The sequence below is a fragment of the Bacillus rossius genome, chromosome 13 (genome assembly GCF_032445375.1).
Source record: "Bacillus rossius redtenbacheri isolate Brsri chromosome 13, Brsri_v3, whole genome shotgun sequence".
NCBI lineage: Eukaryota > Metazoa > Arthropoda > Insecta > Phasmatodea > Bacillidae > Bacillus > Bacillus rossius.
In genome coordinates, this window is record NC_086340.1 from 8,208,962 (window position 1) to 8,268,517 (window position 59,556).

General features: G+C 40.2%; 1 protein-coding gene across 2 annotated transcripts; it reads left to right on the forward strand.

Annotated features, from left to right (window-relative positions):
• The first annotated feature begins 1,527 nt into the window (after positions 1-1,527).
• LOC134538197 (putative fatty acyl-CoA reductase CG5065) lies at positions 1,528-57,230 on the forward strand. Of its 2 annotated transcripts, none has more exons than XM_063379287.1 (9): positions 1,528-1,596; positions 19,457-19,674; positions 22,968-23,216; positions 25,350-25,495; positions 33,909-34,018; positions 41,465-41,663; positions 45,502-45,741; positions 47,451-47,708; positions 52,842-57,230. In XM_063379287.1, the coding sequence occupies exons 2-9, from the start codon at positions 19,468-19,470 to the stop codon at positions 53,002-53,004; spliced, it is 1,572 nt and encodes a 523-aa protein (XP_063235357.1). In that variant the 5' UTR covers positions 1,528-1,596; positions 19,457-19,467; the 3' UTR covers positions 53,005-57,230. The 2 variants fall into 2 exon arrangements, with proteins under 2 accessions (XP_063235357.1, XP_063235356.1); XM_063379286.1 differs by having other exon boundaries at positions 1,531-4,014.
• The last annotated feature ends 2,326 nt before the right edge of the window (positions 57,231-59,556 follow it).

Genomic DNA, 59,556 nt, shown 5'->3' on the forward strand with positions numbered 1-59,556 from the left:
GAGATCGTAAAATGTGTCAACTACAACCCCTTCTCCAGAATGCACTCGTACGACTACACATAAATGTTTGGTAGAACTTGTGTCAGTTGATTCATCAACAATCACCGAGAATTTATTTTCCCTCAATATATTGCAAAGTAATTCCTTACTTTCCTGCCCTAAAACATGTTTAACAATGGCAGTTGCTTTAGTTCGGCCACACTTGATTTTTTTTTTTTTTTTTTTTTTTGCAATTTCAGAATCAGGGAAAACTGATCTCATAAGGAGTGTCAAGTGACATTATATTAAATGAAATGTTGTGTTCTGCTACAAATGCAGAAAGACGAATTTCAGCTTCTTTGACTTTATTACTTAAATTGGTTGCTTGAGATGCAAATGAAGTTAATGTTTTTTGACCAATAAGTTCCTTTCCACATTGCACATGTTTATCAGACTCTACATGTCTAATTAATGTACCTTTACCTCCAGAAGCAATGCTAATATCACAGTTACATGACTTACAATATGCAAAACCGCATCCTTTCTTGCTAGACTGTAACCAACCCTTAAACAACTCTTCGTTTTCCCACTCACGTTTGTACTTCTGAGAATACTTCACCTTTTTACTCATAACAAATAATTAATAATCAATTCAGCGATATCAAAATCCATTCGTAATAAACAACGGCACACTATGTCCGTGACACCACATCGTCCGAAATTATTACAGGCGACCGCGAGACAATAACAGTAACATAAACTGTTTCACTTCAAAGCACACAAATCTGATGACTGATAAACAGAGTACCGACAGGCGACAGTGACACGACACGATGACGACACAACAGACGGACGAGACGAGTCACGAGTGACGACAGCTTTATCTCAACTTAAAAGGGCGCCTGGGGTAGGGAACTCCCGGAAAACGATACGCTCATGCCACAGCCACACACCACTAACGAGGGGAAAGTCCCTTAGGTAACTATCAGAGATTCGATTTAAATGTATCTCGCAGTAAATCGATATATCGCAGTGTGACACTAAAATTTGAACTGTTGCAGGCTAGAAAACTCAAGAACATAAAAATATACACTTTTTAGTTAAAATTCAAGCCATTTTTGTTAATTTTAATAAAAAAATTGTTGAGGCAGGAAAAAGCAGTAGATTTGCTTGACTTTTCGCTTTTTAGCAGTAGAACAGTAGATTTTTTAAAATGCAGGAGATCTACTGCAAAAACAGTAGACCTGGCAACACTGCCCCTCGCACCGTAAGCCAGTGTGCATCAGACTACGCTACGAAGGTTGGCGAACAAAGAAGTGTCACGTGTCATGAGTTCCTCGGCGAATGTGGGAGCACCAGTGCTGCAATCTGCCGGTGAAATCTGGAACGTCTTCCCCGGGCGAAAGTAACCTAGCGCTTGAAGCGCGTGTGTTTTCTGGAGGGGGTGGGGGCAGGTTAGAAAGGTTATAACCAAAGACTGGAAGAGGGGGGGGGGGGGGGAGAGAGAACATGAAGGTTACTGGAGACGCCGCGGGCAGCGACAGTAGTCAACAAGCGGCAGCCCAGGCGAGAGGTTGCAGTGACGCTACCAAACCAACTCGGCGGGACCACCAGCAGGTACGTGTAAAACTGGATGACTGCCGAGGCCATGTTGGTTACTACTTCATTCGTCTTGTTACTACTGTTGTTTCCGGGCGTACATACAATGCGCAGTAATTCAGGAAGGAAGAAAAAACATTCGTTATGAAAACTGCTCAAGATATCGGAGTGGGGTCTGTTTACGAAAACGCTGCTTTGCTGTAAGATACTTAGCTTTACAATGAAATGCATCTTATGTTTAATCAGAATCACAGGCCAACAATAGTTTTGGTGCTGGGGTATTTGGAGCTGATTTCATATGAATTTGGTGCTCTGAATTAAAATATGGCATTAGTGTTTGTCTAGGAGGTCAAATTGCTAAAATATAACGTTTTAGTGAAATGTATGTTTTACGTTATTTTAGGTTAAATCAGTGAATCAAACCTAAAAATTAAATTTTAATATTCTTGTTTCACCACCCCATTTATAGCTAAAAATCAGTTCAAAATCGTAGGCACCAAAATGTTTTCCCCTTGTTGTAATGCTTGGTGATATCTAATCTTGCTATCCCCCGAGAATCTCTTTCAAGGGGGCGCGATAGGATCCGAAATACGCCATATTGGTTTCAAAAGTTTTATGCTATAACACTTAATTAAATTGTTTTAGTTTTATGTGCCATCCAACTGCTGAAGGCCGTAAACAGAATGACACAAAAATCAAACTTATAAAACGTATAAAATATAAAAAAACAATTAAATAAAACACTTTAAATAAACATACAATTTAAAATATACGTAGTGACAGTACATGTGATTACAGAACAGACGGATAAGCACATAAATGTGAAACAGGTTCAAAGCAACGTTTTTTTTAAGCTCTCACATGTGATAAGAATTCAAATGTATTTTTAAAATTTTACGACAAAAACAAAATAAACTTATTTATTATAACAATTTTTAATGACAAATACAAACTAAAATCATTATTATTAATCATTAAATCGTCATTAAAATTTGGAAATTTGCTTTTTTTTTTTTTTTTTAAGGCAGGGATCTCCCACTAATATATTTACAAACCACAATAAATTGCGTCGTTGACAGTATTATTACAGTTTTAGTTATTTCCAAACCATAATTTAATACTAAACTCCAATAAAATTACAGGGTAAACTATTTATAGCAGCTATGCATCGTTCATTTTAGACATTCCATTAAATTAAATACTATGCTTAAGGATAGGAATTTTTTGTTTAAAAAAAAATCTGTACGCCCATTTAACTGCAACGAGATATTCTCGTTACCGTTACTTCCTTGTGACTGGCGGCCGTCTGCCTTATTTGACCGATCTTTTAGGGCACGTTTGCTTTCGCGCTGAATTACTGCGATTGCTGTTCCAACAGTAGACATACGTCTGAAAGAAACTCGCCCAATCGCGAAACACAGCCGATGCTACTGTGTTTTATCTTTCAGTTACTATCGAAATTTTTTTTCTCGAAAAACGCATGGATCCGTTCTAGCGTAGCCCAATTTTGAATGTAAAATGGTAGAAAATTGTTGCAGCGTAAAAACGGCTTGAAACAAATATAGGAGATAGGAGGGATATCCCCCCTCCCCCAAGGAATTAAAAAAAAAAAACTGCAATCAGTGACTGTAGTAATATATTTTGACCGATACAAGGTGAGCTGTTATTACACCACAATTTCAACTGTACAGCTTACAGCTACTACTGTAGGTCCATACGTCCATGGGTTAGTGTCAAAAGTAAGTAAGTTTTTGAAATGAAACTTCTTTGCTGAGGGGGGGGGGGGGGGGTAACAATTTTCGAGCGTTACGAAAATTCCGATCGCATGAGGGGAAATAACTAGGTATGTGGTGGGGGAACCGGGAGAGGAGTGGAATAGTTAGGTACTGGTAAGGGGGAACCGAATGAGGAGACGGCAGGCAAAGGTAGCCTATAAATGACGCAGCATTCTTGCGCGCTTTTAACACACACAGACCTATCCAACAAGACACGCACCCCCGCCGTCAATTCAAATGATTCTTCACCGGTGTGTAGGGTGCACCTGATTTACTGTGCACTTGGCGAGTTATAGAAACTTCGGTTTCTGGCCTCGCCCACGATTACTGCCCCGGATGGCAATATGATGAAGCGGCGGCGCGCTTTCATGTGCGCGGTTGTTTCTTGGGGGTGGACGCCGCTCTAGTTATCCCCACTCCAGGGCCGTTGGTGCGGGCGGTGATCGCTGGAGCAGCCTTGAGCGGGCTCCACGTGGCGGCGTAAGGCTCAGGTTGAACCGCGCCATGCTGCAGGGATAGGCGGGTCTGCGCCTGACGACACCCCGACTTGCTGGCATCTAGTGAGGGAGTGTTTGGGTAGAGGGCAACACAGCGGCGTTTGAGCTTATTGTTGTGCACCGCGCTACGGGCCATATTCGCAAGAAAATGTGCTTTCTTTCAAGTACGTATTATTTTAATTACTTGTGTAAATCAGTATTGTTAAACAGTGTTATGTGAGTATTGTTTTAGCTGTGTAACTAAATATTTCTGCTGGTTTAAAGCTTTTCACGCTTTAGTTTTACATTGGTAATTATTCGTCACGCATCACGGAGGTGGTTTCCGGGGCAACTGCTGCTCCTTCCTGACGCCCCTGTTCACGTGACATGCTAGCATTGCTCCCACATTCGATACGGGCCCTGGACCCAGGATCGGAGACGGACCCCCTCCCCCCTCCGCCCCTTCCCCAAACCCAGGATCGGAGACGTATAAACCCCCATTCCCCCGGTCTTAATTTTACAGTCACGTGCTTCATTATAATTGTAAGGTTATTTCTTACCTCGCTCTTTTTTAGAATGTTATTTAACCTGAAAATACAGGGTATAAATTATCGTTACGTACTAGTTTTATAAGTCCAAACTAATATTTAGGTATTTATAAAACTAGCTGCAGTACCCGGCGTTGCCCGGGCTAAACACATGGAGCTTAATTTTCTGCGAGTTAAAGCAAACTGGATAGCGCTATATGACAGTGTGTTGGACATAAAGAAACGTCACACAATTACTGTTTGTATGTTTATTGATCTATTTTTTTTTGTTTACCCATGCCGATCGGTTACTTATTATTAATTATTAATGATAAATTATTAAGACCATTAATCGAAATAAAAACTATCCTATCTATCAATTTGGAAAAAAAAAATACACATAAATGCCAATTTTCATCGAAATCGGTTGACTTGGTGAAGAGTTCACTGGAAACGAACATCAGGACACTGGATTTATATATATTAAGAAATTCAATATGTTATTTCTTTTTTCAATTTTGTAAAAAAAAAATTATAATAGTTGAACATTTAAAAAATAAGCAGGGCTGGGCCCGGGGGTCCCTTGTGGGGGGCACGTGTGCTCGCGACAAACACCGAGGGCAGCCCGGCTCGCTCGACCGGTCCGAGGGGTTTTGAAAAGCGCGCCAACGGCCGGACCTGGGCGGTAGTCAGTGGCGGATTCATAGGGGGGGGGGGGGCGCAAGGGGTGCGCCCCCTCCCCCCCCCCCTTGACCAGGGCAGCCCAGCACCAAGCATGGTTCTTGGCCAGGGGAGGGCGCGCACCCGGCCGCCGATGTTATACAATACACATTCATACACTTACCTTTAATATTCGGGCGAGACGTAAATGAAACGGATAGAGCTTGGAAAAAGATCTCTGGCTGCATCCAAGCAACCAAGGTGACGTAACAAGGGAGTGTGTGGAAGAGGTAGACCTGCCCCCCCCCCCCCCTTGAGATTTTTCTGTATCCGCCACTGGCGGTAGTCAGGTGGCTCTCGCTTCCTGCCCCGGGACGCATTCCTCCCTGTCGGCGGGCGCGCCGGCGAAAGTCACTCCTCGCGACCTCTGGGCGGCCGGGCGCGGAACCAGTGCAGATTTTCTCGCGGGGAAGCAGTTGAAACTGCTCCGGTTTTTGAAAAGTGCTTGGAGCAGTGTTTCAGCGACAAATCCACTGAGGGGCGTAGCCAGGGGTGGGGGGGGGGTGGTTAGGGGTCCAACCCCCCCCCCCCCCATAGCACCAAGTCTTTAATTAATTTCTTGTTCATCACTCAAACAAATTTCATATTAATATTAATAAAAAAATTTTACCATTACAGTATTTAAATTTAAGTACCGAAAACTGCTAGAATAGCACTATTTTACACCTTAAAATCCAAAATTTTCCCGGGGGACGACTCCCCCCACCCCCCGCTTTAATACGGTGGAGGGGGGGGGGGGGGTGGCCGCATGCTTCTAAACACCCCCCCATACACAAATCCTGGCTACGCCACTGACTCCACTGATCTCCCAGTAGCGTAGAGGCGGTTGACGAGATCTTGTCGCCGCCTCGTCGGGCGAGGCTCGCTGGTGCTTCTAGCGCAGTGTCTCCTCTGGACTGGAGAGTCGCTTCTGGCTTTGAATATATATACTGTATAGAAGTCGCCAGCCCAGGTTAACATTTCTAATACGGTTTTGAGGTAGTTGGTTAATTCACCGCCGCAATCGCCACCATCCCTAGGGGCATCGACTCGTGGTGGTCCCTAGCGGACAAGTGCCGAACTCTTCAAACACCCCTTCCCCCTCCCGTTGAACGACCTTGAGCTGCAGTGAATGATGGATGAGGGGTGCGGGGAATGACAGCGGGCGACAGGGCTGCGCTCTAACGTGTAAATAACAACTAGGACGATACAGGGCGTTACGGCAGCGCATTGCAGCGGTGAAGTTCCCAAGCTGCTCATCATACGCTTCTAAAAAACGTAGAGTAAATCCTATCCACTCGCGACTTCTATACAGTATGTATATTCAAAGCTTCTGGGAAGGCGGGCAGGCGAGGCGCCGCTGCTGATAGGATCACCGTGTAGCGGAAATGGAGGGGCGGGAGTGTGGAATAGGATCGAGGGAAAGATACTGGACGTGAGAAGAGGAAAGGACTCGAGGAAGAGGCTTCAGAAATTGGGGTGAGTAGGAGGGGGGAGGGGGAACTTCCTTGCCACCTTGACGGAAGCCCAATCGCAAGTGTAACAATCAATCTTGTTATGAGCAATGGATAGAGACCTGCAAAATTCGCGGATTCATTCGGTGATAGGCTAAAATTCAAACACACATACCTCTTAGATAATTTTGCTATTGGCTCACTGTTCATCTGGACGAATCTCAACCAGTTATAAACCCTCAACCAAAGAAGGATAGAATCACAGACAAACCAGCTGAGACGACTTACAAGTCGGCAGCCAATGAACTTGCGTTATTTGCCCGAGTGTACAGGGGTATGTGCAGTCTATCCTGAAGGCCATCGAAACCGCGAATTTTGCAGGTCTCTAGTAATGGACTTGGTCAGAGACAGGGCCCAAGACGTCCTCCGCATTCCTTCGACGAGGTTGTTTCGAAAGTTCAGCAGTCACCGGGGGGCTGGATGGCAACACTGCGGTGACCGGGAGAGGGGAGAACAACCGGTTGTTACTAGTCGCGTCTACTGGCAGCGCTTCCTACGAGGACACGCCTCCGTTCACACGAGAGCGCGCGTCTACGTACTTTCATTGTATGTGCTCCCGTTCACACGAGAGAGCGCGTCTACGTACTTTCATTCTATGTGCTCGCCCCGGTCCAGTCCGAAAAAAAAAAAATTGCAAAGATTTTATTATAAGTGTATTTGACAGTATTCCACCCCAAATATTCATAGGCAAGGTAGGTGCACTGATTTTTTTTTGACGTGACAACGTCTAATAAATCGATGAACGCCGGCTGCACGCACGAAAAAGTATCTCGTTACGCACATTGTCCCGTTACGCTGTGTCCCGTTACGCTCATTATACGCTTGCGCCGCATCTATCTCTCTTCCACTCGATTGGAACAACCATCGATTCGACTTTTTCGAGGCACATTAAACTTGAAACACTCCCATTCGTTTCCTACTTTTCCTATCATCGTCCTATCCTTAACAGAATAACACAGATTGGAAGAAGTTAAATAGCAAACATGTATAAAAAAGTTATGGTTAAAATAATCTCTTCGTTAAAGTAATAGACATATTTGAATTAATGAGCGCAAATAAAAGTAAATTTATCAATTTAATTATAGATTTCATTTCACTCCTTCTTTGTATCCATACAAAATAGTGATAATTCAATAAAAATGATTCAATTTTATTCATAAAAGTATGCAATCATTTCATGAATGATTTTTTATGACGTTGTCACATTAAACTATCGTCCGTAAACCGACTTTACAGACAACCAATTTTTTTTTTTTAATGGAACAGAAATACTCATGTAAAATTGTAAGTTAGTACATTTACTTACATGAAAGTAGCTGTATCGCTAAATAATAGTTTTCGTAATACTGGGTTCGAATAATTACCCGGGCAGTTATGCTTTGTGTTGCACCAGTACATACAGTAGTTAAAAGTTATTTGTAAACCGTTCCCTGAATAGTTTTTCAGTATTAACTGCACATATTAATAAGTATGGTAAAACAAAATTAAGTCAAATTGTTGAATATACGACTATCTTTTCCGTGGTTTAAAAAAATGCTCCAATGAAACATCAAATAAAATATAAAATTATGCACCAATTTTTATATTTAATACTCAGTATTGTCTCTAAAAAAACGTATTTCATAATATATATGCAAAAAACAGCCATAGCCATGGCTCATACAAAGATACAATATTTTTCTCGTAGCATTTACAAACTATTTCTTGGAAACAGGTTTCTGAAGGAATCTTTTGTAAAAGTACAAAAATTATGTTTCACTGTGTGAACGGATCTTTGTTGACTGTGTTGACTTGTGAAGTTGATAATTCAATACAAAAATACGAGTTTTTTTTTCAACCTTCAATGGGCTATATAAAAGAGACAAATTTACATAAAATCATTTTACAATCAAAAGTTCAGCAGGGTCTTACTTATATTTCTACGTAATCGCCAAAACGATCAAGGCATTTGTCATATAGTAACACAAGCTGCTTGATGCCTTCTTCTAGGGGAAGCCTTCTTTTCACAGACGAGAGAGCCAAACGCGCGATCGTGCATCTTCATGTTTTTTTTTTGTTCATTGTAAATGAATATGGCGGTGTTGATAAAATGATACTAATGGTCAATTAGGTTAGGTTAGCTACATTATAAATACTTTAAAACATTGTGGACGGTTGATTTGGTTAGGATAGCTACATTAAAAATACGGAAGAAAAAAACATGAACTTCGGGTTTTGGGCTCTCTCGTCTGTGAAAAGAAGGATTCCCTTCTTCGTAGAAGCTTTGAATATATATACTGTATAGAAGTCGCCAGCTCATTTTAAAATTTCTAATACGGTTTGAGGTAGTTGGTTAATTCACCGCCGCAATCGCCACCATCTCTAGGGCATCGACTTGTGGTGGTCCCTAGCGGACAAGTGTCGAACTCTTCAAACACCCCTTCCCCCTCCCGTTGAACGACCTTGAGCTGCAGTGAATGTTGGGTGGGGGGTGCGGGGGAATGACAGCGGGCGACAGTGCTGCGCTCTAACGTGTAAATAACAACCTAAGACGATACAGGGCGTTACGGCAGCGCACTGCAGCGGTGAAGTTCCCAAGCTGCTCATCATACGCTCCTGAAAAAACGTAGAGTAAATCCTATCCACTCGCGATTTCTATACAGTAAATATATTCAAAGGAAGAAGTCAGCGGCCAGTGAATAGAGGTACAGGGCCAGCGCCTGTGCCTTCCTCTCCCTCACGACGCCGCTGTGAGGCGGGTGCACGCAGAGCAGACAACTTTCCCCGCTCGCTTCCGGTCCGTCCCCGCGCTCCCCCTCTCCCTAGAGCGTAGCCGCCGCAGAGTCGTCCATCTCCCGACCGCGGCCATGTCCATTCGTAACTTAGAAACACACAACTTAGAATTCTCAAAAAAAAAATAAAAAATTGGTTGTCTGTAAAGTCAGTTTACGGACGATAGTTTAACGTGACAACGTCATAACAAAACATTGATGAAATGATTGCATACTATTATGAATAAAATTGAATCATTTTTATTTTAGTTATAAAAGAATAAATACTTTAAATTATACTAGTTATCAGATTTTTAAAATGCAAGAATAATTAACCTTTATTGCCGAAATTGTTGTTGTAATAAGCAATGAAAACCACATTAACTTTTCACTTCACTTCATAAACAGTCGACGAAACAGTTCACGTGTAGATGACTTGTAATTAATTTTAAAAGCTGGCGTTTAGTAATAAAGTTTAAATATAATAATGAACAAGTTTTCATATAAATAAATCTGTATCAAATATCTATCATAAATTATATGAATCACCATAATTTTTTAGTCAATTGCAACCTATTATTACTGCACTCGCCGACAGCGTAACGGAACACAGCGTAACGGAACAATGAGCGTAACGGGACACAGCGTAACGGAACAATGTGCGTAACGGGACACTTTTTCGTGCGTGCAGCCGCCGTTCATCGATTTATTAGACGTTGTCATGTCAAAAAAATTGTATGTATCGTGTAGTTTATTGCGTGATGCCGGACGCTCCTGTTAGTAGGCAGGTGAACCGGGAACTGAAGTGTCGCAATGCACGGCGGTGCTAGTCCAGAGTTCCTGTCCTACTTTCCACGTCCCGTTTCCGCTCGGTCACGAGACTCTGCGTCCGAAGGGCGACGGCTGGACGTCCGCCAGGAAGGAGTCCCAGAGGTCGATGCCCTGTCCCTCTCTTTGTCTCACTTTCCCAACACCTCCAGGTGCGCTGCTAGGAACCACGGCAAGTCCTCGGACGTCCCAACGGAGTATTTAGCTCAAATAAACGAAATTTCTTTGAAAGATTTGTGCAATGGGAGTGCGTGACTTGATATAAGCTTTTGGACATACGCCATTGCTAAGCACGTGTATGTCTGTATAAGAAAACTACAAAAAAACACAAAAGACAAAAACACAAATTAAGCAAAAAATTGCTGTTAACAGGATATAAACACCACATGATATTCCATAACAGGAATATGGTCAACAAACAAAGAAAAACAAAGAAAAATGGACTGACAGAACGAAAAAAAAAAAACCACAAATGATGACAGCACAAAAATAATGAACCCAAAAAAAAAATTCAGCACAACAGTTGAAACGAGACAAAAACACGACAAAACGAAAAGACGAAACAAACACAATAGATTACAGAAACAGAAGAGAACGAAAAAAAAAAACCACGAATGATGACAGCACAAAAATATTGAACCCAAAAAAATTCAGCACAACAGTTGAAACGAGACAAAAACACTACAAAACGAAAATACGAATAGTTCTTCGCAATTTTCAAATAACCGAATCTTCGTACAAACCACGCCGTATTTCCACTGCAGATTTGTATGTTTCGTTTCAAACAAAAGTGAAATACACACATTTACAAAGTAAGTGTGTTCTTACTGCCAGACAACAAGTTTTTTCTTTCACCTTTTTGTTGACGTGACAACGTCTAATAAATCGATGAACGCCGGCTGCACGCACGAAAAAGTGTTCCGTTACGCACATTGTCCCGTTACGCTGTGTCCCGTTACGCTCATTGTGCGCTTGCGCCGTATCTATCTCTCTTCCACTCGATTGGAACAACCATCGATTTGACTTTTTCGAGGCACATTAAACTTCAAACACTCCCATTCGTTTCCTACTTTTCCTATCATCGTCCTATCCTTAACAGAATAACACAGATTGGAAGAAGTTAAATAAAAAACATGTATAAAATTTATAGTCAAAATAATCTGTTCGTTAAATTAATAAACATATTTGAATTAATGAGTGCAAATAAAAGTAAATGTATCTATTAGATTGTAGATTTCATTTCACTCCTTCTTTGTATCCATTCAAAATAGTGATAATTCAATAAAAATGATTCAATTTTATTCATAATAGTATGCAATCATTTCATCAAAGTTTTGTTATGACCTCACGTTAAATTATCGTCCGTAAACCGACTTTACAGTATTACAGACAACCAATTTTTTTATATACAAAGAATATTCTCTTGGATTCACGTTAGAAGCAAGTGAACTAAGTGAACTCTGTGTCGGCAAATTTACGAAAATCTCTGGATATTTTGTAGCCAGCGTACTTCGTGAATAGTTGGTGAAAAGTTTCAACCGTGTGTGTTTTGTCATGATAAAGTCGGAGGATTGTGACGTCACCGGAAACATCGCTGGTGCAGCCATGTTTGTGTGACAAGTGGGATGACTTGAGTTGCCATCGAATGTCGTGCATTTAGGACTGGTTCTAAAATATGTTGGAATCAGCCAGTCGGAATTGTGTCCAGGGAAAAACTGAATTGTAGTTTGTTTTCGTCACAAGGAACCTTTAAAATGATGTAGAACTGATGGGAAAAATATCATGAAGGTGAACTAACTAAAATAATGTTAATATGAATGCATGTGTAAAATACTTTTATATAGGTATTAAAAGAGACTTATGTATCCAAAACGTTTAAAAACCACAGAAAATTGATTTCATTATGTAACGAATATGAATGTAATTTGAATTTACACAAGTTTTTAAATTTATGGAAGCAAAAATATCGTAAAAAGTAAAAAATGTCCATTCAACAATCTGATGAATTGTTTAATTTCAAAATTTGATTAAAATGGAAGAGTTTGAGCTAGCTTAATTCAGAACTAATATGTTATAGAGTTAGAATATTTAAAACTCGTAGAGGTTATCTTTTCCAATTTATTTGATGAAGAAAATCGGGAGTTATATTCCTTTAAAATATTTCCCTTCCAACTCCGTAGTAAAAAATTGTTGGAGACGAGAATTTGATAAAGTAACAGCAGGGTCTTTAGGGGATTGGAGCACCAGCACAATAGTCAATCAAAAGTATATATTTGTTAATGATCCAGCTTTTGGAGAAGATTTGAAATATTCCTGTGTATAATTTAATTTTTTTATGGTTTAAAAACGAAGTTATTCTTATTTTTCTGGAATTATTCGTATTCAATGTTAATTCAGAAACTATAAATAATTCAGTGGTAGAACTTTCGTAGTATAAATCTTCAGACACAATATAAATGATTAAAACCATAATTTTGTATATAATCATTATTTATTTAATGCATTCACAATCTTAATTTTAATAAATGAGCTGTTACGAAATAATAATAATTATATGGCATATTCATTTGCCAAGTTTCATTTGTAATTTAAACGTGTTCCTATCTATCGTTTGAAGGATTGACTTTAAAATATTCTTTAGTTTATTGCAATCGGACCTCAAGGTACAAAAGTAGCATCTGAAATTTCAGGGGCGTGTATTTTCGGATACAAAAAGTTACCAATCGCGCTGGACAGTAGGGACAACTTTCAAAAGTTCCCGACTTTTTGCAACCAGTGCTTTCTCTCGAATCCGCCTTTCGCTAGCCTTCTGTTGTGGATGAAGTGGAGACGGGAGATTAAAGATATTTCCCGGGAAACCTAGTTGAAGGTCAATGCACTCATTTTCAGTAGGCTAGAGAACGCGTTTTGTGTAGCACCGTGTAAAATTGACTGGTTCTCCTATTCTAGTACTTAGCACGGTGATTTGTTTAGTTCCTGTGTGACAGAGTGAGATTTATTACCAGGAATATAAATTGCCGAAGAAACCTCCACCCAACAGAGAACGCAAAATATTAAAACGATCGAAATCCGAGAGCTTTTAGAATAAAGAATACGGAACGATAAGAAGTAATTTAATTTTACTACGGCATTTATATCATTTATTTTGCTGAGTTACGTACATACGACGAGACAACAAAAATACGCACAAATGTGTAAACAAGCTGGTTACGTCAACGCGTGAACCATTAATAAACAATAATACTTAACGTGTATAATTATAATATAATTGCGTTTGCAACCATTTTCATGACAGGCAACAACGTTATCAAGATGAGTAATGAACAATAGATAAGCGGACATTGTAGCTTCATAGTCTCACACAAAATCATTTTACGTTAATGCAGTTCTAAGATGTTTTGAACATTATTTAATATATGTTGGTGACCTTTACAAAGTATCAGCCTCGCCTTCATTCACATACAATATTCATGAGTTCATTTAGATGATATTTCATGTTTTCTTTTTAGCACTAACATAACGTTCGTTTCTAATGTTGGTAGAGAGGATTGGAAAAACTACCCGGTACAGTGACCCTTAGGGTAGACCCCACAATCCTCTACGTTCTCGGAAAAATGTCATCTGCTCATTGGCTACTTGACTTGGCGAGAACTGCCTGTGATTCGTCGTCGATTTTGTTGAGGGGTTTTCAGTGATTCAGAGTCTATCCTTATAGACTGTGGCCGAATCGCAGAAGCAATACAAAGGTTAAAGGCTTGAATTCATCGCGAATATCATATGTTTACTTCAAGAATGTGTATACTACCTTGCTTTGAACCTCCTCGTAATTTGAAGCAAAGGGAAGGGTGGGAAAAGTAGTAATGCAAAATAAAAAATTAGCGTAAAGACCAGTTAGCTTTATTGGTGTTTTCCTCTAAGTCTTAACATCTCTCAAATCAACAAAATGGAAGCACTTCTTGAAATCATTGTGATTTACTTCCAAGCCAAAAAAAAACTAACTAACTAAAATTACCAAATGCAAATGTGCTATTAAATAACTCAGATAATTTGTCATTAAAACAGGGAACTCAAAAAAGCACTTGGCATATACAGGTCATTTTTCTGTGTCACTGTGCAACACACATAATACTCTGGACAGTTTAATCATACCCCTCAACAATCATTATTTGCAAGGAATTGATATATATGCTAACAAAATTTATTTTCAAGCACCAAGCCACTGTACCGCATATATAAATATAAATATACATTAAATTAAATATGGATTAAAATATAATATTAAAATGAATAAGAACACTCAAATGTGAGCCCTTGGAAACCAGAGAAGGTGAAGGAAAATAGTCGTAATTCCCTCAGTAAGCTCAGTATCAAATCATTAAAAGCTGTTTTAATTTTTCAAAAATTAAATAAAAATTTTGTGTGAACCAATTTTCGATGCAACCAACCATTACTGCAAAGCGTGAACAGTAGGGGTTGAAGGGGGAGGGAGGGAAAAAATATTGGAAGGAGAAAGAACAAGCCTGGCTGGAAAACGGAACAGCCTCTTTCACCATGAATTCAATGCCACAATAGCACTCGGCTTCTACATTTTAAATTTCAGAACTTGATAAATACTCAAAACAATTAAAGTTAACAAAAGACAAAAAACATTTCTCGCGCGTCTGGAAATGTGTCGCAGCTACTTAAATTTTTGAAAGCTTGCGACGTTTCATTTATAGTTCTTTTGGAACTGTATTGTTGGCAACTGGACGGTGAGGTAGGAGTCAAGGAAGTCTGCCGCTTTGGAGGAACTGCTGAGGTTCCGAGAAGGAAGGACATTGGAATGTGAGAGAGGGGAGGAGGAAAGCGGGGTTATCGCTGTTTGTTTTTCTTCAAACACGAAAAAACTGTAAGAGTGTGTGTGTGAGAGAGATAGAGAGAAAGGAGATATTTTTTTAAAGACCTTTCAAAAAGATCCCCGCTCCCCAGAGCTTCAACCTTCTACAACCTCCTTTCTCGGGAGCTCTCTCGCCACTAACTTATATCCCGCTAGCTTATGTACATGCACATGATTATGTACATGTACACGCCAGCTGATCTTACATTAGAAAAATAAACAAGCAATTATGAAACACTTAAGCTAACACTTGATAAAGTAGGCCAAATTGGTCGATTTTATTGTGTTTTTGACCTGCGCCAATCCCCTTAAAAATGGAGTGGATGGGGAAAACGTAGCCGGGTTACTACTATAAAAATATATTACACGAAGGCGAAAGTCGTGGGTTAGATCCAAGAACCACGGTGCTACTCAAACTGGCGAGAACTTGGTTGGTAGTCAGTGGTTCGTAGTCTCTCTCCCTGGTTTAATTCAGTTACGAAAGTTCCCGTCTGTGTTTTGCCGTACGAGGTAAAGCCACAGCAAACACACCAATCTTATATTCGTACGCGTGTAAGTGTGAGTGGACACATCTTTTTCTGCAGGCGTAAGGTGGATCTGGATATTTATTTTATTTATTAACCTTTTTACAGATTTTCAATTAAGACAATAGGTAATGCTTGAGTACGCTCTCCAACAGATGGCAATAATTATAATTTTATATAAAAACAATTGCACTGAGCTCTTTGTAGGTGAGTTTAACGCACACACAGAGATGAAACTTTTCACGCAGCCGTTTTGGTATCATACTCGGCACTTGGCTGCCTATCCATTTAATTGTTCTGCATCTCCTGGCCTGCGCCAAATTGGCTACGTATATAATCATAATCGATGTGGCATCACCTCTGGTTAGTGGACCTGCGAACTCGCAAGTGTTTTCTCCTGTTAACTTGGTTTGTTCAAGGGCGTGAATTTAATGAATGTTCTCACAAACGTTCGCATTTTTCTGGAATGGTAGTTCTTAAATAATTGTACAGAACTAGAGGTAATATTACGCAAAAAAAAATTACACCCTTCGTTAATGGACCATGCAAGTAATAAACACCAAGATCATAACTTTACAAGTGAAAAACTCTATTAACCCAAAACTGAAACGGGCGGGATTTGGTTAAAACGCACTTTGGCACCTTTTTGCACTAACGGAATGCAGGGTCGTAGCCAAGATTTTATGAAAGAGGGAGTCCTGTTTATCCACTATATAATAAATTTTTATGAGTAAATTTTCTTAATAAATGAATCCCGGGGAATAGTGGACTTTTAGAACTGGAACGTTTACACACAGAAATTCAGGCAACGATTTAACTTGGGTAAAGAAAAACTGATCATTTTATATTTTGGTTTTTTATTTCACTGTTTTAATACTTTACTCTCAAGTAAATTATTTGAATAATTCGTTCAAACAAGTCATAAGTACACACACACACACACACACACACACACATGTTATTAAATATCTGAAACACTCATGTCAAGTGTTTGTAAAATAAAAGCTTAAAAAAAAAACACGTGTGCAAACCGGAATTAAATACGGACTACTGGGGAACACAATTCATGCCGCATTTGTGTGGGTGAGGCATATCTAGCTATAATGGGGAGGATATATAGATTGTTTGCTATCCTCTAAAGATAAAAAAAAAAAATTCCTTCCAATATATCTCTGTAACCATATGTAACTAGGTTGCTGTATTTTTTTTCTTCTCTTTTTAAAATACTGTAGGGGAGGTGTCTGGACTCTTCCCTGGCTGCGTCTCTGAGGAAATAAAACACGAACTTCCAAATCCACCTGCGGCTGTGAGCCGAAAAGAAAGGGATGCACTTTTTTTTTTAAACTCGTAACTCGTTCTCGGCGGATACGCCCTTGACACACTTGGTGAGAGCTGTCGGGAAAGTCCCTGGGGGGGGGGGGGGAAGAGAGAGAGGAGACATCGCGTACCGTAACAGTCGCTTCTTCTTCGGCGTGGTTGCGCAATGCCCTGCGGCTGCGAGATTTCGGGTTTGCGGTCGCGCCGTCTGCAACAGCGGGAATGAATCCCGAGGCTCGCTGACCCACGACCAGTCAGTGTTACCAACCTCCTCCCCCCCCCCCCCTCCAGATGTTCTCCACTCGCGGATCTCGCGGGTCCACACTCGGACAAAACAGAAAGTGAGCAAGTCTTTCTTTGTTTGTTGACCATATTCCTGTTATGGAATATTATGTGGTGTTTATATCCTGTTGACAACAGCAATTTCTTGCTTAATTTTTTTTTTTTTGGGTATTTTTTAGTTTTCTTCTACAAAAAAAAGTGCTTAGCAATGGCTAGAGACCTGCGAAATTCGCGGATTCATTGACCTCTAGGATAGACTCCACAGTCCTTTAAATACTCGCGGAAATGACACCTGTTCATTGGGCTACTGACGCGTGAGACGTCTCAACTAGGCTGTCCGTAATTCGGCACTTTTCTTGGTTTAGTGTTTCCCATTGGCTCACAGTTCCCCCGGATAAAATGTGGGGCCAATCGCAGAAGCGGTACGAAGGTATAGTTGTTTTGATGCTAGCCTATCGCGAAATGAATCCGCGAATTTTGCATGTCTCTAGCAATGGCGTATGTCCAAAAGCTTACATCAAGCCATGCACTCCCGTTGCACAAATCTTTCAAAGATAATAAGTCTTTTAGTACTCGCCAGTGATCGGCAAAAACGAGCCCCCCTCCCCCTCCCCTTTACAACCTTTTTTTGAAATCTTAAGATGTTAGTTTATTATTTTTATTTCGGGTGACGTTTTGCAAATCTTGACGGAGTTCCCGAGCGATTACGCGTCATCTGGTGGCATAAAAACTTTCTACGTGTAAAAAAAAAAAAGACACTTCGATGTGCCAACTTTCACGATGATCGGTCAAACGGTGTCAGAGTTTATCAGTGTCATTTTGATTATTACACCATGATAAGGGATTTAAATTCTGAACAATTGGTAAATTCCCCCTTGAATGGTTGTTTTAACATACACAATTTAACATGGACTCAGTTAAAGTAATTTTCTATGAACTATTGATACAAAAAAATTAAGAGCATACAACTTTCAAGGAATAAAATATGTATTTTGCATTAACAACACTGTGCTTTGAGAATAAGATGTTACATATAGCCTAAATTTGAAACTGCCCGAGGCTTCAGGAGACAGCATGTTCAAATAATTATCTGAAGGGGGTGCCTCCCATTTCAGGTCATGATTTTATATTTATAGTAAATACAGATAAACTTGTAGACTTTTTAAATTTTTTAACTTTCACGAAATGAAAAATACATTCAGCGCATACTTTTCGTATAATTAGCTGCCAAAGTTACATTTTTAACGTTTTTGGGTTGTACAAATAAGGAGAATTTAATTTATTTCAGAACTGAAATTTTTTAAGGTTTAACTGCGATGCCACTGGCTACTTCAAGAAATGGTTTGAATTTCTTTCAGAACATATTAATTTAATTTTACCTGGCATTTCAAAATTCTCAAAATTTGTTACGATTTTGACAGCCAAGAAACATGAAACGAGTTTTTGTGATATAAATGCAAACCATATCATGAAGTAGCCAGTGGCATTTCAGTTAAACCTAAAAAAAAGTTTCAGTTCTGCAATAAATTAAATTCTCCTTATTTGTACAACCCAAAAACGTTAAAAGGTGTAACTTTGGCAGCTAATTATACGAAAAGTATGCGCTGAATGTATTTTTCATTTCGTTAAAATGTTAAACAATTATAACAATTCTAAAAAATAATCAATGATTAGTAGGGACCAGAAAAATTCGCGGGTTCAATGGCCTGCAGGATGAACTCCACAGTTCTACGTACACTCGGTCAAATGCCACCCACTCATTGGCTGCCGTATTGTGAGACGTCCCAACTTAGCAGCCTGTGAATCGATAAAGCTTTGGTCGGGTGTTTCTCGTTGGCCCAGAGTCATCCAGGTGAGTTGTGAGCCAATAGTAGAGGCAGGACTGAGGTATAAATACCTATTTGTATTTTAGCCTATCGCGAAATGAATTCGCGAATTTTTCCGGTCTCTACTGATCAGTGATTAGTAGGGACACCTGTATTTCGCGAATACATTTCGTGTCAAGGTATTTCACAAAACACTGTAGCTTTTCTCCTGTGGTTATTGGCTGAGGCCGGTGTGAGAGGTGCCGTCCCGCTCTTGACGGGGCCAATGAAAATGTGGTCACCGTACTGCTGCACGCTCACAATTTGCCATGACTCTTAGAAAAAGCTACAGTGTTTTGTGAAATACCTTGACATGAAATGAAATCGCGAAATACAGGTGTCCCTAGTGATTAGTGTAAATATATAATCCTGACCTGGAATGGGAGGCACCCCCTTGGTGCGGAGAGAAGGGAAGATGGAGGGGTGTTGCCTGCTCTCGCCGCAGGAGATCGCACCATGGAGGACGTGTCGGCCGGCAGCGAGGTGGCCGCCTTCTACGAGGGCCAGACCGTGCTCGTGACCGGGGGCTCGGGCTTCATGGGCAAGGTGCTGGTCGAGAAGCTGCTATACGCCTGCCCCGGCCTGGCGCGGCTCTACCTGCTGATGCGCCCCAAGCGCGGCAAGTCCGCCGAGCAGCGCCTGCAGGACATGTGGAAGCTGCCGGTGAGTCTGGCCCGGAACCGCCGCGTTCCCTCTACTTGCAGTCAAGCTTCCGTTACAGCTGCCGGTGAGACTGGCCCGGAACCACCGCGTTCCCTCTACTTGCAATCAAGCTTCCGTTACAGCTGCCGGTGAGACTGGCCCGGAACCGCCCTGTTCCCTCTACTTACAATCAAGCTTCCGTTACAGCTGACGTTGAGACTGGCCCGGAACCGCCCTGTTCCCTCTACTTGCAATCAAGCTTCCGTTACAGCTGCCGGTGAGACTGGCCCGGAACCACCCTGTTCCCTCTACTTGCAATCAAGCTTCCGTTACAGCTGCCGGTGAGACTGGCCCGGAACCACCGCGTTCCCTCTACTTGCAACGAAGCTTCCATTACCCTGATTTTTATTTTTGACGTGATAACGTCTCTATGAATCGATGAACGCCGGCTGCACGCACGGAAAAAAACATGACTCATCGTCACGTTCCGCCTGAGCACGAGCGTAGAAGAACCGGCCAACCACCGTGCGAGAAAATCTTCTATAATATCAAACAGGTTAAGGCGGGTTTTTTAAAGGCAGCAATTTAAAAAATTTGATTTATCTGTCCAATTTCATTTCAAATTAACAATTTATTCACATTGATTTTATTTAAGTTTATTTCTCTAATTGTTCGCGATTATATTTAAACAAATTATTTAAATTAAATTTGCAAAAACTGTAAATAATATTTGAAAATTAAAAAGTATGCAATTTTTCATCAATGTTTTCTTATGACGTTAGCACGTAAAATTATCGTCTGTAAACCGACTTTACAGACAAACCCCCCCCCCCTTTTTTTTAAAGTCAAAACTTCTATAGGAAGGTTTGGATAGGGATTAAATTTATGTAAGTCGTCATCGACATGGTCACGTGAAGTGTTTATTTTTTTTATATTTCAAGGATAAAACTTAATTAATTATATTTTTAAAGATACAAGTTTTTAATTTTATCTTTATTTTCCTAGGTTATTTTAACTTTATTGTGTAGTACATATAGCGAATATTGGGTTTTTTTTAGTAGGTTGAGGTTATGTTTTTTTTCTTTCGTTTATTTATTTACGATGTGAATTTCTTCAAATGTCAGGTTATTGATGTATTAGAGATAATGTTGATTATTTGTAGATTTAAGTTAATAATTTTTTATTCTTTCAATGAAAAAACTTAATTTCTTTTAGTTTTTAAGTTATTATTGGTAGGGGTAAAACTTATGGGTTCGCGTCACCTACATGCTAGTCATATAATACCAAAATCATTTTCTTGCGTGCATTTGACGTATAAATGTTTTTATATTAGCTACACATTAAAAAAAATTAAGTTTTCACTTCTGTCGACAGTCCCCATGACTGACCTTTTAGTCAGTTTTTTTTTTTTTAATGTCTTGGCGTGACACAGGTCTCAGCTTTTGGCTACTTGCTGAAGTCACCACTTGTGAACTGGTGTGATTATCACGATAAGTCGTAGTCGGCCGCGTGAAATAATAAGTAGAGACCGGAAAAATTCGCGAATTCATTTCGTGGTAGGTGAAAATTCAAATACCTGTACCTTTGGCTTGATTATGCTGTTGGCCCACCGTTTAACTAGAGAACTCTGGGCCAATGAGGGACCATCAGCCAAAGAATCATCAAATCACAAGGCTACCCAGTCGAGACGTATCACTAGTGACCGGAAAAATTCGCGAGTTCAAAGAGCTGTAGGATGAACTTTATAGTTATACGTACACTCGGTCAAATGCCACCCACTCGTTGGCTGCTGTCTTGTGAGACGTTCCAGCGTAGCAGCCTGTGATTCGATAAAGCATTGGTTGGGTGTTTCTGTTTGGCCCAGAGTCATCCAGGTGAGTTGTGAGCCAATAGCAGAGGCAGCACTGAGGTATAACGATTTGTATTTTAGCCTATCGCGAAAGGAATCTTCGAATTTTTCCGGTCTCTACGTATCACAAGTTAACAGCCAATGAACAGATAGTATTTTCCCGAGCAAGCAGAGGATTTTGGAAGCTAGCCCAGAGGTCATTGAACCCGCGAATTTTTCCAGTCCCTAATAATAAGTTATTTCCCCCCGGAGATAATAACAGACTAGAGCCTATTGGTAAACGTGTGGTTTCAAAAAGGTGTCGAAGATTTGGGAGATGTGATTTATGTCTTTACATGCCAAAAATTTTGGATAAATATTTAAAAATAATTGCAAAAATATGAAGAAAAAAAATTACAAGAAGGCAAGGCCTAGTGCCACTTCTGATGTATCGAAAAGTTAAAAATTATGCCTTTTTTTTCTTCTTGAAGCTCTGACTACGTATGTGTGTCCAAGTAGTCGAGGCCCCTTAAAAACACCTCTACACATAAAGAAAAAAATATATAGGCCTACATGTTTTTCTTTTTCAAACGATTCCTTTGGAAATCATTTGCCACAAAATAATTTGTAATACTATAATAAAGATATTGTAAATTTGTACAACACATGGCTACGCTATTTTTGCATACATGAAATTATTTTTTCGTGATAATACTGAGTATTGTTTTCGTAAATTGGTACATACGTTTCATTCAAGCATAATTTTTTCAAATATTCATTGATTGGACTTAATTAGTTTTATCATGTTTATTAATAAGATAAGTAAATACTGGAAAGGTATAGAGGGAACTGTATAAATAATATTAACTATCGCAGGTACTGAGACAACACAGGGCATAAATGTTCGGATGAGAATACGAACCCAGAATTACGTTGAACACTATGTTGTGCGGTGATACAATTGTTTACGTGAATATTCGTGGAAAGATTGCCAGAGCTCCTTGCCGACGTGCTGACGTGCCGACATGTCGACGTACTGAAGTGCTGACGTGCCGACATGCCGACGTGCACACGTGCCGACGTCCTGACATACTGAAGAGCTGACGTGCCGACGTACTGAAGTGCTGACATGTTGACAAGCCGATGTGCACACGTGCCGACGTCCTGACGTACCGACATGCTGAAGTGCTGACGTGCCGACGTACTGAAGTGCTGACGTGTTGACAAGCCGACGTTCACACGTGCCGACATGCCGAAGTGCTGACGTGCCGACGTGCTGACGTGCGGACGTGTCGACGTGTCGACGTGTTGACGTGCCGAGGTGCCGACGTGCGGACGTGTAGACGTGCGGATGTGTTGACAGACCGACGTTCACACGTGGCGACGTCCTGACGTGCCGACATACTGAAGTGCTGACGTGCCGACATGCTGAAGTGCCGACATGCTGACGTGCCGAGGTGCTGAGGTGCGGAGGTGTCGTGCGCAGATGTTCCACCGGGTGCTGGCGCAGCGGCGCGAGGCGCTCGCCAAGGTGCGCCTGGTGGAGGGGGACGTGCTGAGCGAGGACCTGGGGCTGGAGCCGGCGGCGGCCGACCAGCTGAGGGCTGAGGTGTCGGTGGTGTTCCACGGAGCCGCCACGCTGCGCCTCGAGGCCCGGCTCGAAGACGCCGTGCGCATGAACGTGGAGGGCACTCAGCGCGTGCTGCGCCTCTGCCGCGGCATGAAGAACCTCAAGGTGCGTCCACCTCCCCTCACTGCTACTGTCCACCCTTTACTGTTCTTGTGTCCACTGTCCACCCTCAGGTTTAGTCTGGCCCCTTCACTGTTCTTGTATCCACTATCCACCCTCGGGTTTAGTCTAGCCCCTTCAATGTTCTTGTATCCACCCTTATGGACTGCTTGAGGTGCCTCACCGTTCTTGTTTCGACACGTAGGTACTGTTCAAGTTGCGCCTAACCCCTTCACTGTTATTATTTCGACACGTAGGTACCGTTGAAGGTGCCCCTTGATCCATCACGTTTTTTTTTTAAGTGTTTATTTCGAATAATAATTTTCCACATACCTGAGAACCGTGCTTAAAAGTTACCTCCCTTCCAAACGGCTGTGAAGTTTTGTATGGATTCTGACATGAAACAAAAGCTGGGTATTATCTCTTGAACTAGCGAATAACTTTCTTTAAAACGTCCTGCCAGATGAATTTAAATTCGGAACCCCGAGACCACGTACGCGAGAGACAGAGATACTGCCAGCGAGAGAGAGAGAGAGAGAGAGAGAGAAAGGGGGGGGGGGTGTTCGGGGAAGAGTGGTTTGGAGCCTCGACTCAATTACAGAATAAATTGCAACAACCTTGAATCCCTTTGTGAAGTCTGTCAGGTAGATGGGGGTCAGACTTCGTGATGCGTTTGAATATCTTGTGGAAGGCTACCTTTTTACCTGCACAGAAATAATTTTCTGTACGTTGACTCGAATGATGCTTATGTGGGATTAAAAAAACCCTACAAAAACTTGTGATCGCATCACGTGCTACTCGAAGAGAAGGTGGAATGTGGCAGCATCCATTGGACACATTACGTCGCACCTGATTAGGCACGTGTTTGTGAATTATAGCTGGACACCGAGAAAGAACGCGAATTTGGAAAGTCTCTGAATACTACTTCTGGACATTGAAGTAACAATCGTAATCAGACGGCTTTGAGGAACCTGGAGCAAATAATGTAATTTGCCCGTCAACGTCCGGAGATGTTTCCTAGCCAGTCCGGCAACACACCGTCGCTGCTTCTCACTGTCTGGTCCCTGCAACTCACTGTCTGGTCCCTGAAACTCACTGTCTGGTAGCTGCAGTTCACTGTCTGGTCCCTGTAAGACACTGACTTGTTTTGCTGCAATTCGCTGCCTGGTCCAAGCAATTCATTGTCTGGTTCTTGCAGCGAACTGTCTTGTTGCTGCAGTTCACTGTCTGATCTCTGTAAGACACTGACTTGTTGCTGCAATCCACTGCCTGGTCCAAGCAATTCATTGTCTGGTTCTTGCAGCGAACTGTCTTGTTGCTGCAGTTCACTGTCTGATCCCTGTAAGACACTGACTTGTTGCTGCAATCCACTGCCTGGTCCAAGCAATTCATTGTCTGGTTCTTGCAGCGCACTGTCTTGTCACTGCAGTTCACTGTCTGGTCCCTGTAAGACACTGACTTGTCGCTGCAATCCACTGCCTGGTCCAAGCAATTCATTGTCTGGTTCTTGCAGCGCACTGTCTTGTCACTGCAGTTCACTGTCTGGTCCCTGTAAGACACTGACTTGTTGCTGCAATCCACTGCCTGGTCCAAGCAATTCACTGTCTGGTTCTTGCAGCGCACTGTCTTGTTGCTGCAGTTCACTGTCTGATCCCTGTAAGACACTGACTTGTTGCTGCAATCCACTGCCTGGTCCAAGCAATTCACTGTCTGGTTCTTGCAGCGCACTGTCTTGTTGCTGCAGTTCACTGTCTGGTCCCTGTAAGACACTGACTTGTTGCTGCAATCCACTGCCTGGTCCAAGCAACTCAATGTTTCATCCCTGCAACTCACTGTCTTGTCGCGGCAGTTCACTGTCTGGTCCCTGTAAGACACTGACTTGTCGCTGCAATCCACTGCCTGGTCCAAGCAATTCACTGTCTGGTTCTTGCAGCACACTGTCTTGTCGCTGCAGTTCACTGTCTGGTCCCTGTAAGACACTGACTTGTTGCTGCAATTCACTGCCTGGTCCCTGAAACTCACTGTCTTGTTGCTGCAGTTCACAGTCTTGGTGTTTGCTCCTCACTGTCTGGTCCCTGCTGCTAGTCGCGGTGAGGTCGCCGCAGCTCGCGCGATGAAGGAGGAGGGTGCTGTCCGCAGGCCTTCGTGCACTCGTCGACGGCGTTCTGCCACTGCGACCAGGAGGAGCTGGAGGAGCGGCTGTACCCGTGTCCCGTGGACCCGGAGGACATCGTGCGCCTGGTCAAGTGGCTGGACCCGGACACGCTGCACGCCATCACGCCCCGGTGAGGCTCGCCGGGGGTCGCTACCGCAACGCCGAGTACCAAATTGACCGCAACGCCGACAGCTAGAAAACTGCTGTGTACCACAACGCCGAAATACAGTAACGCCGAAAAACGTTGCTGCGGGGAATATGGGGGCCACAGGAGCAAAATGAAAAAAACAACTGAATGAATTTGTGTACCTAACATAGCCTAACATAACCTAACATAACCTAACCTAACCTAACCTTACCAAACCTTACCTAACCTAACCTAACTTAACCTAACCTAACCTAACCTAACCTAACCTAACCTAACCTAAGGGAGCGTTCAAGTATTACGTAACGCAATTTTTTGATATTTTTGACCCCCCCCCCCATGTAACGCGCCGTAACGTTTTTCTGTAACCCCCCTCCCCCTTAGTAAAACGTTACGTGACCCCAAGTGACCATTTTTTTTACCTAAAAGTCACAATTATGTGGCGTAACGTACCGGAATAAGTCACTAAAATACCTTTGTTATTGTTTTAATCGCGTTAATGTTATTTATTAACATTTGAAATGTCTTGTTTTTAAAAGCAAGAGCTTTCTAGTGTTTTTTGTCCTAATAAATTTTTACTACTCAATCATCCATTTAGCAATCATACATTAAATTTAAGTTATCATGCCATTTGAATTTTCGATAAAAAAAAGTTTTAAAAAATGCGTGAAAGAATCTGTCTCTACGCGACCTTTCTGAAGGGTTAAAATAAAAATGTGACGTAACGCATAGGTCAAACCCCCTCCTCCCTCTCCTGTAACGCATCGTAACGTTTTACAAGACCCCCCCCCCCCCTCCTCCCCAAATTCGTCACGTAATACTTGAACGCTCCCTAACCTAACCTTTGTGGCAGTCCTGCAATGACATTTTTCGGCGTTAATGTATTTCGGCGTTGTGGTAATTCGGCGTTGTGGTACACAGCAGTTTTCTAGCTGTCGGCGTTGTAGTCAATTTGGCATTTTGGCGTTATGGTTTTCGGCGTTTTTGTACGTTCGGCGTTGTGGTATTTCGGCGTTGTGGTGCGTCCCCGCTCGCTGGCCATTTATGTTTCACCGCCGCGCATTGCTGCCCGAGGTGTTACAAGGCCCTGATAACCTGGTAGGGAGGTACAGAACAGTCCTCAAACAACATTTCACAAAGCCAACTTGGTACTTAAAATTCCACCTTTAATTTTTCCAATTCATCGTAAGAAATGATGTTATTTCTAGAAAAAACAATTACATTCAGGTTAGTTTCATTAACGTAAACGATCAAATGCTGATGAAATCGCATCATTACATAAAGCAATAAAATCTTTGAAGTTTTTTTTTAAATATGAAATGTAGGGAACTCTATTGAAATAGAACTTTAAATTATATGCGAAAAAAAAATTATTTTTATTCTCTTCCGTTTTTCATTAATGTATTTATTTTTTCCACAGTATAAACTAGATAAATAAGGACCGTAAAAACAAAATGGCCGCCGCGGGACCCTGGAACCGCCCCTCAAGCGCAAACAGGCCCCCTCTAATAGCTCAGAGCCGACCTCCGTAGCGTAGTCGGGTGCATACTGGCATACGCTGCGAGGGGTTCCGGGTTCGAGTCATCGATTTGTCAGAGACAACAAAACTGTCCAACTAAAAAATAATAATAAGTATATAAAGGCGGTATGCTTGGCTGGTTGGTGATGAATACCACCAGCCAGCCAAACCTTTCATTAAAAAAGAAAAAGAAAGGAAAGAAAAAAAAGTGGATACGGGCCCCCTCTGCCTTCCCGGTCGGGAACTACGCCCATGCTCATGACGTCACTTTTGAGGCGTCCCTTCTGTACAACCGTACGGTAGGTCGATGCAATGGCGTCATCAGGGTGTGAAGAAGTGTTCAACACCAAGGGTAAGGAAAAGTGCAACGCCAATTTATATATATATATCATATGTAAAGTTTTTAAATTACTGGTCGAAAACGTAGATGGCAGCAGCAGCAGCGCTTGATGGCGAATTTACATTATAGCACGCTTGCATACTTACGCGCACTCACACACTTGTTCACTAGCATGCTTCCATACACTCGCATACTTGCACACTCGCCTGCACCCTTCTTCACGTGTTTCAAATATTTATGCACCTTGCAAGTTTCCTGTCCTGGCTTCGAACCGCTTCCCCCCCACCCTCAGAAATCGTAAAAATTCTATAAAACATATATTATCTCTACAAACAAAATTAAAGAATTGGGAAGTTAACGGCGGACAAAGTGGTTCTATTATCCCCCCCTCCCTTCATTAGCTCAAATAAAATTTTGCGTACGCTCCTGTTACGAGGATTTTGAGTTGAAAGTAGTGGTTGGTCCTAAATTTTGTATCTTTACCAACTGTGTACCAGATTCATCGTTAGAGCGACTATTATTTCGCTGACTAATTACCTAGCAAAGTGGACTCGAAGCTCTTTGCGTTGATGAGTGGACCACAGTTTTCTCGCGACCCCAATGTCGGTAGTAAACAAAAAGTGGCTCTCCAACCACGCGTAACCCGCTAATGGATGTGGCTTCGCTATCGAAGAATGGTCGTTCTTATAAAGGCTTGGTTGTTTTTAGGAAAGTTGAGTCCATCCTGGAGGTAGAAATGAACCCGGGGACGGTCGTGGCTGAAGGTGTTCATTCCTCGGGGTCCGTTAAGGCCCGTCTACAATAGCAATGTCCTAAACTGTGTCCGAAGGACACTCGTCGCTGATTGGTCCACGTGACCCTCTGACGTCATGCGTCAAGTGGGCGAAGGTCCGAACCTACCTGGTCCGAAGACATTCGTCAATTTGAACTTTTTGTCCCAACCTGTGTACTTCGGACACATAAAAAGAACAGAACACTCACGATATTTGAATTTCCGGTTCCCGTTTGAAAACGTGGTGTTTGTTTTTGTCATTGCAGGAAATGGAAGGCGGTGTAATTCAAGAAGAGCAAGACGACATTTAAATTAGTGCTGTTCGATTGCTGTGATATGAGTTCATTTTTTAGCATTTACATTTGCCACTTTGCCTTACTGAATAAATATATATAATTGAACGCCCACAACTTTCAAAAGTTCAATCGCAAACTACAAAGCATCAAAACAATAAACAAAAACATTTTGTTTGGCACATTTACTGCGCTCTGGTAGCAACTTTAGAAATCAATACATTCGGACATCGGACATCGCGATTGTGGACAGGGCAGTTTTCGGTGAGACAATGTGACGTCACTCAACATTCGGATAAGGACACGGACCACGCACAGGTTCGGACTATTGTAGACGGGCTCATTAACAGACACCGCGAGCGTCCGTGAGGTGTTGTTTCCCTCTTCGCAGGAAGTAAAAGTGACCGTTTACTCCGGCCGGCTGGCCACGGAGGAAAGGCAGCAGCGGCGGTTACTGGGCGTAAAGAAACAGAGACAGTTTTAAAAATAAAAGCGCAGCGAGCGGCCGTGTTTTCTTTCCCCTGTCATTACGGCCAGCCCCGAGGTCGTTGTGGGGGGCGGTCCACACGTCGTCACTGGAGCAGCGGGCTTTCTCCTCTTGGGTAACGGAACGCGTTCCTGGGCCGCCCGAGCTCACCCGAGCCCGTCCGGACTTGCCCGAACCCAGCCGGCGCCGGCGGGAAGCCTATACGTGGCCTCTACAGCTGGCCTCAGCAATGATCCGCACGTTTATCATGTTTTTTTATATGCCAACAACTACTAAGGCTTATATTTTTGAGGAAATTTATCTTGTAAATATTTACCGGTTTGACGATCGTGCACGCTAACAACTTATATATTATAGAGACCGGAAAAATCTGCGAATTCATTTCGCGATAGGCTAAAATACAAATCGTTATACCTCATTGCTGCCTCTGCTATTGGTTCACAACTCACCTGGATGACTCTGGGCCAATGAGAAACACCCGACCAAAGCTTTATCGAATCACAGGCTGCTACGCTGGAATGTCTCACAAGATAGCAGCCAATGAGTGGGTGGCATTTGACCGAGTGTACGTATAACTATGGAGTTCATCCTACAGGTCATTGAACCCGCGAATTTGTGTCGGTCCCTACTTATATATAGTAAAAAAAACTCTAATTTTCGATTCACCGTGGATTATTAATTTATTTTGTGCCTCAGATGATTTTAGTTTAAAATATAAAACTTGAAAACGTGCTCGTAAGCAAGTTAAAAACATAATACGAAAGCAGCTTAGCAGATAAACAAATATGTATATATATATATATATATATATATATATATATATATATATATATAATAAATAAACACAATGCCTTTGACAGTTTTGAAGTTAAAATTTCATCCGCCCGTTTGTCGAACGTTTATAATTGTCATTATATTTCATTGTGCGAAAATTAAAAATGAAGACTTGATGAACGTATATAATAATGATGATGATAATAATAATAATAAAACAACCTGCGAGCTAGTTTTTCAGTACTCGTCAGAGATGCGTTCGTTTCGGAGCAGCTACGTAGACTATTATCAGACCGAAATCTTAAACGGCTCCTATTAGGGAGGAAAAAAAAAAGACTCGAAAAATTACTTATCGCCTGCTTTGGACCTGATATTCTCTGCCGAGGAATTTTATCGAAGCACAGCATCATCGGCCGCAGATGGCAGCACTGTGGTTACGTATTTATGTTCCTACCTAGGTTTTCAGTCACGAAGTTACACCCACGAAACACCGTATGCCGAGAGCCAAGATGTTGTTATGCTTCAACAACGTGAAGCTACGATGTACATTCTGTATTGCACAGACCCGAACATCTACCTTCGGCCAACGTCGGGATAATTTTTTTCTGTAGACACAAAATATTAACACGAGGAGGATTCAAGGTTGAAGGCATAGTTTGAATTTATGGATACGTAAACGAACTGATTATTGATGTTGAATGGGTAATTATCTCGACTAGTCCCTCTTCCTTAAAAAAAAAAAAAAATTTAAAAAAATCGGCAATCCTTTTTTTTCGTGCTACAAAATTTCCTCTATTTAACACAATTTGTGGAGATAAGAGGTTAATTAGGTTAGTATAGCTACATTAAAAAAAAATTGGGAGATTGTGTGAATGGTTTGTTAGGTCACGATAGCTACCTACATATTAAATTAGAAATTCCTAAACAACCATTAAAATGATTTGACAGTATTTTTAATGTAGCTATAGTAACCTAACATAACCAACCAGCCACAATTTCGTAAAGTAATAAACAAAAAAAAACTGACGAAGTTGGCCGAAGGTAGATATTCGGGTATGTGCAATACAGAATGTACAACATAGGCTTCCCTTCAACAGCATCGAGGCCACGCGTGCCAACAACGTTTACTTCTTACACTTAATTTCAAATCACGGAAGGCAGGAACGCCAGCCGAAACGTAAGAAGTTTAGCGCGTTAACATAAAAAGTTTTGTTTGCGAAACGAAGACGAAGAAGAAAAATGGGTCTTGCTGAAAGGAAAAAAAAAATCGAGGGAACAGCTAAAGGCTCTTCCGGAAATGCACATTTTTTTTTTTTTTTTTTTTTTAAGGATATCAGTTCAAATTCGAGGTAATATTATTACTTTGCTCGTAATAAAAAATATTTACCGTATTTTTTTTTTGGTCACACCTTCGTTATGTTACTGTGAACGTTCGGATGCAGGGTGTCCACAATGAAAAAAAATATTTCGTACCATCTTAGGCGAGAAAAAAAGTACTATATTTGAAAAAAAAAGTACTAAATTATAATTTGTTGTGGTTTTAACAATTTAGGAAGTTATAATGACATTGCAATGCTTGAACTTAAAACATCACACCACACACACATACATTCCATAGTTTTTAAAAATAATTACGCTTAATAATAAAACATATTGGAGTTACTGTAATATTATTATATTAAAGAAAAAAGTACTAGATCTGAGCGTAAATGTACTAGACCACTAAAAAACTTATAAAAGTACTATATCTAGTAGGAAAGTACTAACTGTGGACACCCTGCTCGGAAGCGGAGCGGGAATGAAATGGGCGATGCTCAGGAGTGTGGGGTGGTATTCGCTGCAGAGGCGGTTTCATCTGTGCTGACTGTCCAGAGCTGGTCTGATGCGAGGGTGTTTGTGGATGAGGACTAGGGGGGAGGGGAGGGCAGAGCGTCTTGTGAAACAAGGACCGCTCGCTCTCCTGCGGAGGAGAAAGTCTCTCTTGAGAGGGCCTCGCCCCTCCCACGACACCCCCCCCCCCCCCTCTCTTCGTCCATCCACACGCACGTGCGTGGCGTTTCTGGGTCCCGCCGCGGGACACGCATTCCAAAAAACAAGCGCGTGGTCCAACACTTACTTCCCTTTCCACAGGATGAATAAAAAAAATAGTAATAATAATGGCTAGAGACCGGAAAAATTCGCGGATTCCTTTCGAGACAGGCTGGAATCCAAACTCGTTTAGCTTGATGCTGCGTCAGTGATTGGACCGCAAATTTACCTGAAGGACTCTGAGCCAATGGCAAACACTCAACAAAAGAAGTATCGAATCATAAGAATCGCAATAAAACAGGTGTCCCGAGTCGGTAGCCAATGACCAGGTGATAGTTGCCCGAGTACATAGAGAATCGTGGAGTCTATACTAGTGGTCATTGAAACCGCGAATTTTTCCTGTCCCTAATAATGGGTGCGTGGCGGTTACGCGTGTCTCGAGTGAAACCTCACACTCGGGTGATCCACTTTCAAGAAGAAGAAGAAGAAGAAGAAAACACGTGAGCAAGTCTTTCAATACTGCCCGTGATGTGATAACATCCGACCTCGTTAACGAGCAAATTTAAATATGTTCTAACGTCGCAAATGCACTTCTGATACGAAAATCGAACACGACATCTAACGTAGAACGCCGAGCGTGATAAATATACGCGAATTGTGTTTTCGACTGAATTTCTGAACGCGAATTACACGTAGTTTCCGCACCCGCCGCTAGAATTCGCCTGCCGGAGTAGACCGAAAATTTAAATTGTATATTGAAACGGTTCCGATAAAAGCGAAAAAACACTTGAGAAAAATATCAAACCCCGGATTTCGACTTGATTTTTGACAAGGAATTTTATTAAAATACTGCCCATCATGTTAAAATTCATTAAACAGTTAATATTAAATTTCCATTTGGCTTTGATAACTTTGGTTAGAACCGTCCGCCATAGATAGCAGCACCATCTGTTACATATTTCCGTTCTTTCTCTTCCGTCGCATTCATAAAAATTACTCCTGTGAACTGTATACCGATAGCTAGAGACCGGAAAAATTCGCGGATTCATTTCGCGATAGGCTAAAATACAAATCGTTATACCTCAGTGCTGCCTCTGCTATTGGTTCACAACTCACCTAGATGACTCTGGGCCAATGAGAAACACCCGACCAAAGCTTTATCGAATCACAGGCTGCTACGCTGGAACGTCTCACAAGACAGCAGCCAATGAGTGGGTGGCATTTGACCGAGTGTACTTAGAACTATGGAGTTCATCCTACAGGTCTTTGAACTCGCGAATTTTTCCGGTCCCTACCGATAGCTAAGATGTGACACATCAGTAATTAAGTACACAGCGGAGGATCGCTCAGGAGGTTCGCGATTGTAACAAACATGGCGACGAGAAACCTGCAAGTTGCCCTACTCTCTACTGTATTCATTGTGATCCCTCCCAATCCCCTTCCCGTCATCGAGCGCCCCACTATTCAGCATCAAAATTTTGTTTACGCTCTGATGAATCATCGCCTATACCACTGGTGTCCTGCATGTACTACTAAAATAAATATAAATAATAATATTTCACGACCCAGCTATCTTACGAGAAGGATATGTACAATACAAATTTCTGGCTTTGTTTGGTGAGGTTTGTACAGTAAAGTTTTGCTTTGGTGTCATTAAATGTTTTAATTTCATTCACTGTTAGTAGCAAACTGTTGATCACCTGGTATAACTTATGATTGAAAAAATAAAGTCTACATGTTTGCTGGTTAGCTTTGGCGGAATAATACGTAAAATACTAATTATAGATAGGTAGAGACAGGAAAAATTCGCGAATTCATTTCGCGATAGGCTAAAATACAAATCGTTATACCTCAGTGCTGCCTCTGCTATTGGTTCACAACTCACCTGGACGACTCTGGGCCAATGAGAAACACCCAACCAAAAGCTTTATCGAATCACAGGCTGCTACGCTGGAACGTCTCACAAGACAGCAGCCAATGGGTGGGTGGCATTTGACCGAGTGTACGTAGAACTATGGAGTTCATCCTACAGGTCATTGAACCCGCAAATTTTTCCGGTCCCTAAATGTATATGTAACAATGTAGAAAAATCTGTAGTTTTACGTGAGTGATTTGTGTTTCGTCTGCCAAACGAAATGGGAGTGCGGGCGGCACTGAGTGGGTGTGTGTGTGGTGTTGTCGGCAGCATCATCAGTCCCCACCCCAACACGTACACCTTCACCAAGCGCCTGGCGGAGGAGCTGGTGCGCCGAGAGTTCCCGGCCATGCCCGTCAGCATCGCGCGTCCGTCCATAGGTGAGGCCCTGCCAGGGTTGCCACACTGGCGGACCACACTTCAACCACACTTCAACCACACGTGTTCACTTGGCTATCCTGGTGTCGGAACACACACTACAAACATTTTTTTCTTATATTTATTAATGTTGTAACATGCCCACCAACAGCCGAGGGCTTCAGCGGTGGTCACGACACATATATACAAGGACAACATGTGAACAATACAAACAAACAAATAAAGTTTAAAAATATAACTGTTCAAGATAAACATCAAAATATAAAATGCATAAAAAGAAATGCAAAACATAGACATTATAATGAAATTACTAATTGCCGACATTGTAATGAATTTGATATGAAAATAACAGCTACACTTTTACAGATTAAGATTATCAATTTTATTGAAATTAGAAATGATTTGGTGCGTTAGAAGTTTTTAAAAAAGGGGGTTGTATTCAAAGTCGGTTTACGGACGATAATTTTACGTGATAACGTCATGAGGAAACATTGATGAAAAATTGCATACTTTTCAATCTTCAAATATTATTTACAGTTTTTTGCAAATTAAATTAAAATAATTTGTTTAAATATAATCACAAACAATTAGTTAAAAAGCCCGCCTTAACCTGTTTGATATTATAGAAGATTTTCTCGCCCTGTGGTTGGCCGGTTCTTGCACGCTCGGCTCAGGCGGAAGGTGACAATGAGTCATGCTTTTTTCGTGCGTGCAGCCGGCGTTCATCGATTTAAAAGACGTTATCACTTCAAAAATTATAATAATAAAAAAACTATCCTTAGGACGATATTGTAAGATATGCGTGTAAGGTAGCGAATAAGCACTGCCTTGTCGGGATATGACCGTAACCTAACTGGCGGGCCATATTTCAGAACGTGTCCAAACCCAGTCTCTGTCGTGTGACGAATAAAGCAATAAAGCAATAAACTGTGTGTAGTGGAATTAATACGTGGTGGCAATATGAGATGATGTTGTTGAAAGGTTTTGGTTAGTTTGGTTTCAATAAAAAGGGGGGGGGGGGTCAATAGAGGGGGGTGGTTGCCATATGAGTTCTTGCCAGGCTGGTGTGTTTGCGTGCGTCTCTCCGTGTTCTCCAAGCGCAAGGTTGTGTACTGAATCACAATCTTCTTGTCGTGCATAGGAGAACTGTGAGATCTGAACAGTAATCATGACATTGAATACAATTTTTTTGGATATAGGCCATTGCAGTTTTGCACAATTTTTCACGGGGGAAAAAAAATCAAGAATGCAAAATGAGAAATAAAAATGATAACATTAACCCACAGAGAACAAACCTTAAATCAGCTATTGTCGAACAGATGGACCCAACAATGAACCTACGCAGACAATTACTATGGACAATACAATGACAGCAGCACATATGAACACAATAGGCTAACAACAATGAGAAAATTTTTAAGCCTGAGACAATTTTTAAGCCAGCCACTTTAATTTTCAGTCCAGTGTGTTCGTCTCTACATTTATTTTTTCATGACAATTCTTTCCACTGAATTCTTGTGCCGTCTCATAATTTCAGCTCGAATGTGTTTGTCTGTACTGTCATCGTTGTGTTCTCCATAATACCTGTGTGGGTTCATGTTGGGTCCATCTGTTTGACATCAGCTGATTTAAGCTTGTTCTCTGTGGGTTTTATGTTTTCATTTTTATTTCGTATTTTGCATTCTTGAATTTTTGTTGAACCCATAGCGGATGGATCATGTCTGTATATTCTAGAGAAAGTATCTCGAAAGAAATAGTAATTATAAGAAAAAATAATTTATAAAAACATTAGTGGAGAGACATTTAATGTTTTGTCTTAAAACCATTGAATGTTCACAAACCATGCATGTTCAATCTAAATTGCTCCAGAAAGTCACTATTTTTCCATATCAGGTCCTCATGAAATCTTTTATGTATGCGTGGTTTCTTGACACTTACCTCAAGTTCATTTCTTTTACATGAAATCCGTCGTAAGTATGCATAAGAGAGATTTGATTACTAATATCAGTAAGTTACAAAAATCGATACTGCTAGAAGTGTGATTTATTCACAATTAATTTTAGTGACTAGTACAAATATTTAGGAATTTTTTTAAAAAAATTTTTAATGACAAGTTTTATTTTGGTTTATTTGTGATATGTTACATGTTAAAATACCAAAAATACTTCTTGAATTTTTGTTAATCAGTCATTGAAACGTCTAAGCCAGGGGGCTACTTTAAGGAGAAAGCTCTGAGACTTTAAAGCGGCACCAACGTACGTAAGATGTTAAACTATATAGCAGTAGGATTATGCGTGACCACTTTCTGAGATCAAACTTGATCGGGAAAAAAAAAATTCCCCTCAAGAGGAGAAAGTTCAAACTAAAGTTGCTTATTTTGCAGCGGCGCTACATTTGTGTAACACTTCCTCCTCTTGTGTGTTTCGAAGCCCGTTAGAAAGTTGTCTATTTCTGGAGGATGTTCTCGTGACGCAAGTAGGGAAGGACTAACCAACTAGGACTATAAATAGCACCTCTGGGAAATGCTTTGACCTCCACCACACCGGGACCAATCCTTTTAGTGAAAGTGGGAACTAGAGATGCACTGGTTCAACGACAGCCAGTTTTCTCTCCGTTATGTAATTTGGTTAATCTTTCAGGCACACCTTCCATTCTTTCTCCCATTTATATTTATCGCTAGTTTACGTTTTGGCCGACAACTTTGTAGGGGGAGGGGCGCCCGATTTCGGGTCAGCATCATGCAAGCTCAACAACTACACAACTACAACAACTACAACAACTAAAACAACTAAAACAACTAAAACAACTAACGTTGAAACAGTGAGGGGTGGTGGGTGGTCGCCCCAGAGTTGATCTGCACGCAGAAGCAGAAAGTTCACTTCTGAACCTCGTCCGTCCAAAGACAAAGCATGTCGCGCAGTGCTGCTTAGGGATATATTTGGAATTTTTAAGTGATTGATTAAAAAAACTTTGAGTCATGCCTTTTGAAAGCCCAACTTTGTTGCGAATCAATATTGCTGCCTAAGCAGTTATGAAGTTTTTATATGTTGGTGCTCTATCGTGTTTTAGCTTTAAGGCATATAAAGTTTGCAGTAAATATGAAATATGATTGAAAACTATCTTTACCCGTGATGTGCTTCACATTCGAAACTCAGACTCTAACGCCATATTATTTTTTCTATTTTTTTGTCACTCGTTTTCAAAGGTTATTTCAAAAATTTTAACTGAATATCTCCTTTGAATATGTTGTTCTGCCACGAATAAATTCAACAGATATTCGCTTAGTGTAATATCAATGGCGTAAAAAGTCGCGTAACTCATACTGATTATCATTACTTGCATGACTTTTTACACCAGTGACATTACACTAGGTGAATATATGTTGAAAATAATTGTGGCAAAACAACTGTAAAAGTATTTTTCGGCAAATATTCCGCAAAACAGGAAAATTTTATAACAAGCTAGACTTTCACAGAAACAAACAATTAAATTTTTCCATCTTTTTTCATACAATTAGAGCAAAATAAAACATGCATTTGGTGTTTATTTACAACGTAATGGCTCACTTAACATGAATCAAAGAATGAATCAAAGAAATTTGTGGAGTAGTCTCTATGATAGTTACAAATTTTTTTACGAATAAGTTGTATGGTACCAACATACCCTGTTATGACAGTCTAACAGACTATCGGTAGAAATTTTGATTTTCAATAAAAGTATTTTTGAAAAAAATATTCTGCGAAATTCTCTAACGAGATAGACATTCACAGAAACAATTAATTTTTTCAACTTTTTTTATAAAAATGTTTATTTACAACGTAATGGCTCACTTAACATTTGTTAGTTGGGTAAGACCAAAGATCATTCACCTACGGACTCATGCTGACCTCTACCAAATGATAAGGAAATTAATGTTGTTTGAACAAAACCTAATAATCTGTAGAAAACTAATTACAAGTATAACAACCTATCTTAAATGATGTAAATCTATGTCAGTAATAGGGGAGGAAAAACTCTGGAAAAATTTGCATTTTTTTTCTTTTTTGCCAGAAAATTTTCCAAAATTTTTTTTTTGAACATCTAGCTATTGGTACCAAAATTTGGTTCCTACCACCACACTTTTTTTTTAATAGCATTTATAGAACAGTCTTAATGGCAACGAATTTCACTTCTTTCTTTCTCTCTCTCTTTTTATTTTTTAATTATCAAACAAAGCTTTGAAGTCACCTGGCGAAACTTTTTTAAATCACAAAAAAAAAAATTCAAAAAAAAACTTTCTCTATAAGCACTGAAATCGCGGAAAAATGTCACCACAGAGCGCTACATTGCTAAAACGCTAGAGTGATCACCTCGTGTTCGAAGCTAATAACTCACTGCCTCAGGTGTCAGTTCATTACGACAGTTTGGAAAATCAAAGTCGGTAAACTGGAAAATGTTTACATTAATTCAGGGCTTTTAAGTTTACAGTCTGAAGTATTTTATTTAAAATTTTTAAAAATTATTCAAACAAGTAATGAAGGAAAAAAGTTAGTATTTTATTGTGTACTAATACAAAGTATTTTCAGGGACGTCTTTATTTCACACACAATGACCTAATAGGCATGTATATTAAGTCATTTTATGCTAGCTTCACCAGGTGTAAATCAGGTATTAAACTGAATAATGTAACAGAAACAAGCTAACAGAGCAAAGTAAATCTCTACATAATAAACAACAGACCCACTTTAATAAACTCAAGTACTGCGTCAAATGTTGAAATATTCAACCATGTGTACTGGCTGGGATCTGAGATCATGCTTCCTCAGTTTCTGTTTTATAAATATGAATAACATGTACGTATTACGCGGTCTTCGAAAAGATAATGACACAAGAAGATTACATCACAGCTAAACATGGGCACAAACATATACACAGCTTTCCCACTTCCTTAGCGATCGCAGCAACATATAATTGCAGTGAAAGTGTTGGAAGAAACTTCAAACCTGTTAGAAACCAACCAAATATTTTACTATACTATTTTTTTTTTCAAAACAGTTAAGAAATTAGCCCCAGGAGAATGTCTGCACTTGAACCGTACTTCATATTGGATTTTTTTTTTCATTTGCGAATTACGTTTTCAAATTTTCATTTTGGCTTTTAGTTTGCTTAACAATTCCGAAAAAAAAGACAACAAATTGTATCATCTCTATTATATTGAATCAACAGTTTTGTTTTAAAAATATTACATTCGGGCTTAAGTTTCTGTTTCTGTTGACAGCAAGGTCATTGGAGACTGAACAAATGGAATGGCTGAAGAGATTCATGCATTATTATTATTTTTTTTTTGTGCAGTGACCATGGAGGTAAGAAGTAAGGGTGTGTACAATCTTTGCAATGTTATTACTTGATAGTCAAATCGAGAACGACCTCTTAGGTTATAAATGAAGTTTAACGCTAATTTGTTGCAGATGTGTTGGCATTATGTTCGTTTAGCAATACTCACTACATGATGGCATCTTTACGATACTTCCTAGTGAATTCTTTTCAAACTATGAAGAGAATCTATAGCATACTAGCACAACCCAACAGACGTTTTCCTGCCAGTGTTTTTTTTATTTAGCTACATCTATATCTCTAAAATTGATGGTTTGCATGTAATCTAGAATCTAAAGAGCATTTTAGAAAAAAATTGAAAAATGAAAGATTACTCTTTTTTAAGATTCAATTATTTATATTGGTCACAATCACTATTTGTTTTTATTGAGTATTAAGGACAGTAAAAATCACAATATACAAATTTTCAAGGTAATTAGTTGAATGGTGTCAGAGTTTATCAACATCATATATATACACACACATATATGTATACATACACACACACACCAAAATATATATGTATATTTACTAACGGGCATTTGCCTGAGCTAAACCACTTCAGGAAGCTGAATTTCAGGAAACCTTATTCTCATTTGATGGCTCTGTAGTATAAGGAACATCACTCCTGAGTTTCAAGTCTGTAGTTCATGTACTTGAAAAACGGGAAATTGGGATATTTTAAGCCCCCGAAATCCTCCTTGGGAGTTGATTTTCGTAAAATCATTTCTTAGCGGATGTCTACGCAGCAAAAAGGATGTACATTCCAAATTTTTAGTCTGTAGATCATAGTTCCCAAGAATTCGCAATGAGTCAGTAAGTGGTATTTCATTTCGTACAAATTTTATCACCCCTTTTCATCCCTTTAGGGCTGGAATGGAAAAAAAAAACCTTAGTGCACCCCTAGGGTATACAAGGAATATTGCCTCCGAATTTCAAGTCTCTAGGTCCATCGGTTTATGGTGTGCATTGTCTATCAGTCAGTCATTAAGAAGATAGCATAGCTCAGATAAAGAGAGTATTACAATATTACATGGTTTATGCTCAAATATTATTTTAGCCGGGCTCTTGAAATCCATATTCTAATTCAAAGCGCTCTTTAGAAATTCGAATTTGATGTTAGTATTCGAGAATAAGTTCACTGGATGTTCTACTTAACTGTTTCGAGAGCAGCGCCACTAGGAAGGGGATGCCTTTATCGGCCCAGGCCCAGCGAAAGCATTTCACATTTTTGTTTTACTCGTTTGTCTGGTGGTCTTTTTTTAAAACATGGACATTAACAGGCAAAGAAAAATTAAAAAGTTTATTAACAAGGAAAATTAAAGAGCTGGTCATTACAAATTTCAATTCATAATTTCACGTTTAGAAATAATAAATATATATATATATTATTGTCGCACATAATTAAGCAATTCCACCGGAATTTGATCCTGAGCATTTATGAAGCTGACCCGAAAATAATTTTTCACGAACGAATACCAAAATTTCTTGAGATGAATTAGCGAAAACCCTTCGTAAATATTTTAAGTTCCAGGCTAGCTTAAATGTACATCATAGGCCACCCTTCAACAACATCGAAGCGCCACGCGCGTGCCAACAACGTTTACGTCTTCCACCTCGTTTCAAACCGCGTAAGGCAGGGAACGCAAAAGGCCGAAACGCAAGAAGTTCAGCGCGTTGACATAAAATGTTCGGTTTGAAAGAGTTGATATTTGTGAACAGTGGCGTAGCCGGGGGGAGGGGGGGTTAGGGGTTCAAACGTCCTCCCCCCCTCCTTTAGCACCAAATCTTTAATTAATTTCTTATTCATCACTCAAACAAATTTCATATTAAAATTAATAAAAAAAAAATTTTTACCATTACAATATTACAATTCAAGTACCAAAAAAACTGCTAAAATAGCACTATTTTAAACCTTAAAATCAAAATTTTCCCGGGGGAGGATCCCCGGACCACCGGCTTTAATATGGGGTGGGGGGGGGGGGGGGGTTACGCTTATTAACACCCCCCCTACACAAATCCTGGCTATGCCGCTGATGGGGAGGGCGGAGTGTGGGCGGGTGGTCGAAGGTCCGAGCGGGGCGCGGTTGTCGCAGTGACGCCGGCCTGGAGGGAGCCGCTGCCCGGCTGGGTGGACAACCTGAACGGGCCCATCGGCCTGCTGGTGGCCGCGGGCAAGGGGGTGCTCCGCTCCCTGCACTGCATGCACCACTACCACGCCGAGGTCATCCCCGTCGACTTCGCCATCAACGGGCTGGCCATCATCGCCGCCAAGGTCGGCCGCAACGCAGACAAGTACGTCCTCACTAGGTTAGGTTAGGTTAGGTTAGGTTAGGTTATCGGCCGCAACGCAGACAAGTACGTCGTCACTAGGTTAGGTTAGGTTAGGTTAGGTTGTCGGCCGCAACGCAGACAAGTATGTCGTCACTAGGTTAGGTTAGGTTAGGTTAGGTTAGGTTATCGACCGCAACGCAGACAAGTACGTCGTCACTAGGTTAGGTTAGGTTAGGTTAGGTTAGGTTATCGGCCGCAACGCAGACAAGTACGTCCTCACTAGGTTAGGTCAGGTTAGGTCAGGTTAGGTTATCGGCCGCAACGCAGACAAGTACGTCGGCTGGCGAGCTTCGTCAGAGACCTGCGTTATCATTATACATTTATTTATTTATTTAATATTTGTTGCATGCCTACCTACAGCTTATATGGCCTTGGGTGGTAGGCACGATACAAACAAACACAGATACATGCAGACAGAACAAAACAGTACAAAATACAAGACGACAAAACAAAACGATACACACAACATGCAACATTTAACATTTAGTAAATAATTTCTTATACATTTAGAATAACAGTAGTAGGGGGAGCAACTCGGTTCTGGGCCAGTTCACCGATAAACACGACAATCATGTTACAACGCTCGTGATGGAACACTAGAATTATCTTACTCAAAACTTATGGGACATCCGGAGGTATCCGGCTGGAATTTATGGTATGCCCCCTCCCCGATTTCACCTAACCACCCAACAACCCTGAGGGGGGGGGGGGGGGGTAACACAAAATGCGTTGCAAGAATTTTCCCTTTTCCGCGCATCGCCGACTCTTCTTCCTTCCTGTACCATCCTGCTGTACTGACCGTTACTTGCTTAGTGCTTGCAATAATTTAACCCCTCATGAACGTGCCGAAGATTTTCTATGCAGGTTTCACCTGGGCCCAACTTAACTGGAGCTTAAGATAGGGGAGCTAATCATGGCATGAATTGCTGCCACGGCGCACGATGCATGCTACCCTCTCTGCAGGGCTGAAACCCAGCATTAATAGTGCCTGGGATGCACGTAATCCTCTTCCTTGACCCAGACTACTCCCAAACAAATACACATGGTTTTAGTTAGGTTAGGAAAAAATTTCAGAGAGAGAGAGAGAGAGAGAGAGAGAGAGAGAGAGAGAGAGAGAGAGAGAGAGAGAGAGACAGACCTATTGAATGTCTATAAAACTAACTTTTTTATGAGAGCAGATTTTCATGAAATAAACCATGAAATCATTCAACGATAAAAGCTGTTTATTTAACCAAGCGGACGGGTTCGCCCCAAGGAGAAAATTGACGCGGCGAGACCTCGTGGACATAGAAAAATGACACACACTCACTATTTATGTGTCTATGAAACATGATTTTTTTCTGCAATTTAAATTGTAATATACAAAAAGGGTATTGAAAATTGAAACAAATATGGCGACACTACAAACTGTCAGGATCTTTATTTTTCTTAATCTCTACTTAGTTCCTTACAATAGCATTCACTCTTGCTCTCTCTCTTTCTATTCCCCCTCCCCAGGACCGTTAAACGTTTAACGCAACCTTGTTGGAAGTCGCATTAGAAGTATAACTTCAAAAATAATTTTTCCTCGCTCTTTTACCTTAGCTTAAAATGGTACCTCCCCCTTCCCCTGACTCAACCCTACTCTTTAAGGTATTATTATTAAATATATCTATTGTCTCTAGAGGGTGGTATGCATTTGGTCCTACCCTCCACACCTCCTCCACTCCATACTTCCAGAGTTCACAGGTAGATGTGACTAGTGTCGTCGCACGTGATGTCGCTGATGGTTCCAAAGTTTGCTGCTAGATGCCACTAGTATCTATTACACACATTGGCCATCTTGGGTGTCACTGATGCTTTCAAAGTTAGCTGTTGGTTCCTGAGAGCGGTATGTCGTTTTCGACCCATGATCACAGTCTGTGATCTCGAGGTTCAAAAGTAAGCAGTAAAATGCACAATTGAGATAGTATAAGAAATTAAATAAGATGTGCAAAGAAATTCTCCTAATGCATTATGGGTAACAACCAGTGAGTTGAGGGAAAGGGGAGGTTGGGGCATATCATAATTCCAGCAGGGTATCTCAGTGCATGTCATAAACTGGAGTAGTATAGCATACTATAATTTGTGTAATGCAATTCCCTATAGTGTACCATAATTTTTCCCCATTGCATGCCATAATTACAGTACACAGTACTTTGATTATCACACATACTGATAAACTGGTCCAGAACGACTCGCTCTCCCTAATAATAATATCATATACCCTGAAATACAGGAAGTAAATTAGAAAATAATGAAAATCCATATGCAGTTTGAACATGTAATAGAATATGGAAGCAGCAAACGAACGAAAGACTTTGGTTTATGTGTGTACAAATGTACCACAAAAATAACATAAATTTTGCAGATCTCTAATCATTTAGTATCTGACACTTCCTACAGGACTAGATAGCAATAACAAACATGGAAGCAACATTTTGCACTCTGTTAAAGATAAGGTGAGACATTTTGACAGTCTTTAGCAAACATTCAGACATTTGGACATCTGAATAATATTATGAAACTAATGAAATAATAAATGGTACATATTCAGCTCTTCTGTGTTTGTTTTTTGGTTATTATGTTACAATTTTCAGCTGTCGAAGCCTGAATGTTAGTTTAAGCACCTGTGAAAACGTGTCGCCTTTTCTCGAAAAGTGTGTATGGTGCACAATGATACAGGATAAATGTGGCAGCAGCCAATCAAAATATGACACCTCCCAGTTTTCGTTCAAGAATATGGATCCTACTTTAGTGATGGAAAAATAACCAGAATTTAGCAGGCCCTTACCGATGACTTCACTTTCAACAAACTGTCAAAGAAAGGTGTACTATATCACGGGTAACCCAGTCTATATCTCAAACAATGTAAGTAGCCAATAAGCAGATGATGCATGAATCTGTATATATAATTTTTTTGACATTCAAGCTACAGATAACTGAACTTACAAATTTTTATATTCTAAATAAATATACCTATATATTCAATATTATTTCACAGATTCACTTGGTAGCAAAGTAGATTTGAAACAATGATTAGAGTACTGTATTCTTGACGACTCAGAGCCAGTTATAAAAAAAGGAGAAGTGGTTATTCAATCACGTATAACTCACCAAAACCTGACCTGTTTTCTACCAATAAGTATTCTAAAATGGCTTGATAAAATATAGGCATGTGGAGTCCAATTTGGAGTGAAATGAATTCCCGAAATAATCCTGCCTCTAAGAATAGGACAATATTGTATTTTTTTGACGTGACAACGTCTAATAAATCGATGAACGCCGGCTGCACGCAAAGTGTCCCGTTACACTGTGTCCCATTACGCTCATTGTACGCTTGCGCCGCATCTATCGCTCTTCCACTCGATTGGAACAACCATCAATTTGACTTTTTCGAGGCACATTAAACTTGAAACACTCCCATTCGTTTCCTACTTTTCCCATCATCGTCCTATCCTTAACAGAATAACAAAGATTGGAAGAAGTTAAATAGCAAACACGTATAAAAGTTATAGTTAAAATAATCTCTTCGTTAAAGTAATAAACATATTTGAATTAATGAGTGCAAATAAAAGTAAAATTGTCAATTAAATTGTAGATTTCATTTCACTCCTTCTTTGTATCCATAGAAAATAGTGATAATTCAATAAAAATGATTCAATTTTATTTCATAAGAGTATGCAATCATTTCATCAATGTTTTGCTATGACGTTGTCACGTTAAACTATCGTCCGTAAACCGACTTCACAGACAACCAAGAGTCGCCGTTATGTTGCAGACTCTCTGAAGTGCCCGTGTACAACCTGACTGCTTCGTCGGTGAAGAGGTACACCTGGGTGGAGGTCTTGAACATGGGCCGGCACCTCATCTACGAGTACCCGTTCGAGATGACCGTGTGGTACCCGAACGGCAACATCCACAACAGCAAGCTGGTCCACACATTCAACGTGTTCTTCTTTCAGTGGATACCGGCGTACCTGATCGACTTCTTGATGATCATCTTCATGCAGAAGACGTTGTGAGTCACGCTGCCAGAGGCAAACCCATTATTTCGTGGGGAAATTTTGACGGTTCGTTAGACTTCGATGCATTCTGTTTATGTTTTGCACAGGTTTGTTTAATAATTGGCGGTGGTCATTGATAGGCACTTTTCCGCACTTGACTGCCTGTGATAATACAACTGTTCTACTGTACACCCATGTTTTGCTACAGTTAGAGACCTGGAAATTTGGCGAATTAATTTATTGTCAGTCTAACATTAACAGTTACATTTATACTGTTCCCACATATAATTTCTTATCGACTATTTTCTTACTGTAGAAGCTCTCCTTCTTTTGAATAGGTCAATGTGATTCGGTCACTCTACTTCTCGTTGGTACAGTTGACTGTTCCACAGTTGTAGATAGGGGTGTCAAACAATTGTGATCCAATCACCAAAGCTTTAGAAGGGTATACATGTTTGCTGTTTACCTTGCGACGGAAAGAATCCGCAAAATTTCCAAGTCTCTAGCCATAACCGTTAGAAAACACTACAGTTTTTTGAGAAATATCTTGACTGGAAAGGTTTTCACTTGTGGGCTCGTAGGGGCAAGCTTGCTGCAAGCTTAATGTGCTATAAAGGAAAGGCCGAGAAGCAAATGTGTACCCCTGAAATCATATTGAGCTTGCAGCATGACTGCCCCTACAAGTCTGCAAAATTGCATCAAACTTGGAAAGTTAACTTGGATAGCCTCAATCAAGTTTATAGCCAGCCTGCAAATGCAATTCTGTGTACATAATTATAAAAGTAAAGATTGAAACACGCTCTAATAACATTCGATGTGGCAAGCCTGCACATCAAGTTTATTCCAAGTCATTCTGTAACCATGCAAAAAGTCAGAATGCCATACAAGTAACCACTATGAAATCGCGTATCTCTCTATTAAATGGTTCTGAACCCGCCACTGGTCAGAAATTTATCGCAAAACAAACCTTGTACAAACATATTTATTACAAGCTAATTTGAATACCTTGCGAGACTAGCAGGTACACCCGGGAAGGGTAGAACTTGTCGGTGAAGGCTCCCAGGCATGGGGAAATGGATATGTCATCTAATCGGGACTGGAGGTATTGGTAGAATGATTATAATGAGGGAAAGAGGCAACCTATCCGAGCATCTTCACCACCCAGCCCCTTTATCCCATTCAGCTTACCTGTGATTGACTCAGAGGAAAGCCTCACACTAAGCCCACCGCAAGGCACCCATATAATATGCTAAACCTGTACTCTAACCGTATTCCTTCAGTACAATAGGACACGGCCAGTACCTTATTTTTACCCCTCAGAGAAACCCAGATGGCCTATCCAACTTCCACTAGATGTACAGGCTAATACCAGAGCAGTCCGCCATCGGTAGAGACCGGAAAAAATTCGCGAATTCATTTCGCGATAGGCTAAAATACAAATCGTTGTACCTCAGTGCTGCCTCTGCTATTGGCTCACAACTCACCTGGATGACTCTGGGCCAATGAGAAACACCCGACCAAAAGCTTTATCGAATCACAGGCTGCTACGCTGGGACGTCTCACAAGACAGCAGCCAATGAGTGGGTGGCATTTGACCGAGTGTACGTAGAACTGTGGAGTTGATCCTACAGGTCACTGAACCCGCAAATTTTTCCGGTCCCTAGCCACCGGTCACAGGTTGAAAGTTGGTTCCGAAATGGACGCCCGGCGCCTGGTGTTGCAGCATGGTGCGCATCCAGCGCCGGATCGCCGACGGCCTGGCCGTGCTGCAGTACTTCACGACGAGGAAGTGGGTGTTCAACAGCCGCAACTACGTCTCGCTGCACGCGGAGCAGAACCCAGTCGACCGCAAGCTGTTCTCCATCGACCTGTCGCAGGTGGACGTGCCCGACTACCTCAAGGACGGCCTGCTGGGCAGCCGCCAGTACTGCATGAAGGAGGACCTCTCGTCGCTGCCGCGCTGCAGGCGGAACCTCAAGATGTGCGTACCATCTTGGATCCAGGCTCAAAGGGTTTCAGAAAACACACACACACACACACACACACATATACACACACAGGGGCGCAACAACTAAATTTCCAAAGGAGGGGCAATACACCTTTTTATAAAAAATCATCGATCCCCCCCCTTCCCCTATTGAAGCGGGGGGGTCCTGGGGTCGCCTTCCCCCGGGAAAAATTTGTATTTCAAGGTGGAAAATGGTGCTATTTAAGCAGTTTTTTTTTTATCTAAAAATTGATTGCACAGCACTTTCTTTGCCCCCGTTTGCCCCCACTTCAAGGTTTCAGAGGGGGGGGAGGCAAAATACCCTTGCCCCCCCCCCCCCCCCCCCCGTTGTTGTTGCACCCCTGGTATCAGTAGCATCGCACCATCTTGGATCCAGACTCACATGCACACACAAGCACACATATATACACACACAGGGGCGCAACAACAGGGGGAGCAAGGGTATTTCCCCCCCCCCCCCCGGCTGTAACCTTGAAGTGGGGGCAAACGGGGGCAAAGAAAGTGCTGTGTAATCAATTTTTAGATAATAAAACTGCTTAAATAGCACCATTTTCCACCTTGAAATACAAATTTTCCCCGGGGGAGGACCCCCGGACCCACTTCAATAGGGGGGGGGTCGATGATTCTTTATAAAAATGTATATTGCCCCCCTCCCCTTTGGAAATTAGTTGTTGCGCCCCTGCACATACAGATATGTGTGTGTGTGTGTGTGTATGTGTAATGTGTGCAGTGGCGGATCCAGAGGTTCACCTCGGAGGGGGCACTCTAGGATTTCAGAGTAGCCGGAGAAAAAAAATGTCTTAAAATTACTAAATTTGTATTATTTAATCTACTCACACTACACACATAACATCCAACCAACCACCAGATTTTATGATTCCACAAGAAATTCATTAATCATATTAAAATATTTTATTGGTTTCAGAAACGATCATTTTTGTCGGCAATATTAATGTAGCAGACAACTGGTTTTTCGGGGGGGGGGGGGGGGGTTAATTCACTTGCCCCCCCTGGTGGCCCCCCCCCCCTGGATCCGCCACTGAATGTGTGAGTGTGTGTGTGTGTATGTGTGAGAGAGAGAGAGAGAGAGATGTTTTGAATGATTCTTGTAATGGGGAGATTGATTGACTGCAATATCTTGAGCATGCACTATTGCTTATGTACGCTTGTTGTCATAGAAAAATACCCCATGAAAGATTAATACATAGGCACATGGAAAACAAGCCAATAGCAGCTTATGCCAGTTTTTTTACTTGCTCGGACAACACAAAAATTCTGTGGAAGAAAATTAATTTAAAAAAAAATTCTTCGTCTCATCGTGTTATCTAGATTATTTGTTCAGTTGTTCAGATTCATCGCTGGGTTCGTCTGTGCGTCGCTGCGATGTGTGGGGATGTTTTTCTGTATACCTATGCTGTTCTGTTTGCAAATGTCTCATCGTTGTTAGCATACTTACTGTGTTCGTCTGTGCTGTGAATTTGTCTGATAATATTCTCTGTGTTGTCTAATCATGTAACATTTGACATTTAATACTGGCTTGTTCTCTGTGAGTTTATGTATTCATCTTTGTTGTCTTCTCCTGAGGTTTTTTCCTTGACAACCAGCGTAAATCAGCAACGGTGTTTGCCTAAGATACTGTGTTAAATCACGTGCACATAGACATATCAATTCTCGGCATAACTAACCGCCATGCCAGGCTTCAAGGTCCTAAGCATGCACAAGGATTGGCCGAATACATCATCTCAAGTTTATAAAAAGAAGCTTAAGGCGACGGGATTTCCAACACATTAGTTGGCTCCAAACTACTTTGATAACGTATTTACCTTAAAATAATGTGACTCTGAATATAATGCAACTTAAAACACTTTGAAAATTTAAACTTTAAATTATTAATTTATTCCATATTTACTAGACCCTTTCTGGTGCCACTTTAGTCAGTAGAGTGAGTTACATGGTTTCTTTTGAAATAAAAAGCTGCAGTTAGAAAAAGCTGTTCAGAAAGCAAAGGCCGTAGTGATGTTAGTGATAGGCTGGTTGGTGGTCACCTGGGAGGTGAAAGGGGCTGATTACCCATTCATCATTATCATAATCATCAATATCTTTTATAATTAATTATTGAATATTTGGCTTCATTAGGGTGACATATTGACCAACGGAATGCCCAAGTCGATAATGACTTGCTGCATTTATTATTTTTCCCGTATGAATTCATGAAAACATAAATTTTCAAGAATAACTACGACTCAAAAGTTTATTGACCGTGTTATAAAATCTAAAAATTTCTGTCCTCTGTCTTAACAAAGATAAATGTTTAATTATCGTTGATGAAAAATTTGTTTTAAAAATTTATGAGCAAAAGAAGCCACTGTCTGAACACCTGAAAGACACAAGGTCCTGTGTGTGACACACCAAGTGTGTGTGTTGCTACACCACGTATGTCACGCCTCTATCCCGTGCTGACTGGCAGCCACTGCGCGACGAACATTGTCGTTCACCGGCCGGGACGCAAGTGCCACTGGCACCAATCCACACGTACACAACACCAATGTGGACCGACCCCAGCATGTTTGGAACTTCCTGCCCCTGACTAACTCTTCTTTCTGGACCATCCTTCTTGTCCTGTACCGAACCTGCCTGCTCAATGCTTGCACTTTTTAACCCCGCATGAATGAGCCCAGGGTTTTCCCTTTGTCTGTCCAAGTTTTACCTGGGTCAAACTCAACTAGTCTAGAGTTAAAATAAGGGAGTTAGTCATGCCATCAATTTCTGCCATGGCTGGCCAATACTCCCTAACACAGTACACAATGCATGCTACACTTCCTGCATGGCTGAAACATCAGCATTATTAGGCTAAAAGACATCGGCCTGGGACACACCTAGATTCTTCTCTAGCCCAGACCCCTCCCAAAAGAATGCACTTAGTTTAGTTAGGTTAGGGAAAATTAATAAAAGGTTCTATATCTCGCGTGCTATGTTTTTTTCCTTCATTTTTATGGCATTTCCTTTGCTACAGATATGTTAACATAGATGGTATTTTTTATTTATTGTTTGCTCAGAAGCTGTGTCAGCAAATATTTTCTAAACGTTATTTGCTAGCTGTGACATCACACACGTGATTATATTATTATGAAAACTTTAATTTTTTTACGCCGGTTAGGTAATGCTTGGTAAAATCTGGTAACAAAATCTGTGACGAAATATAGGATGCAAGCGGCAAGCATGCTATAGCTATAAAAGTACAGAAATTGTCCTTAAACCAAAGGAAATGTTACACGAATGGAATAACCATCGTGATGTGTGAGGCAGAGCCTTAAGAACCAACGTTTTCTGACCTTGAGGATGGAAGCAGAAGTGCGAATAGTTTGGGAACACATTGCAATTTTCTGAAGTGTCTGTGTGTTGCCGCATCGATGTTGCAGTGTTTGCAGTCAGATGTATGCGGTGTCACTTTGCACGACTTGGTGAATGTACTTGCAGGTAAAAAAAAATGTGAGCGAGTCTTACAGTACTCGCGAGTGATATGTTAACATCTAACCTTGGTAACGAGCAAATTCATGTGTTCTTATGTTATTCATGGTTGCAAATAAACTTTTAATACGAAACCCGGACACAAAATTTAACACGGAATTCTTGAAAAAATAATGCTGAGCGTGATTAATGAAGTGATTTTCAAATACCAAAAATTTCAGGATGCGAATCACACACATGCTTTTTGCGCCCAGCTTGGCTAGAATTCGCTGCCTGAATTTTAGATGTTGCTTGCTACCAATAAACACAGATAGCAGCCAGGGGTGAGGGAAATTGTTAGTTTCCAATACCAGTAATGGGCATTATGGTTCAGATTGAATAACTGGTTATTTAAATGTTTAACGTTATCAGTTATTGGGCATGAAGGTCTGTTTTCAATCATTCATTATTACAATTTCAAAAAAACGACTTAAAAATCATTACAGTCCTCAAAATTATCGAGTTATTTTAACACTGGCATTGAAATTTTAATTATTTTTTAATTCAAAAGAAAAGTTTACTTTGTCTTTGTTGCAGATGGAATTGTATATAATTTTATTCAAGCACTTTATTTATTTGCATAATTACAAAGAAATATTTACTGACTGAATGTTAGATAATTTAGTCCATATTTCATTTAACTTAGCCTGTTGACGCACACATAAATCAACCTTGAACTGTTAATTGTGTGCCCTTGACGTGGATAAGAAGTTGATAACTCTGGCCAAGAATGATTGAGAGTCTACTAAGCTACTTTGCAATGTTTAAGAAGTGAAATAAAAGTTGTGTGTTCAGCAGAGATTAGGAAAGGATACAGATGAAGCATTAGGCATCAGTGAAGCAGTTTTCTTCCCTCCCTTTTTTTTCTTTTCTGATTTTCACATAACCTATATGGGAGATGTTTATATTCATAACAGCTGTTTGTAGCCTGCTTTTATTAACGACTGAAGTTAAGCTTATAGGAAGATAATTAGATCATAATATTACTAGTTAATATGTTTATATACATATATTACAAGTCCTAAAACAATCTTTATGATAAAAATGTAATGATATGATTTGACATTTATCTCAAATTTTAACTCCAATGCAGGTATACATACAGCTGATACACTTGTAAACAAACGGCCGCCATGTTGGTGCGTGTAGTCAGTGGCGTAGTCAGGATTTGTGTATGGGGGGGGGGGGGGGAGGTGTTCAGAAGCATGGTCCCCCCGTATTAAAGCGGGGGGTTCAGGGGGTCCTCCCCTGGGAAAATTGGGATTTTAAGGTGTAAAATAGTGCTATTTAAGCAGTTTTCAGTACTTAAATTTATATATTGTAATGGTAAAAAATTTTTATTAATTTTAATATGAAATTTGTTTGAGTGATGAATAAGAAATTTTTAAAGATTTGGTTCTAGGGGGGGGGGGGGGGTTGAACCCCTAAAACCTTCCCCCCCCTGGCTACGCCCCTGCGTGTAGTACACTGAAATCCCCCCTCCCCTTTTGGCTTCATCCCCCCCTCGACTAGAACCGGACCTCGTGCTCCGTCTGTACGTCTCCCCTGATCTCTGTGGCGTTGAGCTGTGTTCTGATTGGCGCGCGTGCTGGGGAACAGACTGTACGTGGTGGACAAGCTGTGGACCCTGGTGCTCTTGCTGCTGCTGCTGTACCTGGCGTGCTGCTTCTCCGAGCCGGCGCGGCACGCGGCGCTCGGCGCGGCAGGCTACGTGCGGTCGGCGCCCCTGGTCGGCACCCTGGCGAGGCGGGTGACCGGCTAGCTGTCTCCTGCCCGCGCGCCGCTTCGAGACGCCCCGGGAGCTGGAGAGCTGCAAGGAAAACAGCAGCGCCCGGGACCGGTCGCTTCATTTCCCGGAAATGAACAACGTCTTCCCCCCAGCATCGTCGCTAGAGCCACGGAATTTTTCGCGGATTCATTTAGTCACTTAATTCAATGTTACAGTATGTTACCAGGACTCGAACCCAGAACGGCGCGGCGTCCAGCTCACATTTAGATTTCAGCTCACATCGTAGCTGGAGAAGATCGTATCACCAGTTTTTAGAGACCCGGGAAATTTCGCGGATTCATTTAGTCGCAAGCTAGAGTGCAAACCTTCATGCTGTCGCGCCGTGTTCATGATTGGACCGCAGTCGTCTGGACACGCCCCTTCTACGACCGTGAGCCGACGACGTCCAGCAAGGAGAGAAGTATGAGCAAATCAGGTAGTGCCGAATAACAAGGATAAAAATGTTCTCGCTAATAAATCAACCAATGGGAAAGTGAACATGGGTCGAGCACACCTATAACTTTGAATTCTATCCTGAGGCCAAAGGAATCCGCGAAATTTCCGGGACTCTAATCATTGTCTATTGTGAAAGAAAAGAAAAACTACTTGATTCTCTGTCATACACGCCATTTTTAATTTTTTTTTTTTTTTTAATTTTTTGTCATCATTTTCACGTTAAGAGTTATTTCTGAAATTTTTAACGCGATAACCTGGTTGATGATGCAGTAATGACTCGTTTATCCGGCCCTCGTTGATCCGAATCTTTGGATAATCCCGATCACATTTTATTTAATGTTGACATAAAATTGACAATTGTATTCTACATCTATGCTAAACAAAGACAGTTAGCACACGATAATGTTCCTGATGTTTGAAACAGAACAAAGTTGATGAATTATTTATGTAGAAATGATGCAATGTTTTTTTTTTTTTTTCCATTTTTAAAGGACTAGTAAAAATTATAGGGCATGCATACCATGTAATTTTATAAAAAAACAAAAGTTTTTATCTTAATAAATCGTAAGTCTGGTTATTTAAGAATTTTGTTTTGTTTATTACTTGGATTATTTGGATTTTCAACTGTCCTGATTACTTTGGTCCCAGTTAGTCCTGATAGTTTAGGTTTAACTGCGCGACTTTTCATACCCAAAAACTGCACTATGTGAATATCTGTTGAAAATATCAGTGACAGAACAATAAATCTAAGGAATGTATTGTGTTAAAATTGACGTAAAAGTGAAGAAAAAAATCAAAATGGTGTTTGGGACTGAGCCTTAAGTATGCCATTTTTTTCTCAGGAAATATTTGGTTGTGAACTGTTATGTTGCCCTGTGAAAATACACTTTTACAGTAGGAATATGGAAGTTCGAGAGAAATATTTTCGCAAAGAAATTAAGACTGCAATTCGCGTTGTAATTAATACTTCAAATGTAAGTAGGTTTGTTAGTTTATTTATAATAAGCATTTAAACTTTTGTATGCTTTCGAGGTGTTATTTCCGGTAATATCGTAGGGTTGGTGTCTTGCCAGGGTGGCAAGGCAGGCTAAAGGGCTGGTCAATACTCTCTTTTTTCAATTTATAGTATCATTATATAGCACTAAAAAAATACTTTCAAAGATTTTACTGCCTCGTAAAATGATGCACTTACACCGGAATTTCATCGCTAGCATTTATAAAAACAAATGAGTACAATAAGGAAAGAAAATAAATAAAACTAACAAAAATTAGCTAGAAACCATCATTTGATTTTAAGTTCCATATTAGCTTTAAAACGTTTAGAAGAGTTTTTTTTTTCCAATTTTCCGGTGGAGAACCCCCGAAACACCCTTTCATCTGGTAGCTATTTCAACGCGTACCCCCTCCCCCCCCCCCCAACCTAAATAGACCCTTTTCAAAATATTGGGGCCCCTTAAAAATTAGTGGCCTAGGTCCCCGCAGAATTTAAGACCACCACTGTGTAGGGCTTTTGAAATTGAGTCGCATCAAAGTAGTAGACTGTACCGATGTTTCGCTCAGCATCACAGCAGGTATCTTCAGGGTTGATAAATCAACTAAAAGCTCAGATTCAGGTGTCTCAGAGTCAGGGGAGGGGGGGGGGGAACTTTCCTGCACTTGGCTTCTGTATTGGCCAATCATGTTTGGCCTCGTATAAATGGCTGTTTTTAACTCTGTGTGGCTTCGTGACTCTTGCTTTCTGCTGGTGTTTGCTTCTTTGGTTTTCCACGAGTCGTGGCCTTATTTTGCACAGTTTGTAGTCAAATTATCTGTTGATGTTTAGGTGTTACAATATTTCTGTAGCTTCTCGAACGGTTACTGTTCTTGTGATTTTCTATGCTGGCCACTGTTTTAACTTTATAGAAGTCTAGTCTGTGTTTGTGGTAGAAGAACATCATGCTATGGCCGATATGTGGTTCTCTTGTTTGTAGTCCCTGATGTGAGCTTTCATTCTACTGGTTACCTTTCTTCCTGTCTGTCTTGTATGTATGCCACAAGAATTATTTTTGGAGCCAGCTTGCACTCAAATTGTTTTAATGTAATCAAGCATTTTTAGAACGCTCATTGGTCGATAACAAGGTCATTAAGGGTGTGTGAAGTGTTTTGTGGACCAATCATCAGCGTAAAAAGGATGTGTATGTGCTACAAGTCTACTTTTCTACTTGATGAATCTGTGAAATTGTAGCATGTCTAGAGCTAGATTTACAAAGTAGCAGCGACTACCGTTTGTGCTACCAAAAATGCACAGAAAAAGTGCACAGAAAATTCTATCCCATAGATTGTAGCAATGCTGTTTTTACAGGAACTAGGGATACAGATTATTGTCCCTACACTTACAGTTTGGAAGGGTTTTTTTTTAGAGTTTTGGTTTCTATAACTTTGCATTTTTTCATGGTGCATCATAAAATTTGATATTTACCGAGAGCAACACTTTATAATTACATAGTACAGTATTTACCAGTACAGATCACACAAAAAAACACAGGAAAAATATTGGTTTGACCTCAAGGTCTCACCCCGCTTCTCTCAATGACAATGAAGGACCGTATTGCATGTCGCTGATCACTCACTGGGTATGCAGTCAACTTGCTGATAAGAGACGGTGTTTTTGTAATGAATGGTTCAACACATAATCTTAATATGTGTTGGAACAGTTTTGGCTACAATGTATACCTCAAAAATGTTAAAGAGTAAATATTGGAATTTTTTTCAATATTTGGTATGTACTAAATGCTAAGATGAATATTAATATCTTGGCAAATATAAGTACATATAATGATTAATAAAAGAAGAGTTTATATATATATAAAACAAAATTGTTCTAGTGGAATGTTTGAATGTAGTCCACATAATGAAAATGTGTAATTTTTAAAATTAGTGTGAATACAATTTTAATTATTATCTTATCTTAACTTACCAATGAATTTTTTAAAAAATAAGCTATTTGTGTTTGTATTTTGTCGTTGATGTGCAACTCCTTTAGAAAAAAATTTCCAGGGCAGAATTATTATAGTGGTTCATCATCTTTGATGTGTAAGACATCATTTTTAATGTTGAAGTACAATTACAGTAAATAATGTACAACGTTGTTTGAATTTGAAATTAAAGTACAAATGTAACTAAGACTTGTAAATATTTAGTAGTCAGGGCTGTTCTCATAGATAATTTTATTAAAAATGTTTTAAATACAAAATTAAATTTAGAATTTGGTATGTATTATGTTTCTTTTTTAAATGTATATGTGTTAATATATCAGGAAAAAGGAAAATGTATAGCTAAACATTATATTTAATCACTTCTTTAACAGATTAATTATGATGATAAGTAATTGTGCATGGTAGCTAATATTAATTTTTATTGTGTTGATAATCAGTGGTTTTTGTTGTAGTAATATCACATGATAATGAAGATATGTAAAATTTTATTATGTAAACATTAAGTAAGCATGTCACATATTCAAATCATGCATTACTTCAATATTAAAAAAAACAAAGTTTTCTATTTGTTTGTTGCTAGTTTATATATTGTGGAATTGATTTTATTTGTGTGAAACATTTTTACATTTTATAATTCTATAGAAATTTTTTTTAAATGAATGTTATCAAATTATCAAAATATAGGAATGGTAATGATATTTACTAGTTAAGTATATTCAATTCCTTAAATATAAGCTATTGGTGTTTATATACTGTCTTCAGAACTAATAAACATTATACCTATATTCAGTTTTGATTTCCTTTTTTTAAAAAAGCACAACTAATTATTATAAATGTGTGTTAATCTGTTTTTAGTGTTGACATACTTTAGGGGTATGGTAACAACTTAAGAACAAATAAGATGTGCTAAGGCCAACATACTTTTTTTTTTTTTTTTTACATAACTTTATGCACAATAAAACAAGTATAACAACAATATTCTGAGATGGTCTTATCCTACTGACTTGCAAGTAATGCTTTCACGAAAGACAGACCAATGCAATGCAAAAATATTGACTGTCCCATTTGTGAACAACAGGTAACAACACTCACTTTCAATTATGGTTATAAAAAGAGCGGAGCCAAGCCTGAACGTCTTCACAAAAAGTAATATGGAGAACTCCGTTTACAATACTGGATTCATGCTGTAGCAATTTATAAATAAATGCTGCCAAAATAAAATCACTGACATTTCAGCCCACTACATGCATCAGTCAGTTATGTGCATCAATTATACCTAACTACGGCAGTAGACAAATGTACGTACTCTAAATTTAATAATGATCGCTAGCACATTCTAAACACAGGTTTAGAAATGTTATTACTCAAGAATATTTTTATTTAATACTGAAATAAAACTTTCATTGCTAAATTCTGATAACTAATCGGGGCGTTGCAAACCACCTCGTGGATTGGACGTATAAACACCAAAATTTCACTCGGATGATGATCGCTCGTCCTGGTTGCTGCTCACCATTGGTCACTCGCTCTGCACCCCTGTCCAAGCAGAGACGTCACCACAGCGCACTCGCAGAGAGTCCGCACCTCGTAGGTGATGGAATAAAGAGAAAACTTTTTTACTCGTGTGCTCCAAGATGTCATCACAACTAGTCACTCCTCAACCTCCTACACTCGGTTAAGGAAAACACGTTCAAAAGTACGTCACTGCCTTGCCGTGCGGCCAGCGGCCGCAGATCTTTCCGTCATGTTAGGGACAGTATGACAAAGTTGGTCCTGCCAGTTACCGACAAAGAGGTATAGGGACTACATACAACTGCCCGAGTTTCCCGGTGGCTTAAAATCTCCTTTAATAATAGCCACAAATACACATATTTAATATAACTTTTTGACGTGATAACGTCTTATAAATCGATGAACGCTGGCTGCACGTACGAAAAAGCATGACTCAGTGTCACGTTCCGCCTGAGCCGAGCGTGCAACTGGCCTACCACAGTTTTTTCCAAAAAACCTTAAAATCTCAGAAAAACCACATTTTTAACTGATTTACTTAAATATTACATTCTAAAAAATAATGAATTTTGTGATGAAGCCCACACACACACACATGATTAATTAAATTAAGGCTTTATACCATATAATTAGATTTTCTCTTGTTCATGTCAGAACTGAAATATATTATTGGCAACTAGCAAATTATTACTTAGAACTTACTGATTTTTTATTATGAATCTATTTAAAATAAAATTAAAAACTTAGATATTGTAATATAATAATTACTTTTTTCATATAATTTTTGAGAGATAACAATGCAGTCTTTTCTTCACAAAAAGTTTAGGGAAATTTTCACAAGAGGGGGAGAAAGCAATGAATATTTATATGATAATTTTATAATTACAGTTGATTATTTAAAACTATTATTATGGAGGGTTTTCCTATGTAACTTGTGTTAACTGTGATTAATGAATGCAAAATGCAATCCAAGAAATAAAGAGTTTTACAAAAAAAAGTAACATGCAAATGGAATATCCTGATTTAATTGTATAACATATTAATTCATTTTTTTAATTAATGTCTAGGATAGAAATATCGGCTCTTAAAAACCAATCAATTGCACTTATTTAAGTGGAAAAAAAACTTTTATTTATAAGCTATCAGTTATTTAAATCACCAACAAAAATACAAAATTACAAATGCAAAAAAATATAATTAACTACTACTTACTTACTCTTTCTTCACAAACACTCTCAGCTCTCTGTCTATTATATTTTGTGGAGCCCGACGACTGTAGTCCGTAGCGAAGAATCCGGAGACCAGAAAACGAAGGAGGTAGGAGTAGGAAGGAAGGTTTCGCGCACTTTCTTTATATGTGAGGGAAAACAGTCTTCGACAGCCGAATGTACCAGGAACTCATAACCGACAAAGAGGTATAGGGACTACATACAACTGCCTGAGTTTCCCGGTTGCTTAAAATCTCCTTTAATAATAGCCACAAATACTCATATTTAATGTAACTTATATAACGTGATAACGTCTTATAAATTGATGAACGCCGGCTGCAAACACGAAAAATGGTCACGTTCTTCTGCCTGAGCCGAGCGTGCAAGAACCGGCCAAC

Coding starts and splice junctions, on each gene's coding strand:
- LOC134538197 (XM_063379286.1), top strand. Junction 25,496..33,908: donor CTGCACGCCATCACGCCCCG/GTGAGGCTCGCC, acceptor TGTTGTCGGCAG/CATCATCAGTCCCCACCCCA. Junction 34,019..41,464: donor CATCGCGCGTCCGTCCATAG/GTGAGGCCCTGC, acceptor CGGTTGTCGCAG/TGACGCCGGCCTGGAGGGAG.